Source organism: Triturus cristatus, chromosome 2_2 (genome assembly GCF_964204655.1).
Source record: "Triturus cristatus chromosome 2_2, aTriCri1.1, whole genome shotgun sequence".
NCBI classification, from domain to species: Eukaryota; Metazoa; Chordata; class Amphibia; order Caudata; family Salamandridae; genus Triturus; species Triturus cristatus.
This window is the reverse complement of record NC_140582.1, coordinates 888,771,456-888,843,544: the sequence shown is the minus strand read 5'-3', so window position 1 is coordinate 888,843,544 and position 72,089 is coordinate 888,771,456.

The following is a 72,089-nucleotide window of genomic DNA, read 5'->3' as shown; positions in this document are numbered from 1 at the left end:
TCCTAATTTTGATGAAGTTGAAATTTCATCCTCTACAACTCATGATGCTGGTGGTGATTCATAATCATTTCATTCTTTATAAATGAATTAGACAAGCATATATATGAATGTGTATTAATGAAAACAAAATCACAGTGTTTAACACGCATTACTTGGTTGTGGCATTTCAAATCTCACACACAAGTCCATTTTAATGGGTACCTACATCCATATTACATATATGACACATTGTCCTTTTGTGTGCAATGGCACACTTAAACCATGTGCCCTATGGGCAAACAGGAACATTTTGAGTTTTTACAGTAAATGTTCTGTCCATTGGCCATAAGAAAAGTAGTGCAACCCTGGTGGTAGTGTATTACTCGAACTATGGAGCTGGGGCTTCAAGGCTAATCGGTGCTTACGTCTGCAGCCACTAACTATCAGCATTTTAAATAGGTGTTCGTCATCGCCTCACAAGTAGTTGCAGTGATTAACCTACATCCAGATGCAGGTGGATGTCTATGATATTCAAGTGAACAACTTTGAATCCTACAGGCATCTGCCATCAGGGTGTTTGCTTAACTATCACATCCTATTCATTTTCTTTGGTGTTCGCTCCCAAAACATCTAGTGTGGCCAGAGTCAACATGTTTTGCTATATTGCAGTCCCAACAGAACAGTTAACATACTCTGACCGTGATTGTTTTGCTTTATATGTACCGGGACTATTGACATAAGTGATGTGACTGCTCAAGTGTCTGCAGCCCCTTCTGTAACATCATAGTGGGCGGGTATCATAAAATATATACACACATAAGGAGTATCCCGGGGACACTATTTTCTGATGGAGCCTGGTGTCTTCATATAGCGATCTCAAAGCAATTTAAGTTATGTAAATTAAAAGATGTAACATAGCGTAGAATGACATTTTAAAGGTGGATGCTGACATGACCAGTGTTTGTTAGAAGATGCATTTAATCAAAAAGTTCTAAATAAGGATATTTTTAACAACTGAGTGAAATCCAACACACCAAACCAACTGTATGTACTGCGTTGCATGAATGTGGGGTAGATGAAATGCGGCATATTGATTTTGATATGGCGCTCTTTAAGTCTCTCCTTGCGTTGGTGCACTACAGCTACTTAGCACCAATGCAGTTACAGGTACATCATGGTACAAGGGTGCCAGCATTATGGCCATGTTTTTATGGTGCATGAAGGGATACCTTATTGTGCCTCAACAATGTCTACAGAAAGTTCAACTTGAAATGTGTGGTTAATGATCTTTAACACATAGAAATATGAAGAAACAATTTAAAAAAAACTATTTTGATGGTACACCTCACTATATTGCTTTTCTAGGAGGTGGGGTTAATGTTTAACTAATTACTTTAGAATATATGTTCAGTTAAATGGGTTTAGCTTTTGAATGTTTAATGTATGTGATAAGTATAGGATAGTTCGTTTTTTATACGTAGCCTTGAGGGGAGGTGGGTTAGGGGGTCACTAAATACCTGTGCTTAACCCTGGGTAGCTTGGCACAAAAAGCAGTCAGGAGTAACTTAGAGTATAGTGTAAAGTATTTAAGCAGCACACAAACAGAAATAAAGTGAAAATACAACACAAGAGAAATCCCATTAATTAGAAATACTAACATATATTATTAGCCACAAAACAAAAAACAAGCATCTAAAAGATCAAAGTGCATGGAGAACAGTCCAGATCCATGAGGTGGATTGGGCGAGTCAGCGCTTTCCTTAAGACTTAGAAGAAATTCTGAGGAAAAATGTGCGAAGAAGGTTAAGTTCAGTGGGACAAGGCTGCTGGAGATGTCCAAGGATGGAGCGTCATCATTGGATAGCCATGTGTTGAAGCTGCTGTGAAGATTTCTATGTTTGGCCTGATTTAGATCTTGGTGGCATCGGTCCCGCCGCTGTTTTTCTATCAAATTCCCTGCCCACCAAATAAGCGGTCTGCCCACTCTATTTATGGATGAGAGACTGTCAGAGTGTTGTTCTCTGGCATCATTGGCGCCACAGGCAAAAGCAGCTGTGGAGGGAGTACTGCCAGTTTCTGTGCTGGGTCAATCACGATGTGCCTTCCCGCAGATGCAAATGTGGAGGGGAATGCTCAACAAATGAGTTGGAAGTTTAGAACGGATATAAGGCAGAAACTTGCCTTCTTTATGGGTCGGCAGGTGGCGGTCAAGGGTGCAGGTGGTAAAGTTCCTGTAGGGTCCTCCATCACTGGGGACTGGTTGCTTGTGGAGGCCTCCATAGATGGGATAACCATGCCCTCATCCTCTGACCCATTGTGTTGACTGTAATCTGTGTTTTTCATCATTTGTTTATCATAGATTATTCATCTGGATATAACAAAGGACATTTAAAATACACTTTTTTGATATGTGTCAGAGAACATTTAAAATGCATTTTTGAATATGTGTCACTCTGTTACCATTGTGTACACAATCATGTCTGTTTTTCCAAAAACTATTTTATTCAAAAAACAGAAAGGCTTACACGCACATTTGTGAAGGAGTAAGACATCATGCAAATCTGTCACTGTTAATATTCATTAAATAGTCTTTTTGATTCAAATCATATTTCTGAGATGTCTTTAAATCAAGCATTTAGGCATTTAATCTAATATTTCTAGTAATTTTGGCTCACAACTGTTCAGTTATAATACCAACTTACCAATGTGATGCTTGGAACATTCACTGCATCAACAGTGCATTTTATGCAATGTTTATACAGTCACCTGTAATAGGGCAACCATAACATGCTTCACAATTGTGATGGAGCATCACACCTGGCACAATGATAACTTGTGGCCTGTTTGCTATGACTGTCCCTTATGACACCTACAAATCCCTGGTATATTTGTTGTTTAGGCAGGCATTTGACTGCTGAAAACAGTCCTTTGGTACTGAACAGAAATATAGTTCAATCATTCCCTAAATTAATGTACAAACCACTTCATTATACACCTTGCCCAAAATTTACAACTCCAAGCACTCTTCTTGTGTTTTGGAAAGGTGTCAACATTTATGATGATGTCATCATTTTCTGCAACCCAAAAAAAGTTATGTTACATGAAAAACTCCCAAAAGAACTTATGCCTTTGATGCTGCTGTTCGGTTCTCACTGCCCATCTAGCTAGGGATAGGCCACCACAAGTATGAAGGCCATTAGAGGGGATCAGGATGCAGTGCGCATGCTTCCCATATTGGGAGGACTGGCCGAGCTGGACTTCTGCTGACTTCTTTGCCCAGCATCATAGGTCCCCCGAACACTTTCGGCAAAAGTTGCTGTTTCGCTTGTAGACCCCCAGGGTTCGCACCTTCTTAGTAATGGTGTTCCAGATGGATTTTAATTTCTTCTGATGGGTGTTGAACTGTATGAAAAAAATGTTTAGTGACTTTTTGTTTGTTTGTACTGATGTAATCCAATTTTGAATAAAGTTCCAATTGCAGGTTTTTCCAGAAAGGTGTCATAACAATGAAAATAAATTGTAGTAACCTGTTAAGTACACAAATCCTTTGTCATCTCTTTATTTTACTAATGTTCCCACTTTCATCATCTAGGCCAGGGGCCTACAACATTGTCTGTGGTAAGAGCTAATTCTGATCAGTGAAACACCATCCTGAACTACTGAAGTCTAAACTATGTGCACATTGTTATCAGACATCCCCACGCCCAGCTTCAGTTACCTTAAGGCTAAGGTCCATAGAACAACATATAGTGAATAAGGGCATTATGAAAGTGCTGCCATGTGTGTCAGTGAGAGTGGGGTCTTTGGGGGATGTATGAACATGTGTGCATATGAATGGGACATATTTGAATGGGTGACTGAGAGCCTGTGTTGTTTATACTTGCAGCACTGGACATACCTTTCGGCATATGTGGCACCGTTACATGAATAACACAAACATACAATTGTTTTTTTTTCAATGGGACGAATTTAAGTTGCAGAAATGTATTCTGCAAAAAAGTTCATAACATGGAACACTTTTCTGACATCTGTGAAATGAGCGAAAATAGAAATGAACAGTTAAGTTCCTCATTAAGTTAATTTTCCAAATTCTATTTCTCCCATTTAAAAGTATTCAGAAACATCATTACATAACACAACATGTGTATTTATAATGCACAAGTTCACCCAGAAGGGTTATTTTTATCCAATTCAATGGTACTCATTGTATCGACCTCAGAAAGATGAAAGGCTTAGCGGACCCACCAGGATTTGAACCTGTGACCATGAGGTCAAACACAGGCCCATAAAGAAGACTCATTAATACACAAAGCCACTGAATCATTCTATACACAGGTCCAAAATAGAGTTGACCAGGGCTATTAATTCAGAGTTACATATCTCAGTGCTTCAGTTGTTTACCTCTGTGACCCAGCCCCAGGCTCGGGCATGAATCTGAATGAGCACTACTCTGCTATCTGCAGACTGATGACAATAATGAAAAATGAACACAGCCTTCACTTAACTTTTAAACTGAAATATGAGCTTGTGCTATTTAAAAAAATATCTCAAGGCTGTGAGCTACACTGAAGATGGCTTGGAGCTGTGAGCAGCTCACAATCGACTGGTTGGAGACACCTGATCTAGGCTGAGTGATTTCTGGGATAATGTAAAATATATATATATACGCTGATTTACATTGAAAATATAATGTGCTTTCTAAATTAACATTATGTTGATTTTTTAGAGTGCACAAGAATTATTATCAAATCTACATGCATAGCTATACACACGAAATAAAGCCTCAAACACACAACACACACTCATGCTGTGGTGTTCTGTAATTATAATATGTTTAAATATATACACCATCATAGTTTTAGGTCAATTATAAAAATAAAACGTCGCTTTAATTACTACACTTAACTCAGGAACCAAAAGGGACATTCTACCCTGTGTTTTGAAGATAAATGTCAGTTAGCCAGAAAACATAGTTTCTCAAAAGGAGGAACCGGGAGGTTTTTACCCAGGTCCTGCCCATGGCCCGACTACCCTGGTCAAAATGGGGCAGTCAGAAAACCATCACCACTGCGCCCGCGGCGCTGGCAGTCTCTGGATGCCAGACTCGTAATAAAGCTCATAGTGTTAAAGTACATAACCACCCACCCAATGTAACAGAAGTAATTGAAAACATAAAAGAAGCAAGCAGTAGCTCCCAAGAACCAACCACACAAATTATTAACGATATATATTACCCTATGTACCAGAGCATGTAACAGGTCAGTTACCTTCCATACCAACCTTAAAATGTCAGTTTACTAGAACACAAAATCCCACCAGTAAAACGCCACCTGCTCCTAATTTACTTAGAGGGATAGAAGTTCCAACTGAGCTAGCATTCATTCACAAACCGGAACAATTCCTGTTATATGACAATAAAAGTCATGAAAAACATATTCTAATATTTGCTACCTTTACAAGCTTATTAAAATTAGGTCAATGTGAAACATGAATGATGGATGGACATCTATGGATTATGTATGGGAAGATTTTAAGACATACCTAAGGGGCTTGTTACAAAGTCGTATGTGTGAGAAGAACAGGGAGGAGTCACAGGAGCTACGAACTTTGGAGGATAAAATCTCTCCATTAGAGCTAGAAAGGATCCGGCTCAATCAGGGGAGCTCTGAAAGGCTATTACAAGTTTAGAGGGACTTGGAAAATGCCTGCCAGGACTATACAGGAAGGCTAGATCAGAAGTGTGAGGCACAGTGGCTGACTAAAAATATGCAGAACTTCGAATATGGGGAGAAAGCGGGAGTCCTTTTGGCATTGAAAGCTAGAGTTGACTGTGCAAAAAACAACATTAATGAATTAATAATAATCGAGTAGTTTGAAGGACATGCAAACCCGCCTTCTCTCACTATTCTCAGAGCTTTATAGAGAGGAGATTGTGCCAAATACGAAACCCTTCAGACATGGTTGAGGGAGAAATCTTTACCAACTTTAACAACCGAAAGCCGCGAAAGACTAGATGCTTCAATTACCAAGAGTGAAATTAGAGTACAAATAAGTAAATGCAAAAACAATAAAGCAACAGGTACCGATGCGCTTCCTAGTGAGGTCTATAAACTCCTCTCAGAAGAACTGGTCCCGATATTGGGTATATTATTTAACTCCGTTTACAACTCTGCAGGTCAAGCTCCTAGATCTTGGAAAGAAGCAACTATTGTGCTTATTCTGAAACCTGAGAAAGACCCCTTAAGGGCGGATTCCTATAGACCAATCTCCCTGCTGAATGCTGACTATAAAATCTTTATGAGTATTCTTGCAAGGAGATTGGTCAAGATAGCCCCACAGGTGATTAACGTTGACCAAAAAGGATATATGCCCTAAAGATATATCCAGGAGCAAATTCATCAACTAATTGACAATATAGATTTGGCCACTGCATGATTGGAACCCTTGGCCATTGTGGCACTTGATGCGGCCATGGCATTCGACAGAGTATGTTGAGTATATCTTTGGGAGGTATTAAGGTTGATGGGCTTTGGGCCCATTTTTTTCCAGACCCTGATCAATTGCTACCAAGTGGCTTCTGCAAAAAAAATTATTAAACAGTATGTTAACTTCTAGTTTCAACTTATCAAGAGGATCAAGACAGGGCTGCCCCATCTCACCCCTGTTGTTTAATATCTATATAGAGCCCCTTGCACAAGCAATAAGAGCTGACAACCTGATTTCTCCTTTTAGATCCCACCAATATAGCAGCAAGGTTGCTCTATATGCGGACGACTTGCTGGTATATACCAACAATCCGGTGGTGGCAATACCAAGGGTCGAGGCCTTGTTAGAGGAATTCGGATCCTTGTCAGGGTATCTAGCTAACACATCTAAAACTGAGGAGATGTGTTGGAATATTGATAACTGGGGGGGTAGAACGAGCCATGAGTTTAAATACTTGGGCATCATTGTAGTCAAAGATTTAAATAAAATCCCCCAGATTAATTTGAATAAGACTATAAAAGAAGTGGACCGATTATTTGCCAGATGGAAGAATCTTCCCCTAACAATTTACGGCAGGGTCAATTTAGTAAAAATGGTTATCCTCCCCAAATTAACATACCTGTTTAATGTCATTCCCCTTAACTTTCTTAGTCAGGATATTGGTAAAATCCAAAGTAAGATCGTTAGTTTTATTTGGGCAAATAAGAGTGCTAGACTAACGTGGAAAAAGCTGAGACGTAAGCCCATTGAAGGGGGGCTGGCCCTTCCAGACATAGGTTTGTACTGCGTTGCCTTCCAATTTAAAAATATTCGGATGTTACTTGCAAAGCCAGAGGAGACATGTTGGGGCAGATTATTGGTTGAAATGACAAAGGAGGATGGTGGGGGTGACAACTTTTGTTTAAATTCGGGGCACCTAGGTACTTTAAAAAGATGCATCTGAAAGTACTTAGGGCTGCCCTTAGTCTATGGTATAAGGTAAGATGCAGATGGGGGATTGGTTATTACTCTGAATGTGCTCCAATCTGGGACTCCCCGGGGACCCTGTTATGCCTGAAGGATAGTCTTGAAATACGAAAAAGAAGGGCAGGCATCACTATATGGTCAGAACTTTTATCCTCAGAAGGAGTCCACCCCTGGGAGGTTTTAAGAGCTAGGGTTGGAAGCAGTCTTTCAAGATTTAAATACCTGCAATTAGTCTCCAGGTTAGCAGCGCAAAAGGGGGACATACATGGAGATTGGGAGATGGCACAAGCCTGCAAGATGTGCACCTTAAGAGAAAGGAAATCTCAATATGGTATCAGAAATCCTTGGAGGCTGAGGATGTGGAATACCCCTCGCAGCATCTAGTCTGGAATCAGTCCCCCCTAGATTCTGATATTGAAGAACTGTATGAAACCTCTTTGAAGCTTCTTTATAAATATGTTAAGCCCTCTAGCCTCAAAAAGAACCACTTTTTAGTTGGCAATAGAATTCATTATCCACCTGCAAAGATTACTAAGTTTGCCCCACTTTCCTCCCCTAAATGTCCAAGATGTGATCTTTTTAAAGCCAGCGATATTCATATTTTCTATGAGTGGCCCAAAATTATGGCTTTTTGGAGGGGAGTTAAGGAAGTCTTTTGTGGTATTTTTAGAGTTAAAATTAAGGTAAATGTCACTCTGGTTTTATTTGGGGGTGATAGCGCATTAAGTAAGAAGCTGCAGCAAGTACACAGAGGTCTGTTGTTATATCTGGTTTTAATTGCTCGGAGGGAAATTTGCAAGAACTGGAAAGATCCGTTGCCCCCAAAGCTTGAAGATTGGATTAAAGCTTTGTTTGCTATGGCTTGGACCAGGGTGGAGAAAATGAGAATGGTGTGAACATCTGGCAGGCCTTACTATCGTGGGGTAGGGGTCTGAGACTTGTATACCTCTTCCCGGTCCTATGATTACACCAAGCTAACAACAAAGGGGCAGGTCTGGTAAGGACCTAAGTGAATGCAGCAGCCGCGGGGCGCAAAGTTCAGAAGGGCGGCTTTTTTCTAAAAATTGCAGACGCTTACTGGGGAGATGAGGACAAAAATAAACAAATACAAAATAAAAAAACTGGTACATTTATACAGATCAATTAAAAGCTTAACAGTGTCACCCCTTTGTGAAGTACAAAAACCCAAACCTCTCCCCAGAACATTGCACTCCACATCTGATAAGTTCCAATTCAACAACAGTCCCGACTCAACAAGTTAACAATAGTCATGTATCTGTTTCCTGTCCACTACTCCCTAGGTGGTCTTGGGCCATGTTGACATTGCTGGTGTTATATCTTTCTTTCTTTCTTTTTTCTTGCCACCTTTTTCCTCCCCTCTCTTTTTGCAACCTGATTGCCCAACCTCAGTCTCTCCATTTCCACAAAAGAATTGGACCATCCTGGGGATGTTGATGTACTAGCACCTTCAGTACGTGATGTATTACTGTCAATGGAGGATAACGAGCTAGAGCTGATAGATGTAGAATCAGCAGTATCCTCCCTGGTTCTTTTTCCTTCACCACTTGGTCTAATATAATCAAAATTTTGGCGAAGGTATAGATCCTTCTCACTGTATAGTCACAATCATCTTCTTTGAATTTTTTGAGTTTCTTGTCCCTCAAGTAAATTTGGTGATTCTCAATGACCTTGTCATAAATTTCGTAATTTTTTGTGACCACATCTTTCAAATCAGAACATTCTCTCTCCCTTTCCATTGTCACAATTTCCTTTTTTAATTTGGCTGCCTTATTATCTGCATGCCTAATCAGAATGTTCATCATAGTATTCGATGCGCTTTGCAAATTTCCTTCCCAGTCTTTGAGTGAGACCTCGTCGAGGTCTTCTAAAGTTGGGAATATTAATATTCTCAAACCTCTAGGAATTTTATTCCACCAGCGGGACATTTCTTGCTTTTTTAATCTCTCCAATTTCTGGAATTTGGATTTTAAACCTTCCCCAGATTGTCTCGCAATTGAATTAGAATCTTTGACTTTCAGATTGGAAAAGAGGCCAAGGGCCATTTCCTCTCTCTCATCGTTAAATTTAGACATTGCGTTGAAAGGATATGGGCAGAAAAGACACAATATAAGTAATTAGATCAATTTTTAGCCTTTTTCTTTGAGTTTGGACTGTGCTACTTGGTCCCAATGAGTATAAACCTACAGCAATGGACAGTGGGCCATACACAAAATGCAGCACCTGGATCGTCAATCACCCATACAGTAGAAACAATAGACAATAATGTGTGCTAACAAACTACAGGGGCCCCCTGTCCAGGAGCACCTCCCCACTGAAGGGGATACAACACAAAAAACACACTGGTTTGGTTCCGCACCACAATCTGTCAACATTAAAATCCGTAATTGTACATAATTATTAACAGTAAAACAAAGTCACTGCTAATGCAAAATCATCTTGTCTCATTCTTCTTTTTTATTCCATTTAATAAAAAAAATCTCGCGTTTCACCCTCTTGATTTAGGACTTCTTCAGGGCTGAAATTTAAAAACATATATATGTACAAAACATTTACAAAAAACACTACATAGACACAACTACAACCATATCATATACCACAAAAATATTACATAAATATTATATAGAAGGAAAAACACATATGCAATATAAAAAGACAACATAATTGTGCGCCATACCCAAAGACTGACACCTGTCAATCACTTATCCACACAAAACATTTAAAAATTACAACACAGAAATTAAAAACATGCATTTGTCCATCAAAGAACTGGAGAGAGGAATCAGAAACAGACACAGAGAAATTTGAAAGAGGGGAGAAGATGAAGAGGGATGACATTCAGTTAGTAACTCGAAAAAAAGGGGAGGAGGCAAAGTATATATATGAAGGCTTTATGTCCTTCATATCCTTTGTGCAGAGACCAAAGTTGCTAAATTCCTCGCCACCGTTTAATTGGTGTCACCTTAAGAGAATGTGAGTATAGGGAGCATGTCAACCACAATATGCAACCCTATATTGGAAACCGAAAAAGGACACCATAATAACCTGTGCAAAGACCAATACAAAATTCCAAATACAACATACCAAAATAGAAGACCAGCCAAAGATCAATACAAAATTTGTTGTTGTCCAATTTCAACTGGTGCTGTTACATGTGCAAAGTTATTACAACTCAATGTTTTCTAAAAGCACATGTGGAAAAGAAAATTTCCATTTAGAATAAATACTGCGTTGTTCAAAAAATGATGATTTGGAGCGTTCCATGTATAGTCATTCTGCTTACCTATTTGTGGTATTAACAAGTAATCCAAAAGAAAACAAAATAGAATTATGCCGATGTCCAATATCCAACTAAATTCATAATGACATATTCAGGGGCAAATGGCATGATAACCATAGCATTAGGATAGGGTAAAGCCAGTAGGTTCAATTAGGAACATACGGCAAGAGGTGGATAATATCCTATTCGACCTGCAAGGAAAACAATGTATCGGTTACATATTACACAATTTATCCGTGGTCTACTCAATAACACTTACTCCAATCCAAAAATAAATTATAAATATGCCATTCATGTCTTTATCTCCGTCTTTCAATACAAAGAAACTATCCTAATAGGGAATCACATCCATATATCGCCTGGAGTCGTGTCATATTCCTTATAACTCCACGGTATCCTAGAGCTTTTAATGCAGTTATATTGATCAACAAATGTGTAAGTCAGAAAAACCTTAGGAGTTCTATTGCATTATTTTCAACCCCACGGTGACCCATATCCTTGGAAACACCCATGATAGTTATTAATGCCAAAATACATAAGGCAATCGCCGAGTGTCCAATTGTGCGTTTACATACAACTTAAAATTGAAGTAATTATTTAAAAACTAATTTACCCAGGGAACCATCATTGTTTAAACACCAAAAAATAGCCTGTTCCCCCGAATAATTGGTGCAGTCGATTAACGAAACACTCAATATCGCTGCATATACCACTCACTTTTATTCGAGTAAAACACGGTCTCCCAAGCAGCCATCGGAGGCGAAACCATGTTAGCGTTCTTTTTAAGTTCCCCCTAACCGGTCTCAATCTGATCACATTGCGAGTATGCCTAGCGTGATCATGTAACCACCCCAAATGTGTGTGTAAGTTAGCGCCATCTTTAAATGGCCGAAAAGTGATGGAGTATAGTAAGACAACCCTCAACAGTAGTCCAGAGGGTTAATATCGAAGGTATTATTTTGAAACAAATTAACCCAGGGAACCATAGTTGTTTACACTTCAAATAACCTATTCTCCAAATCATGGTGCAGTCGATTAACGGAACGCTCAATATTACTGAATATACCACTCACTTGTATTCGAGTAAAACGCGGTATCCTAAACATCCATCGGGGGCGAAACCATGTAAGCATACTTCTTATATCCTACCCAACCGGTCTCAACCTGATCACGTGACAAGTACGCCAAGAGTAATCACGTAACCACCTCAAATGTGTATGTAAGGAAGCGCCATCTTCAAAGGAATGAAAACTGCTGGAGTATAGTAAAATAACCCTCAAGAAATGGGTCTAGAGGGTTAGTAAGTATTATTTTATTCACTTTCAAACACAATATAAAGTAACCATATAGTACATGTGCGTCCATTGTAAGAATGACGCATAGCCGACACACAACGTATTAGCCATATTGAACGACCTCCTAAAATTGTAATTTTTAATTTTTAATATTATGTATATGGCTATCAAGTATCATTGTCGGCGGCCGATAGGACCCTCCCCCCGTCTTGTGGCGAGTTCGCCTATTATGACCCCATAACCATTTTGAATGTACACATGAGGGAGAGATGGGACGCACCCTGATCACTTGGCGAGTACGCCTAACATGACCACGCGACCATCCCAAAAATATGGCAAAGGCATGAATAATAAGTGACGCCACACATCAGTTCAATGTGCCATATGCAAAAGGGCAGAGCTCAAAACATTATGGCTCCAAAATTCCGGGCTAGTCGTATGTCGTAAGTATGGATCATGATATTGTCAATGATGAAATGGAAAGGGAAAGTGCTTGATACACATGGAAATAACAGAATAAGCATCAGATATAAATAAGGAAATTATTGTACATAAACAGGCATATACATATATAATTACACGTGTCCTTCAATTTCTGTCACAGAAAACAGTAAACATTTATAACATCACGGTGTAATTGGATCCTCTACCTGATCACACATGATCAATTTGAGAACAACAAAAAGTGTCAAAAATAATACTGGCACAAGATGAGGACAGAGGTGACATAAAAAATGTAATGTAATGTAAAATCGTTTTTTTATAGCACAACTGTCACTCCAAGGAGCATCTTGGCACTAATACGGAAAAACCAGAGGTGGAGATGAAGCTGGTTTGCTGCTACTGACAGAAAAATGGGCGTTCAGATCAGAGTTTTGCAAAGTATGTCTGGTGCACTGAAAATCCCGGTTTTAAGTGCCTTCCTAAACACAGACTCAGATGCAATCTGGCGAAGTTGAGGTGGAAGTTTATTTTATGCCTTTGAGCCTATGAATGCGAGTGATTTTCCTCCCTTCGACACCAATCTGAAGGTTGGAATGGTCAACAGATTGGGGTTAGATGATCTTAAGCTACGGGATGGGACGTAACGCTTAAAGGCCTAGTGAGTGAAAAGCCCTGAAAGAAATGATAAGGATCTTAAACAGAACACGTTTGTGAATTGGCAGCCAGTGCAAGATATTTAGTGCCGCAGAGGCAGATGATCTCCTGTGCCACTTCAGTACCAGCGGTGCAGCCGCATGCTGGACCATCTGGAGCTTGTGCATAACTGCTTTCTTGGTTCCTTCATATAGGCTGTTACAATAGTCCAGCCTTGATGTAATAAGGGCGACAGCAACAGTTTGCCGGCTGAGTAGGGAAGCAAGTCGAAGAATTTCCTTAGACTTTTTTTAATGTGGAAGCATGCACCAGCAACTGCCAGGGATTGCTGTTTGAAAGATAATGTAGTGTTGAATTTTATTCCTAAATTCCTAGCTGCGTTTATTGTATTAGGGGGCGCAGTGGCATTTTCTGGCCACCAAAAATAGAGCTGCATATACATATTTTGCAACCTGTTTCTTTCCTAAGATACGGAAGAGCAAACAGTGAGATAAATCATATGGCTGGAATCATAACATCAGACAACCATTTATAAATGGTAGTGCATTTCATCCTCTGTGTTGTGTCCCAATTCAACACATCTCAGATGACAAATCCAAATTGCTTCCTTGCAGCGAAGGGCCAGGTCCCTGTTCTCCCCGCATGGCTGTAACGGGATGTGATCTATGCCATAAAACGACACCTTACATTCACCACCATGATGTTCCTCCATATGGTAGGTCATTGGATATTTAAGATAGTTGTTCTTTATGGCACGTACATGCTCCTGTATGCGCTGTGTGAGCGGTCTCACAGTGCTCCCAATATAGATACTATTGCAATGCATATATCACATATTTGGTCTTGCAATTAATGAAATGTCTTATTTCATATTTTTTGTTTGTATGGTATCTAAACTTTTTTGTATTATCGATGCCAAAAAGGCACACGTTACAGCCTTGGCATGTGAAGAAACCTTTTGGAGCTGGTGGGAGCCAGGTTGTGTTAGTGTTAATCCTAACATAGCGGGGACAGAGTATATTTCTCAGGGTTTTTTCCCCTATGGAATGTAACCCTCGGTGTGGGCGTGACATGTTCCCTCAAACTGGGCATGTCATACAGTAAATCCCAATGTGTTTTAAGAATCGTGAACACCCTATTGCTATTTTCGGTATATTGGGTGACAAAAGCCAAATGTGAATTATAGACCCCACTGGTAACCCTGTTAGTTTTTTCACCAGGGTATTTTCTCTACTAATTAATTCTTCGGTCTGCCTGTTCCAGGATGTCTTCACTGTAACCCCTACTTTCGAATCTATTTTTGACATCCAGGATGTTTTCCCTAAATGTTGATTCCTTTGTACCCACTTATCACACAAACAAGCCAGAAGTAGAAATATTTTCCTTCAAGATCATTCAAAGTTTCCGATTATTCCATTTCTTCACGAATATTGTGCCAACTTTACCAGAAGGAAATATCTTACCAGATCAGGAGGATTCAGAGGAATACAAAGAGTTCAAACCACGCAGCACATGTATGGCACCCATGTCCCATAAAAATGTGGATGCTTTCGAAGTTCTGGTAAAGAAAGATCTTGAGAATTTACATTTTAGACCCAAAATCAGGAACAATCTGAATGTGCACAAGCACTGAATCATACAAGAATTGGCAAGTGATCAGACACTAACTTTTCAATTAGCTGACAAAGTTGGAGCCTTAGTAGCAATGGATACGGTATTCTATGTGACCAAAGTTCAGGAGCATGTGCATGACCCGTCGACGTACCTTAGACTGGCACAGTATCCGATCCATGACATAATGAAAATTGTTATCAAAATCCTGGAAAAGGCAGCAGAAATGGGATGGATTACTAAAAACACTCATAGATTTTTATCAACCAAGCATCCCAGATGTCCGAGATTATATATGCAGCTGACAGTACACAAAGATTTGATGAATCCCCCTTCAGACCCATTGTGTCTGGATGTGGTTTGGTATTTGAACTATTGGGTAAATATATTGACCATTTTTTACAACTATGCTTGCAACAGTGGAAAACAAATATCAAGGACACCTCTCACTTCCTACAACAGTTGCAACAGTTTGAAAATCAAGATGTTTCTTCTTGGATCTTTTGCACAATAGACGTTACAGCTTTAAATATGTCTATTTCATTAAATGAAGGAATAGAGGCATGCAAATGGGCACTATTAAAACAAAACTCAACAGCAGCCAACAAAGTTTTCATACTGGAGCTACTACAGTTTTGCCTGCAGCACTCATATTTCAAATGGAATGAAGATTTTTTTCTACTGATTAGCGGAACATCGATGGGCTTTTCTGGAGCCCCAGAGTACGCCAATACATGCACGTCTAAGTTTGAGGAAGATCACATCGTGGCAGATGAAGGGTGGAAGAAAAATGTGATTTTTCACAAACGATTCATCGATGATATTTTTCTAATTTGGAATAGCAGTGGAGAAGCGTTGTTGAAAAAGATTACCAAATTGAAGAAAAAAAATCCATGCATACAATTTACCCACCAGATAAGTGAAGATCAGAATTCATTCTTGGACGTGCTCATAACAAAAAAATCGGGCAGGTTGACTACAGCTGTTTATCATAAAATAATTGATCGCAATCATTTCTTGCTGTTCACTAGTTTTCATCCTCCAGCTCTCTTGCAGAATTTGCCCTATTCGCAAATATTTAGGACCAAAAGAATAGCCTCAACCCCGGAAGCTTTAACGCTAGAAATTGCTGAGCAAAGAAATACATTCCAAGCACGGGGTTATCCCACAAGAGTAATTACTGTGGCTGAACAAAGAGCAGGAAATATAGCCAGAAGCGACCTGTTATTATCGAAGGAGAAGAAAGACCAAGACCAAATGGTCTTCATATCTACATTTTCTACAAGATCCAAGAAAATTTAAAACATACTTAACTGCCGCTGGGAATTGCTTCAGAATGAGGCCGCTTTTAAAGGCCTGTTCAAAAACAAACCCTTGTGTGCCTATACAAAGAGTCAAAATTTAAAGGAACTCTTAACTAAAAAACACACCTAACATCAGAACAGCAGAACCGGGAATGAAGAAGTGTCACAACTGTGTCCATTGCAACAACATAATTACAGGCAATATAATCGCACATCCACAAACAGGGAAAATCATCAAACTGCGTGACTCCATAGATTGTAATCTTCTCCAAAATATTAGGAACACAGAAGTGACACTTACATTACAAAAGCTTACCAAAAGGTCACTTGATGTTTGACTGTAAATCATAATGAAATTGAACATTTATAGAAAATGATTTGTGTCACTTCTCGGAAACGTATTAAGAAAACAGAAGAATACAACAGGTTTGAGGTCACTTATAACTTCTAAAGATGTGGACAGTCCCAATTGGCCCAGTTGGCCCCGACTCCTTACTCATCCACATCCTGTAATTGCTCCATAGTAGGGGTGGGCGGAATTTGCGTAATCGCGTTACGCAAATTTCCACGAAACGGTAAAAAATCTCCGCGAACACGCAGAAATTCCGCGAACACGCGGAATTGCTTGTTTGCGATGCTTTTTTCCTGTTCACAGTTGCTGTTTGCGTGCTCGGTGAGAAATATCTCACGAATACTCATTTTGAGAACGCGAACAAGAAAAAATTTCGCGAAGTCGTGGAAAGCTGAATTTTGGGCAATTTCGCATTCTCCGCGGTACGCGAAATTACCGAAATTCCGCAAATTCCGCGAGCGGAACGGAATTTGCTGCCCAGGCCTACTCCATAGACGCTCAATGCAGTGTGGACAATTTTAACATAACCCTGTCTGTGGGCTGGCAGGGACAATTGAGACTCTTATACTTCAGATGTGGACAGAATGGGCCTGGGGCACTATATAGTAAAAAGTAGACCCTACTTAACATGACCTTTGTGATTTGTGTTGTGCGTTAAGCCCTAGATTCTAACTGTGGCACCTTCACATATCTATGCATGTATACCTGCAATGGTACCTATGATTGATTTGCTAATCAGATCATGGTAAATGTGCATAATAATGTATAGGGTTTACAGCATCAGCTGTTTATGTGTGCTGTATGAAGCAGATGAGGATGATGTTAGGGATTTGTGCATTCCCACACTTAACTCAGCCCAGAACAAGGCTGGCCAAACTGTTGTCGAGAGCTAACTATACCTCACAGACCCCTTCAAAGTATCACACTACCTTCAGGTCACTTATTGGATGGCCACAGGATGTGTATTTATGTTTTGAAGTGTTTGAAATGTGAGGTTCATATGGGATCAGTATGCACAACCTGCAGAGAGCAACGCCTGGCAACGAGTTGTGCCCAGTCTCGGCCATAGCCCAGTCTGGGCCGGCGTTACTGTGGCAATGCATATGATGCATAGAGTAATGTGCCTATAGACCTTCAGATACTTGGATGTTTCCAAAAAGTATTTTTTGAACCACTACTGTCATGTCCTTTAGTACATAGATATGATATGTCCTTTAGGACATAGATATGATATAGAATGCCTGGGTATCCAGAGTCTGTCTGCACACCAAGCCCTCAGTTTAGGTCATCCAAAACATGCAGGTCCCGGGGGGGTCCTAGAAACAATAACACACTACTGGCCCTAAATAGTTTTACATGAACTACATTAGGAATGGGGACTGAGATAACTCCCTGACCTGATAATTTTCTCAATTGACTCAAATTGTTCATGTGTGCCACTTACTTGTGACAGGCCCCTTAGTCCAACAGGTATGGTATCACTTTTCCATAATTAACACTTGCATTGCACAGGTTTATTGCACAGGTGACACATTAGCAATGCAGAGAGAGATAGTTACTTATTTGTTACAATCAACCAATCTAACAAGACATACTATGGTATGTTGAATTTCATCCCTGTAACAGTGCCACATATGGCATAAAGGTGTGTCCTGTGATGGCAGTACATACCACACAAACACAATCAGTAGTAGTATAATATCCCATTAAGTACTCCGCATGTCCACACATCCCCAGAGAGATGTTTTCATTGACACACATACCAGCCCTTTCTTTGTGACCTAAGTCTTAGAATGTAGTCTATACTATGATACTGGCCTGTATGGCCCTTACGCATCAAGCCAATGGACCTGGCTGTAAAGGTTTCGGGACAATCATGCTAAAGTAGTTTACCCTTCAGAAGCTCACAATGGTGTGTTGTGTTTCCTAGTATCTCACACCACAGTACATGTAGGATGGCCCTTGCCTAGATGATGTTAGTGGGCTGCTGTAGTCAGTGTAGGTCATGATCAGCCTTGATGTTAGTAAGAAGATAACTACAAAAGTGTATATTCATGTCTTTGGAGTGCTTAGCATGTGACACTGACAGATGTAGGGTGTTAACTATTGCTTAACGCTTATGCGAGGTGTACACACAGTGTGTGACAACTAAGCAGATATCCTAAGACTCACAGTTATAACCTGTGTATTCACGTATTGTACCCATATAGGTCAAAGCACATCAGAACCAGTCCATTTGTAAAGCCATCTCCCGGAAGGTAAGGACCCTAGGGGTCTTTCGTCAGCACAGCATCTATTGTTGTAAGAGGTGGGAGGACACAAAGGGCTGGACTGGGAAGATTGTGGAGGTCCAGCTAGAGATGTCCCTCGAATGTGGATGCAGTGCATGCTGGACCCTGATCCCCCTAATGGCCCGCAAACTGGCAGTGGCCTACCCAGAGCTTGATGGGCAGTTGAGGGTTGCGGCAAGGGGGTGAGTCCTGGCCAGAGTACTACATGTTGCATTGCCAACTTTGTGTGTTACTGGTAGGCATTTCCCCATCATTATTAGGGGTGGCCAAGAAGAGTCACTGTTTGTACTGGTCTGGTAGAAAGTGCATGCTGATGTTCTGTGCCTACTGTCTTTATGACCAGAAACACAGCTGAGTCAAGTCCATTACCAATGTCCTGTCTTGAGCAGACACATGGCTAAGTGAAGTAAACGATCTGCTCTTATTGTTTGATGTTGTGGGTGACAACTGTACCAAACAGGCCACTTGCCGTCCTGATATAAGGAGTGATGTTCCATCACTACTGTCTCTCATGTGATGGCGGTCCAATTACATGTGACATGGCATACAGTGCATTCTTCATGTAGTGATTGGACTAAACTTCCCACTGTTAATTTGGGATTCAACAGTGACATGAGTGCACAAACATCACTGGTACCATCAGCGACTATATTTTGCCCAGTGTATATTTCCTTGTTGTTACTTCATCTTTAAGGGTGTTTGAAGATTCATTCAGTGACTGGTGACATGCATCATGGAGTGAGATGTAGAATTGTAGAGATTTTATGTGAGTGTCAACACTTAGAGGCCGATTACGATGTCATTCGGAAAGGCACCGAATGGGATTCGGTATTACAGAATCCAATTCGGAATCCTTGTTTCGGAATGAATCGTACACATTTCCCAATGACCAATTATGATGCCCGGAAACCATTCGGGCAGTCCGAATCGGTTCTGAAAGTCATTTGGACAGCCCAAGTCTTTCAGAGATGAATCGTACAGCTCTATGGACACGGTTTCCGAACTAGCGATTACGATGACCGATTAAGACAGCTATTCCGATTCTGTTTGCCCGACATGAAACGGCTGTATTTGGGGGCCTGTCGCTGGCCCCCCTTCACCCAGAGGCATCCGATTGGGGCCCGTGTGGGTACACAAGGGACCCCTCTTCCCAACAATGCACAATGTGGCAGGCTCCATGGGGTGCCCGCCACAGGGTTCAAGGTTTTCCCCAACCACCCCTTTATTCAATGGGAGCCTGTGTTCTTGTTTAGTACAACGGCTCCCATTAAAGTCAAAGCGAGTCCGACCGAACAATGTTGGGAAGCATGGTAATCGGCCATTCGGACTCACAGGACTTGATTAGTTCGGAAACGATTCCGAGACTGATTCGTTCGGAACAGTTTTCGAACAACATCTTAATCGGCGCCTTAGTCTTATAAGGCAATTTGTGTTTTCCCTACCAAATGATGTTATGATGTGACATCCGAGTAGGTCTATGGTTCTCCCAACTCTTCATCTCATAGATATTCACAGACCCACACCAACATTTAAAGGTAATTAGAAAAGGGGCTCTCTAGGTGGAAGATGTAGGTACCTTTGTCCAAATAGGAACCCTTGCTTCTAGTCAGGGTAAGGGGGATACACTTCTAAAATAACCCCTGCTCACTCCCTTGGTAGCTTGGCATGAGCAGACAGGCTTATCTCAGAGGCTGTGTGTAAAGCATTTGTGAACACATACAGTAATACCGTGAAAAAAAGTCATCTTTATCTAAACCAAAAGAAGACCAAATGACAAAAATCCACAATACAGTACTAAAAATATTATTCTCAAAAGGAAGAAACAGTTCAGTTCCAAGAAAATTTGAGGTGCGACACTTTTACATAAAGTACCTTGGATGCGTCAAAAAATGCAAGCAAAAAGGGTCGCAGGCAAGGTGATGCGTCGGTTGCTTACACTCAGGGAAGGGGATCCATCGCTTCATTGCTCGGGGGACGTGATATGTCGGTTCTTTACTGCTGCGCAGGGGAGGTGATGCGTCGGTTCCTCACCGGAGAGGTGATGCGTTGGTTTCTTAATGTGTGGGGAGGTTATGCAATGGTATCTTACTGGGTCCCCCAACGATATAACAGACTTGGCGCTTCGATGCAATGCGTGATGATCCAGTGCGATGCATTGGTTCTTCTCCAACCAGGCCTTTGTCAGAATCAGTGCGATGATTTCGGACTTTGGAGATCGGTGCACAGGATTCATCGCACAGCAGACACTTCTGCTATGAGCAGGTGCTGCGTCAATTCTTCGGCGGCAGCAATGCGTCGGGAATTTTATCTCGCACCACTGCAATGCGTTGGACACAGGCGATGCATCGATTTTCATGGTTCTTGCAATTTCCAATCCCAAAACAACCTCCAGAGGTCCTGAACACTGGCAGGCACCTGTCAGCTGGTCAGAACTCCCAGCAAAGGAGTTCAGGGAGGGGACTGGGGGTTAAGTCTTTGTGTCCGTGATATTCAGAACAGGAGGCAAGCTCAATTCAAGCCCTTGGAGATCTTCCTCAAGCAGGGGACACAGCAAACAGCAAAGTCCTTTCTCCTTTCCTTGGCAGCAAGTAGCCACCGCAGGCCAACCTCAGACAGCAAATAGCACAGGGGCAGTATTCCTCCTCAGCTTCTCCAGCTCTTCTCCTTGGCAAAGGTTCCGCTTGATTCCCAGAAGTGATCTAAAAGTCTGGGGTCTGGACCCCTCTTTTTATAATCCAACATCCTTTTTTCTCTGTGGAAGAAACCAAAACCAGGTATGTCCTCTCTGGCGCAGTTTCCTGGCAGGAAGTGGAAACAGCATTGTGGAAGGCAGACCAGGCCCATTCAGGTGAAAGGAAATCTCCTCCCCTACTCTAAATGCAGCCCAGGTCTATTCAGCCCAGCCCTGACTCACCCAGACTCTCGGGAGCCAATGCACCTCCCTAGCCCCTGTCACTCCAAAGCCAGACAGTCAATAAACATCCTAGCAGAAGCACACTAGATGGCTAAGCAAGAAAATACCTACTTTCTAAAAGTGGTATTTGTATTTTCAAATACAGAATGTCAAAATCACCCTCATGAAAAGATGCATTTTAACATTCTTAGTTCATGCATATCAAACTTTATTTTCCTATTGTGTTCCTAGGGGTAGCTATGCTTATAAGATCGCCATTCAATCCAAAGGGAACAGATAGACTTGCAATGGTGAAAAACAAAATTAACAGTATTTCACTATCAGGACATGCCACACATATCAGGACATTCCTATCTTTCACATACACTGCACCCTGCCCACAGGGGTTCCTTGGGCCTACCTTTTGGGTGACTAACATGTAAGAAAAGGGAAGGTTAGGGCCTGGCAATTGGATGCACTTGCCAAGTCGACATGGCAGCACCAGACTGCACACAGGCTCTGCAATGACAGGCCTGAGTTACAGTTACAGGCTGCTTATGTGGGTGGCACAATCAGGGCTGTAGCCCCACTAGCAACATTTGATTTACAGGCCCTTGGTACACATAGTGCACTGTACTAGGGACTGACTAGTAAATCAAATAGGCCAATCATGGAATCACCCATCCATAACAACAATTTTCAGGGAGAGCATATGTACTTTAGCACTGATCAGCAGTGGTAAAGTGCCCAGAGTCTTAAAACCACAAACAACAGGTCAGCAAAATACAGGAGGAAGGCAAAAAGTTCTGGGATGATCCTGCAAAAAGGGCCAAATCCACCAAAGGTGTATTGGTCTTTGGAATGAAATCTATGAATGGTATTATCACCTGTACTAAGCAGGATTGGGAATGTTGATTTGGCAATGAAAAGTCTTGTGCTGTGTGCATTTGGAGTATATATATCCCAAAACGTTGTCCTTTATTGGCTCCAGGCTACATATGATATGTGCAGCTTTCAGGAGACTTTTCAGGTAGTGGACATATGATGAAGTTTGAAGTCAAAAGTATCATCTGTGTGCAATGAGCATTTGCATATGACATGATGTCTGCCACAGCACCTATTGATGATACATTGGTCTTTAACTTTAACTTTAACTTGGCTTTGATGACATCATGATGCGTTATGAGGTAAATTACAAGTGTGTGAAATCTGGGTCTTGTATGAGCTAACCCTGGGCGTAGTGGGCGTAGTGGGGCTAAGGAGTGGGGGCAAATCTACGCACACCCCGCACACTCCAGGTAGCCCCACTACCCGCCACCCACCTCCCTCCCGCCCTCTTTTAAATGCAGTGATAATGTTCAAAACTTTTAAAAGCAAGCGCAAAGAAATTAAAATAACTTACCTGAGCTGCGGCGTCCCGGGGCTCCCGCATCCTTCTCTATCGCCGACTTCTTCCTCACAAATGCGCATGTCTGTTTTTTTGGTGTCATTTTATTGTTTGTAATATTCTCCATTTTTCTTTTGTTGCATTTTCACTTTATGACTGTTTGAGCAGTTCATAAATATATTACACATTTCCTCTAAGTTAAGCCTGACTGAAATGTGGCCCAGCTAATAGGGGGTTGAGCACAGGCTTATTTAGTGACTTTTGTGGTACACCTTGGCAAGGATTGTGATTATTATTCTCATCCCTTCAACTAATACTCCAATTTCTTATAATTGTCTTTAATTTCTTCCTCTATTTGACAACACCTAAAGGTCAAACGGGCTGAGTACTACGTCATCTTAAGCACAATACTTTTCTTATTTAAAAAAATTCAACACAAACATAATAAATTAAATGAAATGTAATATAAACAGTTATTTTAATAGTATTTTCAGAGGGAATCACCCGTGACAAGGATCAAACCTTTCAGAGTTAATGGATGATGGGCGAAACAGCCATTCAAGACAGTGTAATCAGAATGTATGAATGGGGACGAATAAGGTAAACAGAAATCAATGAGACTTCAGAGCGAATGACATAACCATATAATACAATTTTAAACAAACGACTGTTGAATACTGATTATAGGGACACAAAGAAACCTTGAGTAAATGAGAAAGCGCTAATGTCCGAGTTCATGAGTATACGGTTTTGGAAACACTCTGAAGTAGATAAGGTCGACGGTGTACATTGCAGCAAATGGAACCAAGGAACGAACTTACTTTTTTTTATGTCTTTAGGTATTTTATACATCGTGAAGTAACCTCCAAAGGTCACCAATGCACTTCACAGAGAGCAATTTAATAGCAGCAGCATTTCTAAAACACAGTGTTGTACAGATAACAGTAAAACGTGCATGGGGTCTAAATGAGACCAGATTGCATAAACCAAGTTCTCCAGGGTAGGTTGTGAGGGGACATGTACTGGCTACAATATTTGTCAACGCATTTGTTGTCTTAATTGTCTGAATGCATGTCTTAATGATATGCATTCCTCCGTTTTAAACACAAGTATACAAAAGCACTCGAATAAAAATGCCTAAAGTGAAAATAGGCGAATGCATTTTTATGCCTGCAGTCCACTGCGTGGTGGTATCTCAATGAGCAATCAAAACACAAACCAACAGCAGGAGTTGACTCCAAGGACGATTTTTTTCTGAAGCTCTTCCAATGATATATTAAATGTGCAGGATACGGTAAAAGTCAGGCCCGCAGATAGCTATCGTGGGTGTAAATAGATACAACTGAAGAGGATAGAAACACTCTGTTTCACACCTGAGTAAGGAGAGAGTTTTCATTGCGTTGCCGTTTCCAGCACCTGCTTTGTAACACTGAGAAAAGGTTCCATTTTAAAGTTAATTGCTGTGAAATAGTGAGAAGGAAAGAAAGTCTTGAATCGTTTGATATCTGTGTAGAGAAAAATAAAAAACATGATTAAAATAATCGAGCTCTATTATTTGGACTTATCTCCGAATTATCTCCACCTTAACGCATCAAAAGTGGAGATAGATCTAACACCCCATTCACAAGCTGGTTCAAACTGCAGACACCGCTAGTATTGCCACGACAACTGCCCCAAAAAATATCACCACCGCGGACACCACCAACTAAAACTAATCAGATGCAGAGTAGGCGTTCCCGTGCAAAAACACACGAAAAAACCACAACACCACTTTCACAACGAACTGACAGAACTGCGAAGCGAACCAAAAACAGGCGATAAGCAGCGGTAGCCACAGGTATTTAACACCTGCCTCAAGCAGGTGTAAAGATGGACGACAACCTGCAGTAGGCAACGGAGCCCCGCACCCAGCCACACCCAAAGAACAAACAACACCATAGAGCTACTCATCATGCAGCTCGCAGCCACAACAGGGCCACAACACCCACCGCCACCACCTCCAGGACCGCCACAACCCCCAGGACCCGGACCCGCCCCCCGTACCACCACAGAGGCAGCGCAGAGTAAGACAGCGGACCTACCAAAAACGCACTACTCTCACAGACCTAACGCCTGAGAAAGTCATTGCCCACTACAGGCTCAAAAGGACAACCATCCTCCGCATCATAACCCACATCGCCCACGGACTGACAGTCCCAACACAGCGGAGAACCAACATCCCTCCGCAGACAAAGCTGCTGGCTGTGCTGCACCTGTTGGCCTCTGGTACCTACCAACCAACAACTGCCAGAGTCAGAGGGGTCTCACAGCCAGTCCTATCAAAGTTCATCACACCTGTCCTGGATGCCATCCTCAGCTTCATACCCCAGTACCTTCACTTCCCCAACACTGCGCAGGAACAGCTGGAGACAAAGCAAGGCTTTTACACCATAGCCGGATTCCCAGCCGTGTTGGGTGCAATTGACTGCACACATGTCCCACTTGTGCCCCCTGCGGACACTGCACACCACTACCGCAAGTGAAAGCATCAGCATTCCATCAATGTGCAGGCAATAGTGAACCACCGAGGACTCTTCACCAATGTCGTTGCCAACTACCCAGGCAGCGTGCATGATTCCTTCATCTTCTGACAGTCCATCATCAACCAGCACTTCCAGAATAGCACCTATGGAACGCGACTGCTTGTTGGTAAGTGCCAAATCAACACATCACACACCCCAAAGCCACCAACACACAACGCACAACTGTGGGAATGCACACATGACCAAACCACATACAACATGTCAAACTACACGACCACCTACCAGACACGATTACACCACTCCATGGTCATCCTGGGCTACCCCTGCAGCCATTACAGACATTACATGGCACCACAGCCACACAACAGCCGAACGTGTGGCGATGAGGAATGCAGCCATGTACGAGTATGTAAGTGACCCGTGAGTGGGAATATACACAACGAGGAGTGAGGCGTAGATGTGTAGGACAGACATGGGAATGCAAACAACTGAAATGTCCATGCAGACCACAACTGACGGTGACTGGAGAATAGTGAGCAGTGGACACATCCATGTCACCCCAGGCCGTGGGAAAGATAGCGAAAGTGTTGCACGCAGCATACCCCCCTGTGTGCCTGAGCTCAGTGGGTTGGCCCTGAGTACGCCAGGGCTGTGCAGGGGTGTGGACAAAAACCTCGTTGTGCTGAGCGTTGTTCACTCCCGGGAAAGCCAAGGTCCCTGACAGTGAGGTGCCTCGTGGCCTGCCACAGGCCCGACACCGTGAGCAACAGGGCCTGCGACACTGTGTGCCTGCTACACCACAGGACGCTGATACCCAGACCAGGCCTGCCTTTCCCCAGTGCCGCACTGCTCATCTGCTGACACTGTCGAGTGTCAAAGAGGGCCCAAAACGTACCGGTGCAAGCACCAAGCCCGAGTCCCGCGACCTCTGCAGCCTACGCAGACCCTCGCTGGCCCTCCCGACACTGGTCTACATCACTCCTTACTAATTTACATGCTCCATCCGCGTCCTCTTTAGCCCAGTAGGTCACGCATGTGGAACAGTGTCCTGAATCCTGAATGGCCCCAAGTCCGTGGCAACGGACACAGCACAAGAATCCCTCCGATCATTGAGGCATAATCCCATATCGCAGGCCTGCGACACGTGTTGCCACTGATGCTGTGCGCCACGAGTGACCATCATCCTCCGGCGGAACATCGTTGGTGTCTGAGCCTGTGGGCTATGGGTTGTCATCAGCAACAGACAGGTACGGATTTGGTGTCTGGCCTGGGTCTGTGTCATTCATATCCGCCATGTTGCCGGCCACAGCAGGCATGTGCCCCCTGCATCATGCCCTGGATGGTGGGCCTCCCATTCTCCCCCGTGACACTCCGCAGAAGGCACCCATGACACATGTGAGGCCCTGCGCTGCCCTCATGACCCTACCCCAGTCTCCCGCTGGTCAGCGTCCCGTGGCGGTGGGCCCGTGTCGGCCGCTGTGCATCCAGGCCCACTAGCCCTGGCGACTCGAGTCATTCCCCCTTGTTGTACTGACATTGCATTTCTGAGTGCCTGATGACTGTTGGAGTTGTTGCTAGCACCAGCTACTCCCTGAGGGCTGGCTTACACTCACCCCACACACAGCCAGCACAGGCATCACTGTATTAGTGGGCCTTCCATCACATCCTGCCGAACCAAGTATTGACTCTTTTCTCCCTGCACTGTCACAGGTGATCAAGGATATGCACACTGCCCTTGGATGATGACGCCCCTCCGAGACCCGAACACACCCACCCAGAGGAAGTACAATGCGGCCCACATACGCACCAGGTGCATCGTTGAACGCACATTTGGTGTGTTGAAGTCACATTTCAGGTGCCTGTACGTCACAGGTGGAAAACTCCTGTACAGCCCAGACATCGCGTGCAAGATGATCGTTGCATGTTGTGTGTTGCACAACATCTGTGTTCGCACCAATTCCCCATGGATCCCAGTTCCAGAGGTACAGGACGATGATGGTGACGATGGGGGCAGGTGGCCCACATCCCACTGCAGCTGCGGCAGGAGTGACCCGTAGAAACACCATCATTGACACTTACTTCTCCTGAGCACGTCACATTGTAGCCGTCCATGGAAATCATGGGACAATAGAAGATATCCAATTGCACTGCATGTGTGATTTAAACATATTTGCAGGTTACAGGTTGTACTTGTACATTGTCATGTTACATTTTCAAGCGTTTGCAGATGTGATTTGCCATGTTGTGCACATTTGCGAAACCAGTTGCGTCCTGTCTTCTCTTGTGGAGGTGTTGCTGTTTGTACCGAGATATTGTCAATGTCGAGGTGCACTTCTGCTTATTTGCGTATGCTGCACGGTGGACGAGTCGCTCCTGCGGCTCTGGTTTGTCTGCCACTGGTCTCTTTCATGCGGTGTGACTGTCGGTTCTGTTCTTCCACGGTGCTTGGATTTTGTGGTGTATATGTTGTCCTCTGCAGTCGGTCAGGGTGCATCCGTGGTACTCCGCTGGTGATGTATTTTGTTCTGTGGCATTTTCCATATGCTGTTCTTGTGCTTTTTCCTGCATTACGCGTGGGTATAGCTGCCCTCGCGCTGGTTGTCACTGTTTTCTTCTCACACTTTGGTCCATCGCAGGTTTTTTGACGTAGGGGTTTGTGTTTTCATCTCCATTGAGGATGGTTGTATCGCGGACATTGGCCCGCGTTTTCGGTAAACCATCGCATGGGGTCACCTTGTTGTGAATTCCACGTTGACACTGGGTTATTTTGGGCTGCGATGTGTAAAGTTGCGTTAGCAGTTTTAAGTGATGTTTATCACACGTTCTTTCGAATATACCACAATGAGTATCTAAAATACTATCAGATGACGAGCATTATTGTGACTCCGCCTGTTCACATGGATTGAGATCCACTATCTTCGTAAAGTTTTTGATTCCTAAATGAAACTAAATAAACAGCACGAAAAACAACAGTTTGCAAGCTTATTGAACATGTAAAAGAAGGTTTCTATATAATATCTGTCAATGCACTAGTAGTTGCAGTCTCTTTAGAAATATTCTGTCACCAGATTATTCCAGTTATTTGGAAGTGGTAATACTTGGTTTAGAATTCTAATTCTATTAAACAAGGGTTTAGCGTGGTTCATTCAGGTAGACACAAGTGATTTTACCACTTGTTGAGATATGAAATGTTTGATGCCACATAGGAGTGAGTAAAGTAAAGTTTACTAAGCATGATTAATAAAAACCTTTGAATACACATGACATTTTAGAAGATTAATCAAACAAGCTTTCAATATACTTAATATACATAATTAATAAAAACCTTTTTATATACTTGAAATTATATGCATTCATAAAATAAGTTAAACAAAAATTAAAAGTATAAAACAGGGACTGATTGCAGCCCGCAGAGGCAAATGCTTCCAGGGCACAAAACGCTTAGAATCAGGCCAACAATTGAAGAAATAAAGTACAGAGCAGGTGCCAAATAAGAAGTAGCGCAGTTCATAATAGAGAGTTTGGTTGGATAGTGTAGACAAAGATCAAGGACAATTGAGCCCACAAAGTGACCAGAGTTTAAAGTTTGGGGGCAGGGGGGTGTTAAAATGGACGCTATACGAAAGGAGTGGCAGTTAAAATGTGTTGTGCAGTTCCTAGCAGCCAGTTGAATTGCTGACCAGTTGAGCCCACAGGGTTATGCTTAATGCTATTCAAGTTAGTCCCCTATGTTAGAGGCCTTTTATCACTATGGCTTGCCTCTTTCGTTAGTTTGTTTTCCACCCCCTATAAATATTTCACTGTCCAAATTTTCATTTTTAGGTCTGCCTTTAAAAGACAGGTGCCAGGTAAGTGCGTTGTGCAGTTGGGAGGGAGCAATAAGCAAGCTGAATTATAATCTTCTAGCGGCTTGTCTCCTAAGAATGAAAGCTAAGTAAAACCAAAGGGGGGTCAGGATAGGGACTGGCAATTCTCAAGTTAAAGAAGCAGTCCTCTAGCACCATGCCATGCAATAGGTCTCGCATTTGCGAGAGTTTAAGCTATTTGCATTGTAAATGATGCACGTTTAAAACAGGCTGCCTGATCTTCAAATCCTTGCAAGGTCAAAATCCCAAATTTATTAACAACCTGATATTAAGGCCCACCACCTCTTGCAACCTGAGCTCAGCCCACCTTGCGCTCCTTTCCACCCCCGCGTTCAAGCGGAAACATCAGGGAGGCTGCAGATTTGCAACCCTCGCCCCTAGACTGTGGAACTCCTTCCACCTTGAGATCCAGTCTTGCACTGACCTTCTGAAGTTCAGGAGGTCCATCAAAACCTGGCTATTTGCACAAGGCCACAATTGACGTCTCCACAGGTAATGGACATAGCCTACCACAGCGCCATGAAACCACCCAGTGAACGCGCACTTTACAAATCATTCTTAACATTAACATCAATGACAATGCCTTTTATTTATTTTTTAAAAAACAACACATAGATACAATGCTTATATTTCAAAGTTTTGCAAATTCAAGACCTATTGCATTGCAAATGCTTCTTGTCCTTCAGGCTGCCGCCTGCCTCTCTCCTGTGCTGCTCCTCAGGTTTCAGTACATACTGGGGTTGAGCCTGAGTCTTCTTCCAGCGCGGCTGCTCGTAAATATATTAGGGAGAGATTAGCAGAGAAGTGGAGGAGAGGCTTGTTACGGCCTAAGTTAGAAGTGAAAGTAGAAAACAAGGTGTGTGTGTAAACACCAGCTCTCATTGTAATTCACCATTCTGAGCACAAAAACTGTGAACCTACGAGAATTTAGTCCTGGGCAAATACCAACCTATGAGATCCATTTTTCCGCAGGCGAGGAGTTATTCCAAACCAGTTTACCATCTTACATGTAACATGAGCCACAATTTCTGTGGGCAACTGCTATTTAAGGCAACCATAGAATCAATCAGCACTGTGCTGAGACGAAAAAGCAATTAATACTAAATACAAGCGCAGGATCGGGTGACCAAACGATGCAAAAATCTAGAGAGTGAAAGCGCGCATGGTGCACTGAATGCAAAAGTCGGGAAAGTGAAGGCGCATGGCACACTGAATGTAAGGAAAGCACGTCCTGCCTACAGAAGGGCGCAACCCATGAAAGAAAATAGTGCATACAGACTAAATAATATGTACCGTGTAACATCTGAAGTAAAAGGGCCAGTCGCCACGGGAGGAGTTCGAGTGAAGACACGGTGGAATGAAGGTGAGACTAACAAGGCAATAAGGGAATCAGAAGACAGCATTAAAGAAGTACAACTCCATAGCCCAGACTTGACCTAAAAACAATCCTCTATCTTCCTGGCCTATGAGGATAGAGAGCAAAAAGGGGAAATATATAGAAATATCTTTGATGAGGGAGAATACATGACAAATGGTCTTGTGGATCACTTTGTGGCCCCCACACTAGCAGCCTGCGCAGGTACAGTGGCAACCTCCTTATCAAAAATGCTGAAGAATTGCACTGTTTGAATATTTAGTATGCGGTTCTGCTGGTTTAATGACTCAATAAGCAACTGCTTAGCAGCTTCTCAAGCCCTGATCCAGGAGTTCTTTTCTCAGCAGTACCCTCCAATGGAACAGCATACAGGTACAAATGGAGATTATATACAATATAGGAGTGCTATTTAGAATTGTGTTCTCTCCTTGCAAATAAGTTGAAGTGGAATTGAATGTTGCAATAGCTCTCAACGATGGCACTCAATGATTTTCCGCTGTCATTGATGGATGTGTAACAGTCTAAAATGTTGAGAACATTCAACCACTTTTGTACCGGAGTTAAGCAGTTGGGCGTGAGATCAGGAATAATTCACCTTTTGAAGAGCTTCTTGTTTTAAGATGGTGATGGGTAGTGCAGGATTGGAAATTTTCAAAAATCTGAGAGAGAATCATTATCTCATCAGAGGAAACTACTTTTAAGTACAGTTGTGTGTATCAGTGTAGGCTATGCTAAACATTTTATTTAAAAGAAACCCAAATGATTCCATGTATAAGTTGAACAGGATTGGAGATAGACCAGAGTTACTACTTCTTGAAGAGGTGAGGCGTTGGGATTGAGCATAAATTCCTGCTTTTATGGATTGGCAAAAAATCATGAGGAGAATCATTTGAGGACCAAGTGTTAGTGGTTTACTATGTTAACATTCTGTAGGAACATCTAGGAAAAATGAAGGCATGATTCAGCATGGCCATGGATATGGAGAATACCATCTAAAAGTTTAAGCATTGCAGTATCTGTGCCACAGCTCAACCTGAATGGTATTGATCCAGAGGTTTGTTTTTAGCTGTAAATTGTTTGAGATGGTTCTTAAGTGCAGGTGTTAGAAATTGAATTTTGAGTTGATGAGGTGTGAGCCCAGGTCAAAAGGTAATCAGAATCCTAGTCAGGGTAAGGCACAAGCAAACCCAAAATGTACCTGTTCTCACCATCTGGTAGCTTGTCACAGAGCATTCAGGCTTAACTTGAAGGCAATGTGTAAAGTACTTGTGCAACACTTCAAATAGTAAAACAGTGAGAACACCAAACAAAAACATCCCACACCAGGCTTAGAGAACAGAGTATATTTTAATAAATAAAACAAGACCAAAATGACAAAAATCCAATCAGGATTAAGAGTAAAATAGCGCCATAAAGCACAAAGCACCAACAAGGGATAACTGTTTGTGCTGGGCTGAGACAAAGTCACAAGCTCAGGCCGACAACGATGGTCTGTGGGCTGGCTACAGGGACCAGATTAGGCCCGCTAAACAAAGTACCTTAAATCCTGGTTGCAAAGTGATGCGTGGATCTGAGGCAAGAAGCGTTGTGCAGTAAAAGAGATGCGTTGGTTCCAAGATGCCGTGAAGACTGCGGTGCGAGATCCTTTAGCGTTGATGTTGAGTATCCCATCAACGGGGCTTGCGATGTGAAGTCCAGGCACTGAGGATATGGTGCACAGTTGAGATGATGCGTCCGTTCTGAGGATCTGTGAGATGGAGGGCGTCCTCTTCTTCAGGCTGCCGTTGATAGGGGATGCGAGGACTTGGGTCAGAGACGTGCTGCGCCATCGACGATACGTTGGGTCTGAAGAAGTGAGGTTGATGCAGAACTTCTGTGCCAGGCCCAATCCATGCAGCAGCGGCAATGTGTTGGTTGTGCCAGCTGAGGTGCATGGGTTTGGCTAAAGGATGCACTGCTCAGCAGAAAAGATGCATTGGTTACGCTGGTCTGCACCTTAGGCCCACTTCCGAGGGCCCAGGACTGGGATGTCACCACTTGGCAGGGTAGACTCTCAGATGGCAGAGTCCAGGTGCAGTTGCAAGATTGTTCGTAGCCTGTTATGTCCTTGAGGCTTCATATCAGGAGGCCAGCTAACTAGACCTTGGAGTCACTCTGGGATCAAGCGATGCATGTCCAGTCTTTCTCACCCATGTAAGGAGGGCAGCTGGTCAAAGCAGTGCATGAGTCCATCTGAGTAGCAGTCCAGCAGAGTGGCCATCTAGGAGTAGCACAGCAGTCCTTCTTCCTGGCAGAGTATCCACAGAGCCAGAAGTGTACTGAAGTGGAGTTGTCTGAGGTCCAGTACTTATACCAAGAGATGCCTTTGAAGTGCAGGATACTTCAAAGAGATGCCTTTGAAGTGCACAGATGTTCTCCCTTCCTGCCTTGGCTACAGACTCACTACAGGAGGTATGCAGCCCTTTGAATGTGGACAGGACACAGCCTATTCAGGTGTAAGTGAGCCTGTGCCCAGCTCATCCTTCCTATCCTGTCAGGATGGCTCATCAAGTCACAACTAAGCTGCCATTTTCTGTGGCTGACTAGGTGGAAACCACAAAGTCCAACTGTCAAGTACACCGAGACAGGCAGCTGTCACTAAATGGCTTAGGCAAGAACATGCCCAATTTCTAAAAGTGGCATTTTCAGAATTGTAATTTAAAATCCGACTTCACCATGAGTTAGGATTTTAAATTAGGATTCCAGCGACATCAAACTTGAACCAGTTATAACTTCTTATCTTGAAACTGCGCTTATCAAATATGTTACAGTAATCCCAGTGTTGTCCTGTGGAAGATATAGACCTTGCAGTGGTGAAAAAGCCTACCCTAGGGGATACCTATATGTATTAAAAATTAAGGTTTGGACCTGGCAAGAGGGTTAACTTGCCAGGTCACAATGGAGGCCTGAGACATTTTTAGGAGCTACCTAAGTGGATGGCACAATCAGTGCTGCAGGCCCACTAGTAGTATTTCATTTACAGGTCTTGGGCACTTGTGGTGCGCTGGACTAGGGACTTAAAAGTAAATTAAATAGGCCAATTGGGTATAAGCCAACTCTTCTATGTTTTAAGGAGAGAGCACAAGTACTTTAGCACTGGTTAGCGGTGGTAAAAAGCACAAGGTCCTAAAGCCATCAAAAACAAATTCAGGGGAAAGGGAAGGAGAAAGGTAAAAAAAAAAAAAAAAAGTTGCTGCGAAAGAGTCATTTACAACAGCAGGTCTCCAGGGATTTTGTCAGGAAGGGTAAATTTGACTCCAGGAAGAAGTTGTTGATGTATGAATTATTGAGTCCCATGTTTTTCAAACGGAGATCGAATAAGTTGATTTATAGTCCATCTGGGCAGCACCTTGGGATGTTGATGCATTTATCAAGCTGAGCAAGAAAGGAGTGAAAGAAATGCTGATATCTTTGTTGATGAAGTCCAGAATGGGACTTGTAAAATAAGATGGTCAATGTTTTTTTATATTATATTCAAATTCTCTGAAGTCGCACCAGGTTGAATGGTTTTCAGCAGCGACTCTGTGATACTATAGATAGCAGGAATCAAAGCAAGGGAAATCTCAATCTGATATTGCTGCATTTATTTTTGTTGGCTCTAAGATTCTGTGCAATTTACCACTGCTAACCAGTGCTAAAGTAGCACCCCACACGTGGTCAAGTTGGTCTATACCTGATTGGCATATTTACCCTACCTATAAGGCTCTTTTAGATTGGTATACCATCTACCCAGGGCCTGAAAATGAAATGCTACTAGTGGACCTGCAGCACACATTGTGTCACCTACTCAAATAGTCCCTTAAAACATGTCGCTACTGCAGCCTGAATGCAGCTCAAGCTGCCAATTCGACTTGGTAATGTAACCTCGTTGCCAAGCCTTAAACTCCCTGTTAGGCCTGCCATTTTCATGGTGGTCTTTCCCCAACTTTTTGCCAGCTTACTTCCAATTTTTGCTGTCTCTTTCTTTTGGCCTTAGGACTCTGCGCACTTTAACACTGCTGACCAGTGCTAAACTAAATGCACTTGTCTCCTAGAACATGGTGAAATGTGTATATACCTGATTGGTATATTTAGCTTACCTGTAAGCCCCTGGTAAAGTGGTATACCATATACCCAGTGTGTGTAATCTAAGTTTAGTGAGCCTGCAGCACTGATTGTGTCACCCACCCAAATAGCTTTTCAAATCTGTCCCAGGTCTGCCATTACAAGGCCTGTATGTGTAGTTCACTGTCACTTCAACTTGGCATTTAAAACCACTTCCCAAGCCTTCAACTCCCCTTTTATTACACAGAGGTCATCCCTAAGGTAGACATTTGTTTTTCACTACTAGAAGACCTACTCCTCTCATGCTAGCATTGGGAATTCCTTAAGACACTTTTAAGCTGTAATTGGTGAATAGAAAGTAGTAGCTAAATTATGTTTTGTATCTTTAGAATGATAATGATAAATCCTCTTTATTGGTAAAGTGGGATTTGACATAACCATTTACAAATGCGACTTTTGAAAAGTGAACATTTCTCTGCTCTAAACCTTGCTCCGTGTGCCTGTAGCCTGTCTCCAATACACGTCTGGGCTGGGTGACAACTACACTTTGTGCATTCCCTCTAGATTGCACAAACACAGGAAGGTGAGGCTCATCTGCAGTCTGAGAACTCATCAGCATTAATCTGCATAATAATGGCTCTTCCTTGGCAGGGAGGAATGGGAGGGGCTGACACATTTCAATAGTTAATGTCCTGTTCACACACAAAGCACTGATTTACCTCCCACAGTTAGCCTGGCTACAGGACTGGGTTGAAAGGGATATCTGTGCACTTCAGATAGCTCATTTGAACTCCCCCCCTATATCAGAAGCACTTTTGTGCATAGGTACTGAGGTTCTAACCCTACCAAATCAGTCTACTTTTGGGCCAGGGAAGAACGCTTCTGGAGTAAAGATTGCTGTGCTGCAAGGATTGCCACTTTGCCATGTCTGACTGTTCTGAGGAACTGATTCTCTGATTTGCTGAGCTGCCCTGCTGCTTGCTGATCTCTGCCCTGCTGAGGACAAGGACTGGACCCATCTCATTTGAACCCAGAGTAAACACAAGTGCTTTCTGGCTTGCCTCTTGTTTTCTAAAGTCTCAGGAACACAAAAGACTTCCAACAATCCTGCTGGTGCTGCTGTATTCTCATAACAAAATTCTTCAAAAAAGAGGGGGGTCCTATGGATTATTTTTAAAGACCTAAGCAGTTTTGAATCCCCATACAAATACTAAATACAAGAAAACTGCAGGTCTAGACTTGAATACAACCCAAAAGAACAACGACTAGGCAAAATGTAGAGTCTTATGAGGAAAAGAAAGAGATCAAATCACCCACCGAAGTGGCTTGCTTCATCATCTGGGAACTCTTAACGAACCTAGCTCTCATAAGGATATTGAGAGTTATGGTTCAACAGAGATTAGTGAAAATGCTTCTCACATACATAAAGCAAAATAGCTGTTTTATAGGATGATGTTTGCAGTGCTGGTGAAAAAATGTGAAAAAGTGATTTAAAATTGACTAACAAGACACAGAAAAATTTTAATCAGTGCTGTCTTGGTGTCAATGTAAAAACAGTGCAATATCAGTTTAAACAAACAACTGTAAGATATATAGGTCTACATGTTTCAGCCCTTGGATATTACAATCCAGGCTTTCGTCAGGACCTCTGAATTACTTAGCTGCTGCAAAAAGTTTTAGTGTTTCAGTGAAAAAAAATAAAACAAAAGTTATAAAATATGGTTAGTAACAATACAACCTGCTCACTTCTGTGAATCCACAATGGAAGAATACAGACAGTGGAACTTGAAAAAATACCTAATAAAAGATAGAAAGACTCACATAAAACCTAGTATATAATTCTAGAAACATTCATTTATAGTCATTGTCACAATCGGTTTAACAGTTCAGGTTGTGATACTGTGAATGTATCCAAACACCACGTGGTGTATTATAAACATAATTTTTTAATTATTTAATGCACTTACCCGGCCTTATGCGGGTGCGCACCTTACCTCACCTGGCATCCGCTCAGGATGTGAGGCACCGCTCTATGTATCAAAGAAGTGACAAACAACCAGGATCAGAATAAACATTATCAGACCATGGTAAATGTCCACTATTTATATTTTTGTTATCTCTAAGTCACATTGTAAAAAACCTTGGGGAATAAGAAGAAACAGGAGTCCTTATAACCATCTTGGAGTGATTCTAAACAGGCTCTCTAATGTATTGATCATAACTAGGAATTAAAACAAAAGGGCATCGATCTACATAGATGCCTACTGGACTAAAACAAATAATTTCAGTTAGTATTTGTTTCCAGGACGGGTATTATGTCCTAAGCATAAGGAACGGTTGGTTAAGATCTGGAGGCGGTGAAACATTAGCCGTCGACAAAGTAAATAAAAGATGCACTTGCGTTTTAGCTAATTTGTTTAGAATGACATGTGCCCATTATGATCAAACTTTACTAAGCGTCCCTCAGTGCCAAACGAAATGCGATGGCCACCCAGAGCATTTCAGTTTACCATGGTCAAAAGTGAGAATACCCCAGATCTTAACTCTTTTAAATGTACTAGCATCGTAACAAATTTGGTTTTAGGAGCATATACCCATCGTGGTCAAACTATTTTAAGACGTCCCTCACTTGTAGACAGAGTACGAAAATGACCCAAAGCATTACATTTACCACAAATGAGTCAAGGAGACCCCGTAGCTTACCTCTCCATCGGTATCCCTCTCTGGATCTAGGCTGGAAGGGGAGGTGTCTGGCGGAGAGGGAGCTGGTCGTAAATACTCTCTTACCTATTTACTCCTACTGGATTAACACCCGCGTTGTGTTTGGAAGATGCCTTCGGCCGGCGTTTTGTTATGACGTCAACACGCGGTGTCACGTGAAGTGCGTCACGTTATGGGAAATGTAGTTAAATTTCGCTATTGCATGTAGTCTATGATGACTCGTATGAAAAGTTAATCTCGCATGTAGATTGAGAGAATATAATAAAGTTACTTTTTGTATACAGTAACGCAATAAATTATATTTAGTAAATAAGTGGAGTAAAAATCATGGGAATCATATCGTCTTCACAGAATAAATAACAATTTAGAATCAGGGGCACATTTATCATGAAGTGTACTGTTGGTCTTTGAGAACGTGGTTGTTATGCCACAATATCCAGAAAAGAAAGACCAGGTGTAAGGGATTCTTCTCATAATGTGGAGCTTATTGCATGGATATTCTGAGGCACACAGAAAGACTGAATTGTAAGACAACCTTCTTTTTAGTGACTCAATCATGCAAGTATGGGACTAGCTTATAATTAGGCCTGGGCCAAAATTCCATTCCGTTCGCGGAAATTGCGATATTTTGGCATTTTCACGTTCCGCGGAAAGCGCGAAAATGTCAAAATTTCCGCATTCCGCAGCTTAGCGATAATTTGTTTCTTGCTCGCGCTGTAAAAAAATACATTCTCGCGTGCGCACGATAGCCTTACCTGAATCCCCGCTTTCGCCGACAAGTTTTCCCGACCCGGTCGCGTTCTCCACGAGATGTTGGATGTTGGTAGCCATTTTGCGCTGTCTCGCGACAGTTCGCGGCCGCATTAACATCATTTGTCGCGCGATCACGTCATTGGTCGCGCGATCACGTCTTTCTTCTCGCGATCATGCACCGCGCGAGTATGAGAAGATTGAGATCTCGAACACGTCATTCTACATCGCGAGCGAGAGGGTGAGGACGCGGGCACGTCTAATCGAACGCGAACAGGAGAAAGAGACCCCGAACACGTCATATCCAACGCGACAGGGACAAAGAGAACGCGATCATGTCATTTTCGACACGCCGGCGGAAGTAATGTGAAGCTCGAGAACTCGAACATGTAAAATTTTCAATTTGGAGAGGAATCTCAGCTCTAGCAGCATGAAACCTTCTGCAAATGCTGATTTTGGATGAAAACAACTCGTTACATTGACATTTGGCTGTCCTTTTTTGTGCAAGGAGTCCTTTTTTAAAAGATGGAAGGAGGGAGGAAGTCACACAGAATCTCCAACTTCCTGTTCCTGTCCAGCAGGCTCCTCCCAGTGCTTTGTCCATCTCCTGCTCATTCTGCCTTTGGATTTGGAGCTGGAAAGATCACTCTTTTTGTCTGCTGCATCATTGCAAGTGGATTTGAGGATTTTTGGAATAGGATATTTTACAAGTAAGAGGTTGTTGTGTCTGTTTGATTGTGGGCATTGCAGTTGTTGTAAGTAACTACAATTTATTTTTGATAATTAATTATCATCATTCCTTTTCTTTTTTTTTAAATTTTGTGGGTAGTAGTAGTAGGCCCGAGCTAGCCATGGGCATGGCCTCATGGGTGTGTTCATGATGAAGCAACTGTTCCTTTTGTTGTTTTTTTAATGTATTTCATTTTCAAGCACATGTAGGGCATGGATGGCATTGGATTGAGTTGGAGAAGTGTGCTTTTTGGGGGTGGCCTTTGTGATGTTGTTGGGCCTGGCCATGTGGCTGGTGGCCATTTTGAAGCCTAGGCCTGCAAGCTTGCCTGGCCTTGTTTGCCAACAGGCCTGCTTTTTCATCCACTAGGATCAGAGCAGGTAGCCACAGCTTTATTGATCAAGTGTTTTCTTTGTGATCTGTTGAATTTAGACATCATTTAGGGCATGGATGGCATTGGATTGAGTTGGGGAAGTGTGTTTTTTGGGGGTGGCCTTTGTGATATTGTTGGGCCTGGCCATGTGGCTGGTGGCCATTTTGAAGCCTAGGCCTGCAAGCTTGCCTGGCCTTGTCTGCCAACAGGCCTGCTTTTTCATCCACTAGGATCAGAGCAGGTAGCCACAGCTTTATTGATCAAGTGTTTTCTGTGTGATCTGTTGAATTTAGACATCATTTAGGGCATGGATGGCATTGGATTGAGTTGGGGAAGTGTGTTTTTTTTGGGGTGGCCTTTCTGATGCTGTTGGGCCTGGCCATGTCGCTGGTGGCCATTTTGAAGCCTAGGCCTGCAAGCTTGCCTGGCCTTGTCCGCCAACAGGCCTGCTTTTTCATCCACTAGGATCAGAGCAGGTAGCCACAGCTTTATTAATCAAGTGTTTTCTGTGTGGTCTGTTGAATTTTTAGACATCATTTAGGGCATGGATGGCATTGGATTGAGTTGGGGAAGTGTGTTTTTTGGGGGTGGCCTTTGTGATGTTGTTGGGCCTGGCCATGTGGCTGGTGGCCATTTTGAAGCCTAGGCCTGCAAGCTTGCCTGGCCTTGTCTGCCAACAGGCCTGCTTTTTCATCCACTAAGATCAGAGCAGGTAGCCACAGCTTTCTTGATCAAGTGTATTCTGTGTGATCTGTTAAATTTAGACATCATTTAGGGCATGGATGGCATTGGATTGAGTTGGGGAAGTGTGTTTTTTGGGGGTGGCCTTTGTGATGTTGTTGGGCCTGGCCATGTGGCTGGTGGCCATTTTGAAGCCTAGGCCTGCAAGCTTGCCTGGGCTTGTCTGCCAACAGGCCTGCTTTTTCATCCACTAGGATCAGAGCAGGTAGCCACAGCTTTGTTGATCAAGTGTTTTATATGTGATCTGTTGAATTTAGACATCATTTAGGGCATGGATGGCATTGGATTGAGTTGGGGAAGTGAGTTTTTTGGGGTGGCCTTTCTGATGTTGTTGGGCCTGGCCATGTGGCTGGTGGCCATTTTGAAGCCTAGGCCTGCAAGCTTGCCTGGCCTTGTCTGCCAACAGGCCTGCTTTTTCATCCACTAGGATCAGAGCAGGTAGCCACAGCTTTATTAATCAAGTGTTTTCTGTGTGGTCTGTTGAATTTTTAGACATCATTTAGGGCATGGATGGCATTGGATTGAGTTGGGGAAGTGTGTTTTTTGGAGGTGGCCTTTGTGATGTTGTTGGGCCTGGCCATGTAGCAGGTGGCTATTTTGAAGCCTAGGCCTGCAAGCTTGCCTGGCCTTGTCTGCCAACAGGCCTGCTTTTTCATCCACTAGGATCAGAGCAGGTAGCCACAGCTTTATTGATCAAGTGATTTCTGTGTGATCTGTTGAATTTAGACATCATTTAGGGCATGGATGGCATTGGATTGAGTTGGGGAAGTGTGTTTTTTGGGGGTGGCCTTTGTGATGTTGTTGGGCCTGGCCATGTGGCTGGTGGCCATTTTGAAGCCTAGGCCTGCAAGCTTGCCTGGCCTTGTCTGCCAACAGGCCTGCTTTTTCATCCACCAGGATCAGAGTAGGTAGCCACAGCTTTATTAATCAAGTGTTTTCTGTGTGGTCTGCTGAATCTTTAGACATCATTTAGGGCATGGATGGCATTGGATTGAGTTGGGGAAGTGTGTTTTTTGGGGTGGCCTTTCTGATGTTGGTTGTCTTAAAGACATGCTTGTGTTGTATATGTCTGGTGTGTTGGTGTGCAATGCATGCACCCTGCAGACCTTTTTGGGGCATGTGCATGTTCGTATTTCCATTTTGTTGCATTAAAAAGGCAGAGCAGTGTGCTTTAGCATGCATCCTTTACCTGGCTTTTATAGGCCTTTTGTCAGCTCCTGGTGTTTCCCAGGCCCCCGGCTTGTTTGTGATTTGTGAGTGTCCATGTGGGTGGTGGTCTTTTTTGGTGTTTGGACTGTGAGTTATTAGTGTCCTGCTTTTGCCATAGGCCTGCATGGTTTTCCTATTGGCTATTTGGCTTACTGTTTCCATCCATCCACCCCCTTTGCCAGCAGCAGCTCCATGGATGCTGAGATGCTCAAATAATTTAATGGTCCACCCCACTTTCATTACATTTTTATTTTGGTGGTTATTATTAACTTTCCTATCCTTCCTGAGAGTGTAGTGTTTGGCTGTACACAGTAGTATAACATAGCTCTAGTTAAAAAAAAAAGTCATAAATGGCTAGACTATCTTTTGTTTGCACTAGTACAGTACTAAGTAACTGAACCACAACAACAAATGCAACATTTCACTGATGTTCTTCTCCTGTCTTATTTGCTTTTAGGTGCACAAAAGACAGAGTAGGAGGTGTCATCAGCATCACCCGGCTACCCGTTGTACTGCCAGCCAGACAGAAGTCCTGCTGCGCATCACGTCCACGTGTGACCAGAACTTGTTGTGCATCTGCATCCTGCCTGACATCTGAAGAAGATGGCCCCAAAGAAAGGTACCAGGTCCAGTACCAAGAAAGTTGCCGGTGAGAAGAAGGAACAGAAAAAGGAAGTGCCATTAAACATGACTGGTGGTGTGCCGGCCAATGTTTTTTTTGGCACCAAAAAAGTTACGCCTGCAGCAGCGTTGTCCGGGAACCAAGCTGGGAGCAGCACAGCGGTCCAACCACACCAACCTAGGCCCAAGGGCTTTAGTGTCGCAGAGGTAGCCAGTCTACTAAAGAGCAGCGATGTTGAAGAAATGTCATTACCGCAAAGTAGTACACAATCAAGTTCAACGCAGGCGCAAACTCAGCAGATCAGTGTGCAGCCGCCGCAACAAGAACAGCAGCAGCCGCCGCAACAAGAACAGCAGCAGCCGCCACAACAAGAACAGCAGCAGCCGCCGCAACAAGAGCAGCAGCTGCCGCCGCAACAAGAACAGCAGCAGCCGCCGCAACAAGAACAGCAGAAGCCGCCGCAACAAGAACAGCAGCAGCCACCGCAACAAGAACAGCAGCAGCTGCCGCAACAGCCCACCATAGTAGTTGTTGCTCCTGACGTGGGGGCATTTCAGGAAATCGAGCTTCCTGCAGACAAAGTGGAGCAAAGTTAAACCACTGTTTCAGAAGATCTATTGTCTTCCAGACCACAAGCAAGGAAAAGGAGGCTTAGTCCATCATCTTCTTCTTCAAGCCCCGCTTCTGATGATCGTGATGACACTTGGGTCCCACCAGCTCGGTCTTAGAGTGATATACGCCACAAGACAATGCTTCTGAAAAGGAAGGTCCCAGAAAAACTTAGAGTTATGGAGGTAGATGTAGAAGAGGGGGGTGATGATGTTGATGAAGACGAGCCAGTCATCACGCACATTACTCCCGCCCCAAAGGGATTGGAGACCAACATTCTCACCCTATCCAGAAAGGCTGCTACTGAGCGGGATGTAGCACGGATCTCACCAACACAGGTTACACCACCACTACCTCCAGCTGCCATATTTTCCAAGGCCCGGCAGGGACCTACATCCAGCTCAACCATCTCAGTAGGTAGTGGTTGTAAAAGTCACAGTGTAGGTGCAGAGGGTCACACATTTTCAAACACCCCCTCAAGTTCATCTGGTGTTGAAAGTGGCACATCCAGCAGTGCCAGAAAGTTCTCCTCCCCAGTTTGGGACTTCTTTTCTGTTAGCGCCAAGGAGGAGAACGTTGATATATGCTCAATTTGTCAGCAAGGTGTTCGGCGTGGTAAGCTTGGTACAAATTATGGTACCGGAGGACAAGCAAGTCATCTCAGAATACACCACACTATCGTGTGGGAGGATCACCTTTCTTAAGTTAAAAGAAAGTAGAAAAAGTCAACCCATTGAAGTTGGTCAGGATGAATCAGAGAGCTATATTATTGCGGTGGCAGGTGAAGAAGAGGGAAGCATTTCTAGCCCTGTCCCCAGTAGTGCAGTGTTGGTAACGCCCACACCCTCCTCAGTAACATCAGAGTGGCACCGCAGTAAGAGCCATACTCAGAGTCTGTGTGAGACACCAAGGCGACCGGCGAGTACCTCAATCAGACAATCTGTGTCATTGAGCCGTAGTGGGTTAATGAAAACAGCACCACTAAGGAAAGTAAGCCAGCCTGCCATTGAGAGCATGTTTAGGTTGGAGGGGCAGTTCCAACGCAACCACCCAACGGCACGATTGTACAATGCGAAGCTGGCTAAAATGTTAGCACTGGACCTTCTTCCTTTTTCATTTGTGGAAGGGGTGGGTTTCCTTGAATTTGTGTCTGCCATCTGCCCAAAATGGAAAGTTCCCAGCCGGTCCTATTTCGCAAGAATTGCTGTTCCGGCACTACATCATGATGTGCTGGAATTGGTTGGACAAGCTTTGCAGAAGAGTGCTGTGCATAATATCCACCTGACAACAGACATGTGGAGCAGTTGCCAAGCCACAGATTACATGTGCATCACTGCACACTGGATCTCTTTTGTGGGGGTTAAAGATAAACTATCTGCACGAGGTGTTGTTGACACAGCTGCGATTTTTGAAGGTTCTCGGAAACATGCAACTGTAGCCATGTTCGCCATGGAGAAATCTCATACGGCTGAAAACATTTAACACGAGTTTGGCACCAAGGTTTTGGAATGGCTGCGGCCCAGAGGGCTTCGTATTGGTTTTGTTGCCACAGACAATGGCAGTAATGTACTTAAGGCCATGGAACTTGGTTCCTATTTCAGGGTTCCGTGTTTGGCGCACTGCATAAACATTATAGTTCAAGACTTTCTGAAAAAAGAACCCATAGTCAGCAATTTACTGGCCATCTGCCAAAGAATATGCACTCATTTCAGCCATTCTTTTAAAGCTCGGAAGCAGCTGAGGATCATCCAACGTGAATTTAGGATGCCAGTCAAGGCACTCATCCAGGAGGTGGCAACACGTTGGAACGCAACGTATTACATGCTTGATAGTCTGTACGAACAGCACATGTCACTCCATGAATATGTCTGGAAAAGAAGAGGGAATGCTAGTGCTACTGTTAAAGGCATGAACCTTGACATGGAGCAATGGAGCCTAATTAAATGCCTGACTGAGATGCTTTCTCCTTTTGAGGTCTTCACACGTGAAGTCAGCAAGGAGGACTGTACAATGGGCCAAGCTATCCCATTATTGCAAATGCTAGAGTATGAGCTGAATAATGTGTCTGAATCATACAAAGGTGTAGAGGACAGAAGGCAAGCCCATGACTTGGTGGAGAGCTTATCCCGGCGCTTAACTGAAAATGTAAGGTTACAAAATAAAATTTTGTCACAAGAACATTACATTTGTGCCACAATTCTGGATCCATGTGCAAAATTGGGACTTCTGAAGACAGTCCTTGCTTTTTCCGACAATGATTTTGCCCGCTACAAAAGTTGTATAGCTGAATCAGCCAGTAAGTTGGAAAACAAATGGCTGCTAATTAAAAGCCCGCAAGATCAACCCACAACAAGTACTGATACTGAAGCAGGCCATGCAGAATCAAGTGCAACTTCGTCGGCTGAGGGCAGTGCGGTTGGCTCACAATCACAACACTCACCATCACTATCGACTACAGAAACAATAACTGGATCATTAGGCCGAGTACAATCATTATCATTACAGGATTGGTATGTAAAGATGGGCTATTGTAAGCACAGTGCTGATGCACAGAAAAAACAGCACAAAAGCTTACCAGCAGCAACCCTGAACATTGAGCGGATGGTCCAGGCCTATCTGGACGACTCAACAGAGGTGTACGTTGATCAAAACCCATTGCAGTATTGGTTTAGGAAAAGGTCTGAATGGCCACAGCTCAGCAGGCTGGCGATGAGCTATCTGGCTTGCCCTGTCGCAAGTGTCTCTTCCAAACATGTTTTCAATGCTGCTGGTTGCATTGTAACATTGAGAAGGACCAGTCTATCTCCAAAAAACGTGGAGAGGTTAACAATGATCAAAATGAATCAGCACTTCTTACCACCGAATTACACAATACATGAATCAACGGAGGAAGATGAGGACAGCGGCTCAGGTGACTTAAGTATTGTGTCAGATGATTACCTACTACTGGCTGAACCCCCAGAGTTTGAGGACGAGCTATACTTCCCTGATAATTAGGCTCGCACTTACTGTCTTCCTCCCTTTTTTCCCCCTTTGTTTATGTGTCTGTCGTTCCGGTTATAATCTTGTGAATCACAACAAATCCATTACCACCGTCTTCTACTCTTCTAATTTAATACACAAGTTTCAGGTGTCTGCTATTTGACAGTACAGTCCTCCGAATCCAGCTCCTCCGCTCCATCATACTGAATCTCCTGCTCAATTCCATTTCCCTCATGAATGATGATTGGATGATGGTAACAACAAATTCAAACTTTCCTAGTCCTTCCAAAAGAAGTGGACCATGAATCAGATGACTACTATAGCTATCCTCCTTTCAGAGCCGACAGAGACTGGCCATTAACTGAAAATAAGATGGAACAGGTAATGATTGATGCCATGCATTGGACGCATAGTCGCAGACTGAATGATTTAGATTTTGTTGTGTTTGTTGTTCCTGAATTTATGTAATTGTGCACTGCCACTAATCAACTTTCTACAGAACACACTAATTTCCCCCTTCTTGCAAATAAGAAATTGGCACTTCTCCTGCAGCTTGGTGACCCATTGCTTTTAATTCAATACAGGAAGGGGACTCACTCAATCTGCGCAATGAGTATGATTATCACAACAGCACCGTCCATCATGATGATGGCGAAATAGACGGTCCGTTAACTTAAGATGAGAAGGAACAGGTAATGATTGATGCCATGCATTGGACGCAGAGTCGCAGACTGAATGATTTAGATTTTGTTGTGTTTGTTGTGCATGAATTTATGTAATTGTGCACTGCCACTAATCAACTTTCTACAGAACACACTAATTTCCCCCTTCTTGCAAATAGGAAATTGGTACTTCTCCTGCAGCTTGGTGAACCATTGCTTTTAATTCAATACAGGAAGGGGACTCTCTCAATCTGCGCAATGAGTATGATTGACACAACAGCACCGTCCATCATGATGATGGCGAAATAGACGGCCCGTTAACTTAAGATGAGAAGGAACAGTTAATGATGACAATTAATGGCATGCATTGGACACCTGTCTCTAAGCTATTGGTGTTTGTGTTTGCGTTGTTTGTTTGTTGTGCACAAAGTGATATCAAAGTGTACTAGTAATCTATCTTTCTGTACACAATAAAGAATGACTCAAGTCAGTAATATTTATATTTCTACTCTTGTTGTGTCATAAAAATTTTACTTATACTGCAGGCCGATCTTCACAGTCAGTCAGTAAAAGTATCAGAGATGATGATGATTAAGTCAGGACTCAGGAGGACGTTTCATGAGTGTCATAAAACGGAAAAGCCAAAAGGTAAACACTTCAACAACAACAACCACAGCAGACCCAAATGTCTGTGTAGAAGTTGAATAGAGTCTAGCGGTGGGATGACTGCAGTGCATTGATTTTACTAACTTAAACTGTGAAATGCTATGTTTGGAATGGATAATGTGCTTTGCGTTTGTCCAGCTCTTTGAGAGAAAAAAAAAGAATTTTAAGTGTTAACGTAGGATGTGCTAATGCTAAGCACTGTGGGCCTGCTCTCTCCTGTTACTGTTGAAGGTCAATGCTGGAAACAGACTAGAGTAGAGCTGATGCATAGATGCCACCTCGGAAAGTGTTCTTGTTGCACTACACCATCACTTGTGCATTTGTTTTAACTTTCTTTCTCAATATCCCCTTTGGTTTTCAATCTACAATTACAGGCCGGGCCTTGCCCTAAACTTTGTAAAACATTACAATGCATATTAATTACCTTACCAATCAATCACCTTTTTTTTTCCAGCCGGGCAGTGGCGAGTGGCGAGGCGACACACCCAAGATTGATGGACAAGAGGAGCAAGAGGAATGCCGAGATGCAAAAATCCAGTCCACATTTTTGACCAGGATAAGACAGTAACAGTATCCACTTTTATCTTCTTTTAAATAATTTGATTAATATCTTGTATACAATCTTTAGAACAGTGTGTTCTTGGAGTTGTTATTATCAATCATCATTAGGTTTGCTCTGTGTTTACGATTCTTCCCTACCAATATTTTAAAATTTCTATTTGCTATCTGTTAAAGTATTAAGGCCGGAACAACAGAACAAGAACTAGAAGTGTATGTAATACGGGTCTCTCATCATCATGCATGCATTGCCTTTTTCTCCCTTAACATATGGATATGGTAGTCTTCAATGATTGTCGTTTGTTTGTCTATGTATGCATACTGTTTTTCTATGTCAAACCTTTCCCAAAAACCCCCTTCCCATCCATTCAACAAACCCTAACCCTCTTCCCCCGGGCTGTGTGACTTATTGTCAAGGTGTAACTAAATTAAATGTACACCAATACTTAATCACACACTTGCTGGGGCGGATGTGGTGAAAGCAACACTACTTCAATTTCAAGGCAGAGCGATGATCTTCTTCTGCTTGGCCACCCATGAGTAGGATATTTCAGAGGTTATTTTTTTTAACAAAGGAACATATACCTCAGCATGAATTGCCGGCATTGATTGGATTTGTTTCTTGTCATTCCTCATATACAGCACTAACTGTTAGGCTGTAGGCCTAGTCAGGTGACTCGACACAACTATAGTTTGTAACTCTGTCTAGTAGGCTATCCTCCTAACCACCATTCTGTTTTTTTGTCAAATATTTGAGCATATTATTGTTGCTCGGTAAGTTCTGTACTGTACTTCATTCAACTACTCCTAACAGTCTCTCAAAGGTGATTGACTGTCTCCTTCTCTTTTTTTGCAAATGCTGCCGCCCTGCCAGTGTCTACTACTACTACTATGCTGCTACCACCACCACCACCCCAATCATGGCATGTATGAAAAAGGAAACCATCTTCACCATGCAGCCAGTGCTGTGCCACAGTTGGACATAAACATCAAGCACCGGTAAGAGACAAGTTTGGGGGAGGCAGAATTAATAATGGACATGTTGTCAATGATTTCATTTTCACACACCAGTACAAAGAATGCATAGACTAGAGGACAGACTGAAAGTACTAGAAGGACCAGTCAATGAGTAGGGTGTGTCGCATCTATCTGTGTCTTATACAGTCAGCCAATTATTGAAATCAAACACAGGCTATGGGCGGCCATGCACCAGCAAGGAAACAGTGTGATGTAAAACAGTTACCCCACCTACAAAACATTAACAACATTGCATGTAACATAGAAAAATATATTTAATTTACCCTAAGAAATAAACTAAACCCACAAAAGCTGACCCACCCCCCTCCCTAACCCCAACCAATGTCCATAGAAGTCCATAACACCCAAACAAGTTCCCACCCACCCACTCAAACAAGAATTAAAAAAGGGGCAGACCAGGATGACAGGGACTAAGTGGTGGGGCGGGACTCCAGGAAGACACGCATCTGGCGCACGCGGCGTCTAAGGGTGCGGCAGTTGCAGCCACAGTGGGGGGGCACCGGAGATGGAACGGTGGCGGCGTACCGCTGGAGGGCGGTGGCTGGGGCCCGGGCCACGGGAGGAGGCTTCAACATTTGCAACCACAGTCTCCTCCTCCTCCTCGGCTAAGACCACCAGCCGCCGGTATTCTCGCTGGATTGCCTCCAGCTTCCGGCGCCGTGCCTTGGCGGCCAACTCCTTGCGGTTTAGGTTAGGAGTAGCTGTGTATCAAAAAGAAAAAAACAAGACAATTGTAAAATATACTCTTAGAAAAACAGTAAGACAAGTTAATTATTTATACACATAGTGGCATGGTACAGTAGCACTATAAAGCACAGTAGTACATAACATTTTAAATCTCGCCCGTCCTTCTTACTTCCACCCGTCTTTCACTTTTTAGTTGAACAGTGCACCAGGTGCTCTTCTCCATAAAACTTTCAAAGCGGAGTTGAAATCAGATAGATGAGGCCATTGGTTACTCAATACTCCCGCTCCTATGCAAATTAAAGGGATTCTAGTCTTCTAGTTCACTCTTCAAACATCCCCAACAACTCATACTTACTTACAACATCGGATGGCGGGCGGACTTTATCTGCCCGCCATCCTCACGCTAAAAAGGGTGGGGGTCCCGTGGGGACAATAAATTAGGATGATCCTGTTTTTTTTACATTCTGGTTGGCGGTGCCGAAAGCAATACTAAAAATACATGTTGTGCTGCTTTTCCAAGTACAACATGATGGGCCCCGCACGGAGCCTGTCAAGTTTTGCTTTGAAAGGCAGGGGGGTACCATAGCATAGGTAGGTACCCGCCATGGGGGCCCCCAAGAATACTCTGCAATGTCTGCATGCCTTTCCGTGGCGGACGGCAACGCCGCCACGCAAAGGCATTCCAAAATGCAGATTATATGGCTGGCGGTGTGTTCAGAGAGATACCACCGCCATATTGAACCCATTTCCGCCTGGTCGACATATGGGGGGTCTGACTCTTTTCTACAGGGATGGCGGGAGGTTTGCCCCTGTGGTGTCGGTGGTGAATACTGCTGGCCCAGCGGGGGCAATACGCCCGCCATCCTAATGGGGCCCTAAGTCTCAACAGTACAGTATACATATACATACAGTACACCCTTGCAGTGAGTGTACTGTCAAGTTCAACAATAGTTAAGGATTATGAATCTAACTTACCACCGCCTGCCACTGGTGCTGCCACTCCCCCTACCGCTCCGTTGCTATCTGCAGCAACTGCCGCATCCTCGCCCTCCGCATTGCCTTCGCTGGCCCCGGCAATGGTGGTCTGTAGTGCGCCTAGAAAACATTACACATTTATTAGGCGTCATATACACCTCCCCCCTATTGATCAGTAGCAAGGTTGAAAAATGAGTTAATACTAACATACATCACTAGTACAAATCAGGTAGTAGTAGAGTAGACACTAATAGTTATATATGATCATTGTAGCCTTTGCTTAATTAGCCCTAGCCATGCTACCATTTTACCTTTGTGTCTTTTATTTTTGCACATGTGACGTTACCTTTACCTTCCAGCTTAAGACACCTTTGAGCCCACATGACCTGCCTCACACTGCTATTGTCAAGTCTACGCGCTGCGTACAAGCGGTCAACAAACATTAACAAGCCATTTTTTTAGGAAGTACTGGTGTACTACTGTTACTGTTAGTCCATATTGCTTATCCATAAATGCTACACTTTTTGGCACGGCTGAGAAATGCTTGCAAGTTGCAATATACTAACGCACACCATTTCATTTTTCGCATTACAGACGCGAGATTCCCTTCTACGAACCAGAGCTTCTGAATGATGCAACAACTACCAGTACTAGGTTCTTCTAAGGTGAGGGGTCCCTTCACTCACATCTTCATTTATGAATTTATATAAACTAAATTGCTATGGGATGGTGGTGCTGCCTTCCACCACTGTTCAGTTATCATGATTTAATTCCCAACTGTATAAGTGTAACAATGTATATTGTTTTAATGTTATTGATTTTCCGGTTGGTGCTGCATTTATAAGAAAACAGTGTACAGACCTTCTCAAATTGAAATAAACATTTTGAACTTACATAGACTTGGTGGTATTTGGTGTGGACTAACTTACACGAGTGAGCAAATTAAAGTAAGGGTGTGCATGTGAATTGCTTCCACGACTGAGAGGTTGGGTGTGTTATGTTCTGGATTGTCTACTTGTTGGGTATCTTAGGGGGAGGGTTCCGAGACCTTATAGTTATGACAAGACAGTACTATAGTCAAGCAGTGGAATTGTGATGGGTGCGGAATTTCTGATTGAGGTGTGCAAGGAAGGTCCAACCTACCATCACCAACATCCTATTTTCTGGTGCAAATGTCTGTGTATGTGCAAGATCCCTACAACAGTAGTATGTCCTATAGGGTATCATATCAAAATAGTAATAAATCTGGTAGGGCTGTTACTGTGAATTTTCAAAGCCTCAAGATCTATAAGAGTAAAAGTAGTACAAGACAACGACCCAACGGATTGGACTCAATGGCTCGAGCTACTGGTGAATATGAGTTTTATATTACAACCTTTCACAAAGAGTGGCACTGGCCAACTGGGCAAGACTAGCTACTACAGTACAGACAGACTGATAGTATGTAGTAATAGTAGTACTCAGAGTCATTATAGCGGAGGCAGGGATAAGATTTTTGAAACCGTACAGATCGAAGGATAATTGGTGGTAAAAAAATAGCATTTGGAAACAAACAATAGTTCGGGAAAAATATGGGGCAGTACAAGTTATGGAATAAGAAATATTATTAAAAACAAGAAGACTTACTGGGGCCAGCAGAGGAGCCCTCAGCGGTATCCTCCTGGTGGTGTTCTGTGTGTCCCGCTGACTGCCCAGTCCCTGTCGGTCTGCCCCTGGGTGCTGATGAACAGGAAAGATATAAGAAAGAGACAAACATTGATGGATGGTGTCAAACAAATACAATATTTTTCAACAACGGTCAAAAAACACTTATGTAAACAACAATTGCAATAACTAAATTGACCGATCTCATCTGGTCAACAAGTAATATCGGGGGATTCGCAGTTCGACTACTTAAGTTACTATTTATCAACAGTAATCCAGTCTTCCATTCTGATTCCAGAATACCAAGTTACAACTAAGCCTAAGTACAGCGTACCACCCAACCTAGCCCACCTATTCCAGGCATGCCAATTGTACATTAAGTATGCATTTCCACTGTATTCCTCAACAATGCATATGATCAAATCATGGAGGACACATGAACATGACTACATGTTTTGTATACACCAAATTTGGGTTTGATTGATTCATGCTGATCTGCTAGTGCTAAGTAACTGCTAAGCCTACCACCACTCATTGAACAAACTAGAAAAGGTTCTAATAAAGACAGCCGTACTACCAGCACGTCACGTAACTGAGTGAGGGGGCATCACGCATACTACTAACAAATTAGAAGCTCATACAAAGTACCTAAACCGAAGTATCAATCCGCCCCTATCTATTAGTGACAGGACAAAGTAAGGAGTGGACTAGAGTCACTGTAGCATTACGTAACTTAATTTCTCTAAAATAAACTCGTAAAGAATCACGCTAAGCAAGCGCAAACGCAAAGCTGCAAACAAGTAAGATTAGTAGTAGCGCAGAAGAGCACCTGTGTCAAAAAAATCACAGACTTTTAAACGTAATTAACCTGGAATGTAAGCAGCAACATTCTAGCTGGTTGGAAGAAAAAAAAGATATTCACAATATATAACACAGAGCAGAAGAACAGAAGAACAGACACAAAGTAGTAATAATTAAATAGGTACTCACCAAGCCCCGGGACCTCCACTCCAAGCAGGTCCAGCAGGTGCTGCTCACGGTCCAAGATGTTGGACCACTGGTGTGTCAGCTGCGCCTGGGTGCGCCGAACACCAGAGAAGCGTGACACTGCCGACGCTCCCGGAGGCCGTACCCGGACCCAGGCCTGCCACCTGCTGCCAGGGTTGAGGGGAGGTGGCGCTGCACAAAGAAAATTAGTGCAGCCAACTCCACCTCCCCAAATAAGGCCCGTGCCTGCACCCCTTGTGGGTGCCGCCTTCCGCAAGGAAGGCGGTCGCGGCTCTGGCTGCGCCGGCGAACAGCCCTACCCTTGGACATGGTTCTGGGGACGGGGCGGGAAAGAAAAGGTAAAATAAATAAAGGAGTAAAGGAAATAAATAGCAGGCAATAGAAAGAGACAAAGTAGCTAAAAAACAAAAAAGAAGTAGACAAAAACCAAAAATATAGAGGCAGGAAAATAGTTAGAGAAATAATAAGTAATAGAGATCCCAAAAAAGTGGCTATAAACAAAGTATTGAAAAGATTTTGGGAGGATTCAAAATCAGGCCCCAGAACCATGCAATAGAGTGAAAAACAAGATGGCCGCGCCCATTGCGACCACGTGCGCAAGTTCGCGCGATATTTTCTCCCGAGCAAGCAAAAAGCAACGCGATCAAGTAAAAGCGGTCGCGAACAGGAAATATCGACAGCGAACGGGCGCGAACATGCATTGCGCGACCCGGAACAGGAAGTAAGCATCGCGAGAGGGCGGGACAAGTGAAAACAAGATGGCCGTGCCCGTGAGCAACCGCATGGGTAAGTTTGCGACCCGCGATCACGCAAAAAATACCGCGAACAAGCGGGAAAAAAACTTCCGCGTCTTCGCGATGTTTCCGGCGTGTTTGCGGAGATTTTTAGCATTTTCGTGATAGTTTGCGAAAGTTAATTTCGCAAATTCCGTCCACCCCTAGTTATAATGACACCCAATGTATATCATCATTTAGTCCAACACAGTCACTTTGAAGATTGAACATCCATTTTTGTTCTTTCATGAACAACATTTTTTTTACATCAACGATGTGTGGAGGAATAAAAGGGTGTTCTAATACTATCCAACGTAAGTCCGCAGGCTTATGTTTAGATGTCACGAAATGATTTGTGATTCTAGTTGCCATTTTATTTCGTCTGTGGTACATTTGTGTTCGTTAATACGGACTTTCACTTTTCGTGTCATCATGCCAACATAACACAGGGAACACCGGCACGTAATGAGGTAGATAACTCTTTCAGTATTACAGTTTGTGTGTTTCTTAAGGACCCATGGTGTGCCCGTCGCAATATCTACTGTTTTAGTATGTTGAGTTTGAGGACATGCTTGCTGTACAGGATCCGCATGGAAAATGTCCCTGTAAGGGAGGGAGATCCCATAATGTACTCATTGTAGTCCCTTTGCAGACACTAGGTCTGGTATGCACTAGACTATCCAGTAGACTGGTACCTCTTTTAAATGAGAAGAGTGGAGTAGGAATAGTTGAATTACCTACATTCAGAATTCGCCAGTGTGAACGCACAATTTTTTGCACATTGCTGGATAGAGTACTAAAAGTATTGACAAAGGTTATTCTTGAGAGTGGAGGTTTCGGTATAGGGGGTTCTAAGAGAGCATCTCGATTATTGTTAGAGGCTCTCTTCCAAGCCCGTCTCACCAGATGTTTAGGATATCGTCTGTCATGTAGCTGTTGCGATAATTTTCTAGCATGATGCTCAAAAGTTTCTCTATCCGAACAGTTTCTCCGTATACGCAGAAACTGCCCAACGGGCAAATTCTCACAGAGAGACCTCGGATGATAACTATCAAAGTTCAATAGCGAAGTTTTCGCCATAGGTTTCTTGTAGAACTCGCTCCCGAGTTTACCCTCTATAGGACATAACACAATGTCCAAAAAGGGAAGACTCTTTTTGTCATGTTCAACAGTGAATCTCAAAAAACTGTTTTTAGTATTCAACCAGGCATGGAACTCCAAGAGTGTAGCAGTGGTTCCATGCCAGACGACAAAGATGTCGTCTATGTATCTCTTCCATAACAAAATCTTGTCACGGAAGGGGTTGTCGTTGTTGATTACACTGTGTTGTTCGAAGAGATGGACATAAAGTGTGGCCAGACTGGGCGCAAAAATACTGCCCATAGATGTTCCTGAAGTTTGGAGATATAAAGTCTCTTCAAATCTGAAGAAATTTTCCATCATGGCCAATCTGGCGCACTCCATTATGAAGTGTACTGGCGCTAGGGTGTCCATGTCCCTGGCATCTAGAAGACCTCGTACGGCTTCCAAAGTCTCTTGTTGTGGAATACAGGTTTAGAGAGATTCAACATCGAAACTGACCAAAAGGTCAGTATAGATGTCAAAATCGATGTCCGGTTGTAATCTCAGGACATCCTTCGTATCCTGAAGATAGGTGGGCATTTCTTTGACGAAGGGTCGTAAAAAGAAATCGACAAAGGTCGATAGAGGTTCTAACAAAGACCCAATGCCTGAAATAATTGGTCATCCAGGAGGTGGCCTAATGATCTTATGTATTGTAGGAAGCACGTAAAAGAATGATTGGGTGTTTGGTTACCAGAAAATCAGCTTCTAGTGATGTTATCCAGCCCGCACTCTTCGCCTCATCTACGAGACTTTGAATCTCATTGATTAGTCTTGGAGTAGGGTCTTCTCTTAGGGCAAGATATGCCTTGGTGTCATTCAACTGCCTCAAACATTCTGTACGATATACATCTATATCCAAAATAACAATTGCTCCACCTTTATCTGCGGGTTTAATTATTATCTTCTCATCGATAGCCAAAGTTGTTAGTGCTTGTTTCTCAACCATAGATAGGTTCTGATAGACATTGTCCTTTTTGGCACAAATTGCCATGATATCATGGGTTACTGCTTGTTCAAAAACCCGACTTGATCTGGTATCAAATGGGCAGGGGGATTAAAAGTGGAGGGTGGCCTGTATTCTGCCATCTGTGAATTCTAACCTTGCCTGAGGTTCCCCCTCCAGTCCTAGACCTCAGAAGTCGGTACTACAGCTGATTTCCGCAAAGAACAATGCATTACCTCGACTGTGTGAGAAATTCCTCCTCATCGCCCTTTGACACCGACTCAGAGACTGCTCAACAACAGCAGTTCCACAACCTGCACAGCTCGGTAACAATGCTCTCCATGGCTTGACTAAGATGCATTGTATTCTCTTCAATGAAGTCCAACGTCAACACGGGGCACCCATTGTTCGGCTCGAAGATGACACAGTAGACTCTCGATGATGACACTTTCTCCAGCCAAGGTATTACTTCAGCGGAATCTGTCTTTGTCCTGCAGTTGGCCTGTTCTGAATCGCAGTTGGCCTGAACTTTTGATTTTTACTGGTCTCTGGTGATCTCAAGTATCCTTTTGACTGCTAGTGACGTCTGAGCACTATTTTTGGTTTATTAATTAAAAATATACATTTCAACTTCTACTTATAGGATTTTTGTGGTTTATGTCTTATTTTACTCAGATAAATATTCTCTAGTGTTCTAAACCTGTGTGGAGTCTTTATGTGGTGTTTTCTATTGTGTTACTGTGTGTGTGTGAGTTGCACAAATACTTTACACATTGCCTCCTAAGATAAGCCTATCTGACTCCAGGACAGGGTGTTAACCTCTGCCAACTAGAGACCCCGTTTCTAACACTCCCCTTTTATTATCTATGTGACCCCTAAGATAGGCCCTAGGTAGCCCAGTGGATAGGGGGTATTGTAATGTAAGGTTGGACATGTGCATTTAAGTGTTACATGTCTTGGTGCTCTCGAGTGTGAGGCCTACCTGTCCATTAGCATTGGGTTGCCTTATAACATTTATTAAGTGCTAAAGGGACGGATAAGAATTTAATGTTTGGCATCCATGAAATTGCAATTAAAATCCTTTTTAATCATAGAGTCAGATTTTAGATTACAGTTTTGAAAATACCACTTTTAGAAATTTGTCGTTTTTCTGTCCTTATCACTTTGGTGCCTTCACTCTACCCTGGGCCACAGGACTGTGTGTAACTGGCAGTTAGACTTTTTCAATTCCTCTCAGACAGTTTCACAGTAGAAGGATTATGTGTGCCTAAATGGACAATCTGCTGGCAGGAAGGAGGTGGAGCTGGGCACAGGCCCACTTGCAACTGAATAGGCTGTGCTCTGCCTTCACACAAAAGACTTGACACTTCCACATTGTCTCTGCAGCCAACATGGTGCCAGGATAGGGGAGTCATGAAATTCAAAGCACTTTAAAGAGAAATTTCAAAGAAGGCACCAAGTATAAGAATAGGGCCACAGAGCAACCTTCAGTTCACTTTCTGGACCTGCAGAAGGTCTCTCAGACGACTGCCTACTGCTGTCCCTTATTATGTACTCCACAAGACTGCTTTGCTGCCTGGAGCCTGCCTGGAACCTGCGATTCCTTAAATGCAATGTAAAAAGCACAAAAGTGCGATTTGGCCTTAAGGAATTGCAATTTACCACCAACTTCAAGTTGGTGGTAAATTGCGATTTCCCTTAAAAATGCAAATTTTTGCATTTTTTTAAAGTTCCATGTGCCGCAAATACTTGCCCTTAGGGCATGTATGTGCGCCACATGAGCATACATGCACATTTCAGGGGTGCAACAGGTGTCCTTTTGACACCCTGGCACCCTTGAACTTTCATTCTCAATTTGCGATTCTGTAATTGAGGATCGCAAATTGAGAATGTCTTCCCATTCATTCCTATGGGCCTCCTACCCCATAAGAATGAATGGTACGGTATTCCTTATTTGCGAATCTCAGTTTGCGATTCGCAAACAAGGAATATGTGGGATTCTTTACAAATCCCACATACATTACATTTTGCGATTCCTTAATAGCAATTCGCTAAAAATCGCTATTAAGGAACCGCAAAAGGGTTTGTTCATACATATAGCCCCAAGTGTTCAAACCCAGCATATCTGATAACTTCTCCTTAATATTAAGCAAATATAATTCATTCCCTATGAAGGAAAAATGAACCTCATCTGTACCGAAAAACTGGAAATCATCCTTCGTGATATCCATATGAGCCGGCCAATTTATTCCGTTAATACTGCAGAAACTGTGAAGTTCTCTGTTTACTTTCAGTCTGGCTCTGTCTACAGCTGTAAACTTCTCCGCTCCCCTCCAGATCCTTCTAGGCTCTAAAGCAGTCAGGATTAATTTTGCATCTGGCCAGGATGTGACTATTAACTCTAAATCTGATTTTATTGCAATCAACAACCCAAGACCTGAATGTTGAACAATATCGTTTTCGCCTAAATTAATAAGTACAATTTCGGGCATCTTCTAGACATATGCAACTCGCGTAAAAATGGCATCAGTTGACCCCATTTCATACCACCTTTGCCCCACCAATCGATTTTTATATCGTCAAAACTGAAACCAATGTTTTGTCCATAAAGGATTTCTCTCAGTTTGTTTAACTGCTCATTTTATAAACAAATGTCCAACAATCCAGAAGCTTGCTATGGACGTAGATGGGCCCAACAAACTACCTAAAAAAAAAAAAAAAATTAGAAAAATATAATACAATGATAATTCTTCTAACTCTCTAACATATTTCAAACAATAATTAGAAAACCAGTGGCCTACACTTTTTAATTGCTTTAAAGAGACACCTCGTCTTGCTGCCTCTGAAGCAGCGCCTATTCTGACGGAATGAGTACCAAAATTATTAGTATTATTACCTAAAAAGCTTAATGCTTTTCTTAACACTAAAAAACGTGTGATGATTTTAAGGGAGAGCCATCTTGATGTCTGAAAATGAAATCAGATGAAGAGCCACTTACTGCTCTGAATTCAAACCAAGCTTTCACCAGGCAAAGCGGGCCGCCCAGCTTCCACAATACCACTGTAGCTTCTTTTCCCTTTTGATCTGTCTTTTATTTTTCCAACAAAATCCACAAAGATAGTTTGGTTATTAAAACATTTGAAAATGTTAGCCCTTCAATCTCAGATCTTCCCAGTAACTCTGATATCCTGAAGGCTCCAAAAAATAACCAAACCATACACAGCTTGAACAATAGGAACTACAAATTCAAATAGCAAATTTGTGGTAAAGCTTCAATGATTTTGCATAGCAATTTCAAAGATAAGGGTTCTCTTAAAAACTGACCCCACTTCTTCATCTTTGCCCAGCCTTGTAACATTCTCCTTCCCAGCTCACCCGCTGATGGTTCGTAACCCCAAAGGCTCTTACTATAAAAAGCGAGTCTTGCAAGTTTGCAAGCAATTGTATTTGCGGAAATGTTTTGTTCTATGTTGGCCATTATGAACCTTAGAGCGTCCCCCAACGTTTTTCCCAACTTAATTTATTACCTACTCTAAAAGAAGCGGCTAAATCTAAAAATTCAGACCATGCTCTTTTATAAGCTGATCTAGTACTGGGAGGAGCTAGGGAGTTTTCTACAAGATACTGTACTTTTAGCCTGCTAGGTCCCATACCTCCTAAGGAATCTGGATTTCACAGGGTCTGCTCCGGGTGCCAAACCGCGGAATCTCAGCCACTGGGAACAAGATAACGCATCTGCTATATTATTATCTGGTCCTGGTACCTGTTTAACCTTAAAAACTATATTGTACTTAAGGCAACCTAACATGAATCTTTGTAACAAGTTTAGAAGCAGTCTGTCTTTAGCCTTTTGACCATTCACTAGCTTGACAACAGTCTTATTATCGACATGAAAGATTGCTGTTTTGTTCGATAATTTCTTACCCCTTACCACTAATGCCACGAGCAGGGGAAAACATTCGGAAAAGGCTATACTTCTTCTTTCAGAAATCCATTTTGATGGCCACTTTTCAGTGCACCATTTTCCTTCTCAAAACAGACCAAAACCATTTGCCCCTGGCGCATCAGAAAATATTTGAATTGACCATATAAAATCCTCATTAGGGACCAAATCGTAATACCATTGAAAGCTCTCAAGATCATTAATTAGACTTCAAAATCTGCTCTTGAGGCTGCTGAAACTCTAACTCTGTGTGAGGCAAGGTGACCCTTGACGTGCCAAAACCTAATCTTATACAGAAAGATCTATCAGATTTCACAACTCTGCAAGCAAAGTTCAAATGCCCCAAAAGACATTGCATTTCATACAGAGTTACCTTAGTGGATAACTGAGCATGCTCCAGAATCTTCACCATTTCCTTCACTTTCTTAGCAGGTAGTCTTGCCTCCATCTTGACTATGTCTATTTCGATACATAGGCAGACCAAACAACTCGAAGGGCCTTTGGTTTTTTCGTCTGCCAGAGGAACGCCCAAATCTTTTGCCAATGACTAAAAAAAACTGAAGAGCTCTGCTACATTGCTGAGTGCCAGCTGGGCCAATAAAAAGGAATTCATCTAGGTAATGTGTTGCCTGAACGTGATCTGACCTGAAAATAAAACACCATTGAATAAAGGAGCTAAATTCTTCAAAAAGATTGCAAGAAACTGCACATCCCATTGGTAACAAAGATAAATCCAGCGGGTGAACAGGTAACAATCTAAAAGCAGACTTAATGTCGCACTTCGCCAATTCAGCATTTGATCCTGCCTTCCTTACCAGCTCTAGTGCTACATCAATTGATGCAAACTGAACCATGGTACCTTCCTTAGCTATAAAGTCATCAACCGATAAACCTTGAGGCCATGCCAAATGCTGAATCATACGAAATGCGCCTGGTGTTTTCTTTTGCACAACTCCTAATGGTGATAAAATTAGATCTGGCAGTGGCCATGCAAAAAATGGACTTGCCATCCTCCCTTCTGCAACTTCTGACAAAAACTTTTGTTTAATAACCTGCGGGAATTCTTTGCAGATTTTAAATTATCAGCAAATCTACAGCAACGGGGTCCTTGATATCCCTGCCTGAAGCCTTCTCTAAACCCCCATTCAAATCTGGCAGCCTTGTCCCTTAATGGATAAAATTTCAACCGCGAGCATTACTTCTGTATATTATTTGGGGTACAAGCCCTTGTAATTAGGCTGGAATGAACTTCCTCTTTCTCTGCCTTGCCCAAAATTACACCAGTTTGACTGCTCCCCAAAATGCTGTAATATAGCATGTTTGCCTCCACATTTAGAACATTTGTGCTTGTATCTGCACGGATTATTCTGGCAGTACCCCATGTTAAAATTCAAGCATGCTCCTGAATATGCTGATTGTGGTTTGACCCAATTACCCACCCCTCCTGAGGTGGGCCTGCCAAGAAAAGGCCGATGTGAAACAACAAGTCCACTCGCTGTATGCAAGGTGGGAGGGGTCTCTGGGGATACATCCACTGTACCCATAGTTCGCTATCAACTTCCCCTCAGGGTTTTTCGTGAATAAGGACCAGCCTAGCTCTGAATTCTTCATTGTAATGAAGCCAGGCAAAACACCCAAATTCAGTATGAGCCTTCCTAATAGTGTCAAAATATTTAAAAATAGACAACGATCTGTCTGGAAAGATTTTTGCAGTAAACACTTGCAAAAATTAGAAAAGATGACATCCATGAATCTATAGTTTTGGGTACCCTTGGCCTCTTAGCTAGCTCCCAAGCTTCTTCCCTAGAACCCTCTTTTGATTGAATTTCTCTGTGGAAAAGTTTTAAAACGTCTACGAAATCCCCTTTCCGGATTTTTTCTTTTGTGTTTTTACTCAGATGGGAACCTAAAGGCATAGATAAACCCATATAATGAGCCTTTTCAAGCCTTCTGATTGTGATTCTTCTTCCTTTTCACTACCACACACTTCATGATTACTTTTTGCTTTATCTGATTCTGATACTCACCCTTCGTCTTGTTTTTCTCAGTTGACACTTCTTTCTCAGACAAACAACCGTTTTTTCACAGCTAGAACAACTATCAGTCCCTTAACTTCAACCATCACATCAGATGTTTTCAGTTTTTTTTAAAATTGATTTTCTATCACCATCACCAAAGAGCTTCTCACCTGTTCCTAAAGATTTGTCCCACTCTGACATCTTCGTCCTTCTGTCCCCTTCTTGGCATCTTTTGCGCCACGTAACATCAAACCAGATATACTCTGTGTCTTTTTCTTGAAAATATGAGCTGTGGACAGCTTTGTAGAGACCCCCCTTGTATGCATTGAAAGTCCTGGTGGATCCAAATTTGTTATCGTCCCCAATTTCCCCCTCCTCCAACTCAAATATATCCTCATCACATAACACCCCTTCAAACTAAACATTCTTCAAACCCTCACTACTGCCTGGCTGTTCCCCGTCCCCCACTCCACCATCATAAACCCTCCAATTCACAGCCCTTTTAAGATGTGAAATGTGATGTTCTTCCAACGACACAGGAAAGACGCCATTGAAATCTTCCCTTTCTTCCTCCAATGCCACGCAGGACGCTTTAGACCTGCTTGTTGTTTTTTTACTGCACTTTCTGTCCTTCTGGAGCATTATCCCAGCGTTGGCCTGCAAGTCGCCAAAACTTGCTGACACTGGAACACCTGTAACCGCTAACGATGACAGGCTACTCTCTTTGACTCCATCTTGTACCACGCCCATTTACCGGGACCTTCAGGAACCTGCCCAACTTTAGATGATGTATCTATCTTTCTAATAACCTCAGAATTCATCAATAAAATATCCTTATTCTGAATGACATTACAAGAATGAGTACCACTAACTGACTGTAGACTTAACAGTTTTTTTTTCCTTTTAGGTATTTTGGACCATTTTGTATTTTACTGTGCAATAAAACGATATCACCATCCTCACTAGAAATCATAGGGGATAAAGACCTCTCACCTGGAGCACTTGGTACACTTTGCAACATTTTTAATTTTCTGCCAAAAATTTGAATATTTCTCTTCAAATTAACTTCATTTACTGACAGACCCTGCTCTAAATCAACAGTTCTTGAAGAAAAGGAACCACTAGGAGGCGTTAATGCTGTATTTTTAACAAATGCCTCCTCACTTTTAATACAACTGCCTCCTTTAAGGGATTTCCCTCTCACTATGAGCCTGCCTCTCAACGCGAGTGTGCGCGATCTGCCCCTCCCTCTCCCCACAACAGAGGAAGCAGGCTGCCATATGGAGGTAAAGGGAGTTGCTTCAGTAATATCCTTGTTCACCGCTAAACAGTCTGCCGTTATAGGATTAGCCAAAGGGAAGTTGTCACTTGAGGAGCATGCAATAATGGCTGCAGACACGCTGTCAGCTGACACCATCTTCTTGCGTTCAAAGCCTGTCCATGCCTGATACAGGACACTGGGCATAAGCAAGCCCTCCCGCCCCACTTCGTAAAACAGCCTCTGGGCTCTCTAAGAGAAGCAGCTGTCTCTGCCATAGCGATAGTGAAAAAACGGCCCCAATATAATCTAAATGCGTTCTAACCACTGCGTTCCAAGGCAGGCGCCTCACCTGTCCAATCAGCTGCTGCCTTTAGTCCATACCATGACTGAAAGCTGCCCGGGGTGTACATTCCTTGAATGCCACCCCCAGGAGCCCCCATTCTAATGTGGGCAGTTGCAGTCAGAGGGATGCTGCTTAAGTAGATTTGTTGCCGCTCAAGTAAATTTTCCAATCGAGTGGCAGCAAAATCAACTTTCATGGGTGTGCAGCGCATGATGCCTTTCGTGCTGATTTTTCAGCGCTGTTTGTGCTACTGGTGCTAAATATCAGCATATTTCCACCAGTTGGCAGCACTTATGTAGCTCTGCTGAATTTTACAGAGTGAGACTCTGTGACTTCCTCACACCCCTACATACAAAGCAAGTGGTGTTCCTCCAGTCCTGGACCCTTGGTTGAGGTGCTACACGTGCCCACATAGCAAAAATCCCAAACTTGGGACTTAGAAAACTTTTGGATAAAAACTGCTCTGGTCATCCAAAGAAAGAACGGGTCCAACATGCTCATAGGTCCATCCAAGGTGCATAACCAGTCTGCCTGATTTTTTGCAACTACCTACTTTGCTATAGCAGCAAATCCTGTTCAGCAGTCCTTTGCCAAAAAGATATCCGCTCACCTGGAACTGTCTTCGCTTCCAGCCTCACCCTGTTGGAGACTTTGGACTTCCATGAATGCTTCTTCCTTGGACATCGACTGCAGCTTTGCTGCACTGAACTTTACCTTTTCACAACACATTTCTTGAAAATTCTTCAAAGTCCGAAGGTAAGCACAGACCGGGCCCAATCCACTTCCTGCATACCCAACCTGCATTCTATTGGGGTCGACCAGAGTTTTCAACTGTAATCTGGTCTTATGCAACTAGGGGGCATATTTACAAGGAGCTATCGCCAAATTAACAGCACTTTATCGCAGCCAAAGTCGAGATAAATTTACCTCCCCATTCACAAGCTGGTGCTAACAGCCCACAGCCCTAGTTTACCTGCGATAGCAGCCGCAAAAAACATCGCCACAGAGGAACCCAGCAACTATCGCTAATGAGATGCAGAGTAGGCGTTCATGTGCCAAAAGGCGCAACAACACCACAACTGTGATCTGGTCTTATGCAACTAGGGGGCATACTTACAAGGAGCTATCGCCAAATTAACAGCACTTTATCGCAGCCAAAGTCGAGATAAATTTACCTCCCCATTCACAAGCTGGTGCTAACAGCCCACAGCCCTAGTTTACCCGCGATAGCAGCCGCAAAAAGCATCGCCACAGAGGAACCCAGCAACTATCGCTAATGAGATGCAGAGTAGGCGTTCATGTGCCAAAAGGCGCAACAACACCACACCTCAACATTCTCAATGACCAGCCCGATCAGCGATAAGAGCACAAAACCAGTGATAAGGCGCATTAGCACCAGGAAATCTACACCTGCTCTGACATGGTGTTAAGTCGGACGTCAGCCAGCACCACAAAAGGAAGACCAGTCCAGGGCACATCAGAAGTGCAAAAGATGCCATGGAGTCACACATCATGCGGCCCGGACACCCAAGAGGGACACAACACCCACCGACACCACCCCCCCGGACCACCCCTCCCAGGCACCCCCCTACAAAGACATGCCACATCAGCTACAGAAAAACATGTACAAAATATTCTGCATGATGTCACACAATCACAACAGTTTAAATGCATGTGTCATCACAGAAATGAACATCACACATTCACTTTCGAAGCAACAAATAAAACTTTATTAAAATGAACACCGAAATTAAATGAAGACACATGGCAGCTCATGTCCGTAGGTCACAGCCTGCAAGACAAAAAACATGATGAGAAGGTGTGTCCTGCGCACATCAAACGACAGAGAGAGAGCAAAGAAGAGAGAGATAGGAAGAGAGAGAGAGAGAGAGAAGAAAAGAGGGAGAGAGAGAGAGTGCGAGATGAAGAGAGGGAGAGAGAGAAAGAAGAAGAGAGGGAGAGAGAGAGAGAGAGAAGAAGAGAGGAAGAGAGAGAGAAAGAGAAGAAGAGAGAGAGAGAGAGAGAGAAGAAAAGAGAGAGAGAGAGAGAGAAAGAGAGAGAGTCGCCCTGCGCACCTATGCCACACTGCTCACTTGCTGCCACCTGTGTGTCTCCAACCACGTGCCGGTATGTATAGCAGTACACCAGGACACACATCTGATTCAGAGCCGTCATCTGACACAGAGTCCAGATACATGACTGGCACAGTACACACACTTGCACAAGATAACATCGCCTACCTGCCCATGCACACCCAGGAGGAGGCATCACAAAGGAACCCGCTGCCCACGGAGAATGCCCGCCCATGCACACCCAGGCAGAGGCATCACAAAGGAACCACCGCCCATGGAGCATGCCCTCCCATGCACACCCAGGCCTCACTGCTCACCTTCTGCCACAGGTGTGTAGACTGGATGTCCCACCACGTGCCGCTGCAAGCCACATGGACATGGCACCCTACACACCATGCAGCCACCCTCCGCAGGTCTCACATTTGGTGCTTGGTTTTGAATACTCCATGGCAGAGGACATACCAGTGCACCGGCAACATCGCAGGCTGCACACCCGTTCAGTTTTGATTTGTTCAGCATTACATACATCAATTGTGTGTCTTTTGCACACCCGATCAGCCCAATGGGTGCCACTAAGTCTGTGACCCAGAAGCGAGGCCACGTGGCGGTAGGCCTGCGCTGTCTGCTGGCTCTGGCCTACATTGTGGTCCAGCAGGGCACACGAAACCTGAGTTGCCCGGGCCGCCGGGATGGGGCATCATCGCAGGGTGCCCGCCCGCTCAGCAGCTTAAGGTGCCACTGACTTAGTGCAGCCAAAGTCACCGTCCCATAGCAGGGTGCCTGTGCCTGCTGCAATGCGCCGGTTGCGACTAACCCTATGCAACCCCAGTCAGCGCCACGTGGTGGTCGGCCCATGCTGTACACAGGCCTGGGTTGCCACTAACCCTGTGCGCAACAAAACTCTTGTGCCCTTTATGATTGGGAGCCGTGGAGTCCATCATCCAGTCACCACAGGCAGAGGAGAAGGTGATGTCGGCCCCTTATGTTGTGTCGGAGTCACATGGCCTGTGCTGCCTGTGCTGGATGGGTGTGGTGTGCGTGCAAACCTGCCCTCAGGGAGTGGCTGTGACATGCTGACAACTAGACTAGTGACCTGCACACCACCAGCGAGTTTGCTTGTGACGGGGAGCAATGAGGGCCTCCCATTTGAGCGTAACCACAGTGGTCTGGTCTGCCGTACGCCAGACAAGCGCAGGGCTTGCCACAATGACACGTGGGCTCTGGGCGTGGTTCAGTCCATGTCCGGACCAGGAAGTAAGTGATGCCTGTGCCCCTGTTGTAGTGTCCACGGGACCCAGTACACAAAATGCAATGTAGCACCCTCTGACTGGCATCCCACAGGATGAGCATCATTGACGCAAGGGAAATCACTGTCCCTATATTCATCCACACATGCATACATGACTGATGAAAGACATGACACAGCAGTGCGTCAATGGATGTTTATTGCACATCCAGTGCAGTTATGCAGCTGCAGCGGTTCAGGGCAATGCCCAGCACACTACACAATATGGGCTCATGGAGGACCAGTCAGAGTCCATCCGGGGATGACAAGTCCTGCTGAAGGGAAGGTTACAGTCCACAGCCTGGTCGCCCTGTCATTGGTCATCAATCCGGAAGTGGCAGTCCATGTCGCTGTCTAAGGGTGGTGCATCGTGGGTCAGTGGAAGGTCATGAGGCCATGTGCGGGACCAAGCAGAAACAGGCAAGGTGGCGGTAATGAATGCTAGTGCCTGATCCTTCTGATCACAGTCCCATCCACGTCCTTGTCTCCGGGTGTGTGCCCTGCCCACCCACCTGTGGGTGTTGCAGAACTGGCTGCCGCACTGTGTGCCACTGACACATCAGGGGCCTGAGTGGGTCCGGCTGCTGCACTGTGTGCCACTGACATATCAAGTGCCTGAGTGGATACGCCTGTCACACTGGAAGTCACTGACACATCAGGGGGTGGGATGTGGATGGTGTGGGGGAGGCAGCATTCCTCAGTGCCACGCCTAGTGGCAGCAATGCCATGGTGGAGGTCTGTAGGGCATGATAGATCCCAGCTACATTTCAATGATGTGCAGCAGTGGCTGCCATCGTTTCCGCCTCCATCCGCACCATGTCCTCCATGAGCCTCCGCATGTGTGCCAGCTCACGGCTGGCATCGCTGAAGCCACTCTGAGTGGACAGGTGTTTTTCTCTCCATGTCATGACTCCAGCAATGTCAGCCAGGGCTCGTTGGAGACCATGGACACCCAAGGATGGCGTCCAGTTTGGCAGCCATAATGCCGAAGCCCACCCGCACCTGCTCAGCTGTCTCCATTTGGCACTCCAGCGCACGGCATTGGAAGGCCATGTGTTGTTCCTGGAGGTCTTGGGAGGGTGCCGGGGCTTTGGGTGCCTCCTGCTGGGTGGTTTGGGTGGTGTCTCATCAATGTAGCTGGGCTGCCCTGAGCCTGGAGGTGACTGGCAGATGAGGTCAATGATGTCTTGGATGCTTTGGGTGTCGATGCTGTCGTTGTCCTCCTCATCATCCGTGAAGAGTGGCTGGGACTGCTCTGTAGGAGGTGTTGACGGTGCCCCTGCAATGTGAAGGGGAGATGGTTTATTACAATGTGTCCTCATATGTGTAGACGCATGGTACAGGTTGACATTCAGACAGCATGGCATTGTACATTGTGACAGTCTGTAGATCTGGGCAATAACCCCGAGTCATTGTGGGTGTGCACTGTGCTCTGCTTGATTGTGCATGTGTGCTATTGTGCCCATCTCCACCCATCCCCCAGTACCTGGTGGTAACTCACCCTGTTGCGGTTGTGATGTGCCCTGTCGAGCAGTGTCCAGTCCCCCGACTCTGGTCACAGTCTCCACACTGATGACTGTCGACACCAGCTTCTCCATGTCATCCAGCTCCAGCTGTGGCGCTGGGCCCCCACCTCCAGTCTGCATTGCTGCCTTCTGGTTGGCTGAGAGTTTCTCCTTGGTCTTCCGCTTGATGTCATTCCATCGCCTCTTGACCTCATCCATTGTTCGCTTGTGCTCTCAGACGGCATTCACCTTGTCGACGATGTCCCGCCATATTGCAGTTTTGGTGCCCAGTGACACATTTTAGGTGACGAAGAGTTGTTGATGGTGTTCCATCACCTCCGTGACTATGATCCTGTTCGCCTGCGGACTGAACTTCGTCTTCCTCGTCTTCGTGTCCTTGCCCTTCCCTGCCCCCGAGGTCCCTGGCTGGTCATCCAGGGTGCTTGTGGGGTTGCGCTCATCCTCTGCGCCTGCTTCGGCTGCCTCCATGGAGCTTGGGTGTAGGTCAATTTGTGTGTGGGTGTTTTTTCTGCTTTTATGGTGATTTTTCCCACCTGCCAGGTGTGTGTTGCAGGCCTGGCGCTGCTTATGGCTGATTTCCTCATCACGCTTTGGCCCATCGCAGGTTTCTTGGTGTTTTGGTTTATGTTTTTATCTCCATCAAGGTGGTTTTATCGCAGACATTATCTGTGGTTTCGGAAGACTACCCCTTGTTGTGAATCCCACGTTGACACAGGGTTATTTTTCCGCGATGGGCTGTGATACTGAAAGTTGCGTTACACTACTCTTGCGGTGGTTATCACATGTTCTTGTGAATATACCCCTAGATGTCTGTGGTTGGTGCTTTGATATTTTTGATTCTTGTTTTTAATTCATAGCTCCAGTTCTACTGATTTGATTTTTGTCCTTTTTATGTCCAATAACTTATTACTGTTTTTTGCTACATAAGTACTTTACATACTGCCTATAAACCTGACTGTTTTTTGTCTAAGCTACCAAGGGTTAAGCATAGACTAACTTAGTTTTGTGTTCACCTTGCCAGGAATTGCGTCTGTTGCTTGACCAGGGCTCACAACCCTGTCAACCAACAACTCAACTTCTCACAGAGATGTTTTTTATGCATGGAATTATGAAGAGGATTGTTTCATTGTCTACATCAAGTAACTTTTGAGATGCACTGTTTATTGCAAATCAAATGTTTGATGATTTGGCTAAATTAGTTTCTTGTACTTTTTCTCTAATACTGTGGTTTTTTTTATTTTAGCTTTCCTGTTAGTGTTTAACATTTCAGATTCTTTTTATCTCTCTAAAGTCTCTCCGATTTTGGTTAAGTTGTTTTAAGTATCATTCTGCAGGGTACATAGAATGCTGTTGCTTTAATTTTTGCAGAGCCAATACATACCTGGTTGTCGTCATATTCTCTGTGTATTGATCTGTCATATACGTCTAATCAATACACTGCTGAAAATGGCCAATGAGATGGGGTGGAGAGGACATTGAGCTTATATTCTTTGTGCTCTCCTACCCATGGATTTTCCTTGTTGGCCACAAGTAATGAATCTGGTTGAAGTGCATCTTAATCTTTAGCGCAGAGGAAGACATATCATTTGTCACTAATCATTTGTGAATTGGCCAAGTAATGATGACTGGATCACAGCGTAGCTCATCAGATTCCAAAATCAATGATTTGTCTATGAAACCAAATCTTTTGTAGTGTTTTCTTTTTTTTTAAAGTTTGAGTTTATTGAAGAAATAAAGAAGGGAAGGAAAGGGGAGGGGAAAGGGGTATAATCATCATGATACGCAAGTACAAAGAATAAGCAGTTCAATAAAAACTCTCATTAAAAGCAAATATAACAAGCATGAAGTCAACATGAACAGAACCTACGTATAGGAATGAAAAAACACCATATAATATAGTAGAACGTAATAGCATAGCAAAAGGGCAATAAATAAAACAAGAGAATCATGGTGGTTTACGCACCTCAACTGTGTCAGGGTCTGGAGAAGCGTGCGCTGGAGCAAAGGAGGAAAGATAGGATACCAAAGGGAGCCAAATCAGGTCGCGTTTAATTGCTAGGGAAACGGGAGATACGTAATTAGTATCTAGGCGATGATGGAAGTAAACTGCATTCCACCAAGAGTGATAGGAGACATTTGCAGCTTGTTTCCAATTAAAAGTAATGGTATGAAAAGCCACAGCAACTAGAAGGTCAAGTAATAAATAATGGGAAGGAGATTGCAGGAGTGTCGGTGATAGGGAACCTAGAAAAACTAGTGAAGGGGAAAAGGGAATTTGAAGTCTGAATATCTTTTGTATTTGTGTCCAAACCAGGTGCCAGAACTTGGAAATAGGAGGGCATTCAAACAGCATGTTTTTGAGATCAGCAACGGGGCATGAGCAGGACCAACAAATAGGAGATGTGTCAGGAGAAAAACGGGATAAAGCATGTGGAGTACATAAAGTTCTGTTATAAATAAAATATAAGGTTTGGGTAGTATGAGCAGCTCTAGAGGTTTTATGAATCTTGGCCCAAATTTTGTCCCAAAAAGGTATTGGCCAATCCTGAGAAAAATCCAATTCCCATGCAATCTCGATTTTAGATTTTAGTCTATCAGTGGAATATCGGAAAGAGTTATAAATAGCAGATGCTGAGGGAGACGTCTCCAATAATCAAGAAGTAGCTTTGCGGTCCGGAGGACTCTCGGTGGACGGTGCCAAGGAGCGAAGATATAAGGTCAGGACTGGGAGAAGGGCATGGTATTGCGATCGAGCAGAAGAAGGCAGTGAGAAAGAGGATTGGAGATCCTGGAAGGAGAGAGGAGTATCTTGGGAAATTAATTGAGAGATCCAACATAATCCTCGAGAATGCCATGTCTTCCAAAATATGGTGCGATTATGAATTTTGAAAAAAGAATTGTGCCATATCGGTTGTTCGTGAGTGGTACGGAGAGAGGGATAAGATGATACTATGTAAGGGAGAAGGAGAGTACGTGAGTGAGAGATAACAGGTGTGCGAAAGCGAACTAAAGAAGACGTGAAGGATAAGAATTCACGAAAAGTAAAGGGGGACATAAAGGAAGATTCCATACTTAACCAGACGGGGGGGGGGGGGTAGTACGGAAGATCAGAAGAGAACCAACGGGAGGATTGTTTCAAAGAGAAAGCTCGATGATAATGTCTGAAGTCCGGAAAGCGCACACCAGACTGGGCCTTATCCTTGCGTAATGAAACCAAAGCTATCCGAGACCGTTTGCCATTCCATAAGAATTTCAGCAACAGGGAATCAATCCGTTTAAAGAAGGAAATTGGAATGGGTACTGGAAGCATGAAAATGGTATAAAGAAGAAGAGGGGATAACATCATTTTTATAGAATTTAGCCGACCCCACCAGGACAGAAAGAGCGGGTTCCAACGTGGAATAGCCGTGTCCATTTTCTTGAAGACATAATCAAAATTAAATGTGAGCGTATCAGACAAGAGAGGAGCAAACCAAACACCCAGATACTTGATCTTAGATGGTTGCCATGCGAAACCCGTTTGGGAAAAAAGATGCTTTTGACAAATAGGGTTTAAAGGTAGAATCTCGCACTTATCAGCATTTTGGCGATAACCAGAAACCGCAAAGAAGGAAGACACCTGTTGGAGAAAAGAAGGAATAGAGGAAACAGGATCAGAGCAGTAAAAAAGAATATCGTCAGCATAGACCGAGAGTTTAACCTGACGCGAACCAAATTTAAAACCAGAAATACTGTTATCCAGACGGATTTTGGTAAGAAAGGGTTCCAAGGCTATAACAAATAGTAGGGGGGATAGAGGACAGCCTTGTCGCACTCCCCTGTTCAATGAGAAATAATCCAAGGTCATCCCGTTGACAAAAATGGAAGCTTGGGGATTAGAATAGAGTAAAGAGATAATAGAGATGAATTTAGAAGAAAAGCCGATCCAAAGTAAGGCCTGAAACATAAAATCCCACCCAATCCTGTCAAAGGCTTTTTCCGCGTCTAAAGAAATAGCCGCGAAGGGAAGCGTCAGAGAG